At 41.2% G+C, this 57,893-nt stretch overlaps 2 protein-coding genes across 6 annotated transcripts; one reads left to right on the forward strand and one right to left on the reverse strand.

The window, feature by feature from the left end:
- Nucleotides 1-318: 318 nt before the first annotated feature.
- Nucleotides 319-12,622, reverse strand: alx3 (ALX homeobox 3). 4 transcript variants are annotated; one of them, XM_084366611.1, is made up of 8 exons: nt 12,460-12,621; nt 11,268-11,611; nt 10,582-10,661; nt 9,296-9,450; nt 6,835-7,162; nt 2,259-2,533; nt 1,240-1,362; nt 319-1,062 (listed from the first exon to the last, which is right to left on the reverse strand). In XM_084366611.1, the coding sequence occupies exons 3-8, from the start codon at nt 10,586-10,588 to the stop codon at nt 715-717; spliced, it is 1,236 nt and encodes a 411-aa protein (XP_084222737.1). In that variant the 5' UTR covers nt 10,589-10,661; nt 11,268-11,611; nt 12,460-12,621; the 3' UTR covers nt 319-714. The 4 variants fall into 4 exon arrangements, with proteins under 4 accessions (XP_084222737.1, XP_084222739.1, XP_084222736.1 ...); XM_084366613.1 differs by having other exon boundaries at nt 10,591-10,723; XM_084366610.1 differs by having other exon boundaries at nt 10,582-10,723.
- Nucleotides 12,623-12,717: 95 nt separating this feature from the next.
- Nucleotides 12,718-57,582, forward strand: slc6a17 (solute carrier family 6 member 17). Of its 2 annotated transcripts, XM_084366609.1 has the most exons (13): nt 12,718-13,287; nt 16,510-16,563; nt 35,178-35,599; nt 40,562-40,719; nt 43,692-43,818; nt 45,484-45,665; nt 46,394-46,504; nt 47,996-48,237; nt 48,360-48,552; nt 50,358-50,550; nt 50,647-50,806; nt 52,110-52,272; nt 52,409-57,582. In XM_084366609.1, the coding sequence occupies exons 3-13, from the start codon at nt 35,299-35,301 to the stop codon at nt 52,769-52,771; spliced, it is 2,193 nt and encodes a 730-aa protein (XP_084222735.1). In that variant the 5' UTR covers nt 12,718-13,287; nt 16,510-16,563; nt 35,178-35,298; the 3' UTR covers nt 52,772-57,582. The 2 variants fall into 2 exon arrangements, with proteins under 2 accessions (XP_084222735.1, XP_084222734.1); XM_084366608.1 differs by lacking the exons at nt 12,718-13,287; nt 16,510-16,563 and adding an exon at nt 30,616-31,035.
- Nucleotides 57,583-57,893: the final 311 nt, after the last annotated feature.

A 57,893-nucleotide genomic window follows, 5' to 3' on the forward strand; every position in this document is an offset into this window, starting at 1 on the left:
GAAGGCCTCTTGGAGTGAGGCCAAGCAAGCTGCACATGTACGGTCTCTCTGTGCGCTTCCCAAACACAGAGAAGCTCACTTCCCGCACAGCGGAAATCTTTGTGTTTATGGCAACCACAGCCTGCATAGCATTTTTGCCTCATGACCACATTCCCAGTTAAATTGTGACACAGACTTTTGGTCAACTTTCTTGGTTACCATTATTTTAAAAGAGTCATGTCAAGGCTAAAATAATTCCACCTGAGACTATTTTTGTTAAATTTTTTGATAGTCTTTCCCCAAAAATAGTTTCTTACTGAATAAGACAGATGCTTTAGATGGAGGCCTTTATTACTGGTCACACTATAGAGAACAACAGACAAAAAAAACAAAACAAAAAAAACAATGATTAATATGATAATTACAATTTTTACATGCTTAAATAATTGTTCCTCTTTGGTTTCAGCATTGTGATATCAAACTAAGATTGAAAGTTCCCATTAATGCGTTGGATTTTCATGCAAGAGGCTCAAGTAGCACTCAATGTTCATGAAACTCCTATTCCAAGATCTTCTGAAGTGTGACAAGACTCCAAGTTGGCTTATATAAATGTTAAGAGGAAATATCTGAGTCATATGCTGAGGTGGGTGTGTACACCGGGCTCTGTCTATGGGTCGGGAATGTAATATGCTTTGGCTCAGTCAGTGCATAATGGGGGAGCTGGCACTGTTGTGGTCATGTAGGCCAGGAGAGGATGCTGCCTGGCTCTTTGGCTTTCATCCGCAGCGCCACCAGGCCCGTCGGCTTGTATTCGGCATCAGGCCCCTCAATGGAAGGGGACCCGAGGCCTCCTGGGAAGCTGTGGAGGGAGTAGAGGCCGTTGATGCCAGGATGGTGAGGCGGGTGGTGGTGGTGGGGATGGCCAGGGGATGGGGGCATGCCCATGAAGCCCTGCAGATTGCTGTGGGGGTGAGGGTATGGACTCATGCAGGACGACGGGATGGAGTCAGCTCCTAGGACACAGCCAGCACCTGAACCACCTCCTCCTCCAGAAGCTGCCCCCGGCCACAGGTTGCCCTGCATCTGGACAGGGAGAGAATTTGGAGAGGACACATGTTAAATTTGACAAAATGAACATGGAAAACCTTCATAATTTGTTATGGTGACAAAATCAAGATACAATGCCAGCAAAGGCTGGATTGAGCTTGAAAAACAAAACAACACATCATTACATGTCATTTAAGATCTGCAGTGGCTCACCTGGTATGTGTCATGGCGAGGGAGAAGAGAGATGTCATAAGTAGCAAAGTGGTTGCGGACCTCCTGGATCTTCCCATAGCGTTCCCGTTTCCTCCACTTGGCTCTACGATTCTGGAACCAAACCTGTCAAATACAAAAATATAGGATGACACGCAAGGTTCAGAAGACAATAAAAAAAACTATCTTCTGTGTATCGTTATAAGTTTGAGTGGACTTAAGATTACAGATATTACATTATCTTGACTTGTTGAATTTTTATTCTATCTATAACGTAATTTGATTGGTCAAAAGACAGTTAGAGATATGTGTAATTCAGGTTTGACTAGTCAAAACTAAATCACAGGTATCAGCAGTGATGCCACTATAAATTACACTCAACTTGTCAAACATCCTAAATGGTGATTGCAGATATCAAATTCAGCTTTGACTACTCCAAATAATACTTTTCTTATATCTCAGACATCATTATGACTAATCCGAATTGATGGATATGACATTGCTAATTTGAGGCTTCCAACTGCATATTGGCCAAGCAAAGAATTTGAACAGTGTCAGCAGAGGCAGTGGCGGTTGCTTTTGTGTATCGTGTTGTTACAGAAATTAAATCATCTGCATTTCTTGCTGATTAATGAAGTCATGCACAAGCAGCAGCATTAAAAACCCTGTCAAAACTGACAGTGAAATAGCTTGATATATGGATACAGAGCCATAGCATGTTTGAATAGCACGCTGCTCCCACTTGCTTTCAACTTCTGACATAACTGCGAGGTCATTTCACCTCGTCAAAACTCTAATTCAAGATATCTGTAATTACATTATGACTTAGCAGAATGAAAGTGAGCCCGTACGCATACAGTGGTTTGAATTTCACTTGTCAAAATATAATTACAAATATCTTGAATGAGAGTTTTGACTTGGCAAAATAATGTTGCAGATATCATAATGAATATCTAGACTGGCTAATAAATGTTATAACAGCTAAAAAAAATTAAAAAATAGGGAGTGGCCCTTGCACCCACCTGAACCCGGGCCTCTGTGAGCTCGGTCCTCAGGGCAAGCTGCTCCCGGGCGTACACATCAGGGTAATGCGTCTTCTGAAACACTTTCTCTAGCTCCTCCAGCTGAAAGGTACTGAAGGTGGTGCGATTGCGCCGCTTCTTGTTCTTGCCTGATAGGTCAATGGAGTCAGCGATAGAGTCCCCGTGTAAACCGCTGCCTGGCTCTTTCAGCTTGCCACAACAATCTGTGCCGATACCAGGATAGCCCATGGTCTTTGGAGGTCCTTTCTCCCTGACTGAAACATGGAGGGTACACAGAAAAAGGTAGACAATTGTATACATTTCAAAATAAATATGAATTCATATGCAACATCTGGCATTTCTATTTTCAGTTCATTGGCATCAGTTCACTGTTTGATGGGTTTGAGAGATGAAGATTGTTTCTTTTAACACTGTTTAAGTCTGATCCTTTGTTACATACATTGTGTTGAGTGATGAGAATTCCAGCTGTTTGCAGTCAGAATTCCGGCTACTTGCTTTAACAATTCAGCAAAATTTTGCAATGTTTTGACCTATGTACAGATATATCACTTAAATTATTTAATTTAACTATGCTATACCTTATAATTTCCAGAATACCATAATGTTACATTAGGTTTGGTGTAAAAACCTTAAATAATGTAAAAACATCAAACACTATTACTGTATGTGTATTGAACATTTTGTTGAAATATGTTTTGTATGTTGGCAACTCGTGCAACATACAGGCTCAATGTACTTGTTTTACTGTCTGTCTTTATTTTACCAAAGTGAGACATTTTTGCAACTTATTCTGTCTTGTATTAGAAAGAAAAGTCCTCAGATGCAACCGATACATCACCAATTGTTTTATTAAGTATCTTTTTGGCCTTTATTGATAGAACAGCTGAAGATATGACAGGAAATAGGATGAGAGAGAGGGGGAGTGTCACGCAGCACAGGGCCCCAGGCCGGGACTCAAACCCAGGGCCGCTACAGCAAGGATCAAAGCCTCTTTACATCAAGCGCCTGCGCTACCAACTGAGCTAAACGGCGCTCAACATCACTTATCGTGTCAATTGTTCTACTACATTTGTATGGAGTCCATCGTTGTCACTGTCGGACACTCTTGAGAAAAAAAAGTCTGAAATTTCTTTTGTAGGGTTTCAGGAGGATTGAGTTTGACCCCAAGAAAAACCACCAACATATCAGAAGCCATTTCATTATTCACACCTATAGTCAATTTAAATATCTTTTAAAATTGTGAGGAAATCGCATATATTAGGGTGAGAAACACAACTTTTGTACAGAAAAGATCAGTTCTATGGAAGCAACAAAATGACAAACCTCTCTCAATGTCACTGCCAGAGTAATAGTTTAAAGTTGCTTTATTACGCAGCACACTTTGACCTGGATATGGTTCTGGCACACAGTTGTCGGATTTTAAGAGCAACATTTTATCATTCTACACATAAAATTAAATTAAAGAGGGTGTCACATCAAACATTTTGTCTGTGAGATATAAAAATTAAAAACTTGAATCTATTTTTTTATGCTTCCCAATCTAATTCCCAAACTCAAATCTGTGAGACGCCTGAGAAAACTACACAAGACTAGTTCAGCCAAACGACCTTTTAATGTGATTATCTCAGACAACCCTTATTTAGGCAGTGGACTCTCAGTGAGTTGGCTTGAATTAAACCCACAAGGCAATAAGTTAAAAAAAAAAAAAAAGCAACATTAAGCAAGAAACAAGAATGCAGCACTGACAACATTATATCTGATAAAGAACAAGATTGTTTAAATTAATAATATACATTCTGCCTTTTCCATTTGACCACATTCCCAGAAATCTGAAAGCACTATTTCTCTTCCTGTTAACAGACCATGCAAAGGGCTTTTTCCCTCCTGCAGTGTTTGGATGCTGTACATGTTCATTATGTTTAACCCTGAGCTCCAAAACAAAACTCACTCTGCATCCATCTGCAGGAAACTCACTCACTGGGGGTGACCGAGACACTACTTTGCTGTTCTCCTAATTCAATATGGGGCCCAACAGAGAGCACTTTTCAATGCAACATTAATTTCCTCGTGTCCATTAGATCCCACCTCACGCCGCAGTCCATGCTGAAAATATTCTGCGTTAAGATTGCAAACTGGGGCCGCAGGACATTGTATAGCTTTTACCCTGTCAAACACCCACATCCGCTCTGCCTCCACTGCAGTGTAACTGGAGATGTATATGAAATACGGGAAACGGCAAATAGAGGAGAAATTCAAATTGTGTAGGTAGGAGTATCACGCTGTGAGCGCGGGGATCAACTTTAAAAAAAAGCTGAAATAGTCGCATTCGAAATTTAAGATGTTTCCTCTCCAGGCCTCTCTTGCGCTGTACGTTCAGGTTTTCAATTTCTGCAAAACGGTACCTCAGTTTTTAACACAAATGTTTCATTCTACTTCTTTAATGGATATACAATAGTTACTGGTTTTAAATCCGTGATACTTATTATAGCAGATAATAAATAGATAATAAAATAATAATTATAAATAAAAATAGTGAAAAGATGAAATGATCTTAGCCTTTAATAGCAAAGTTTGAAATTCATTCTGTTTAGTTAGAGTTTATTCTGCTGAATTCACAAAAGTATTTCAACAGTAGTAGAAAATATAAAAAATGTGAGTGATGTATTGTACCTGTGGATACAGTTTGTGTGTGATATGTTGTGGCAGATATGTCACAGATATAAAGACAAAAAACAAATATCCTACTGAGAATGTAATACATGTAAATCAGAATTTAGTGATATAACAAATATAGTATTAAACATTTTCGTAAATATTTAAAAGCCTCAAATTTCCGCGATGAGTAAAAGCAAAACAGGCAACTTTTTTCACATTCTGAATGCTTTTAATTGGTAAAAACAGTGAAAAACTTTGTGGCATTTTTGCTGGAAAAATATATGTTTTTATTATAAAAATTAAGCAATTCATTGTGAAACTATTTTATAGAGGTCATCTCACCGATTTACTAAAATTCTCTAATTCTGTATTACAATTGCACAAATGTAAAATAAACATCATTGCAAACTAAATTAAAACTTCAAAGCGTGTTAAGGTGATCGAAGGGTTATAAATGAGTGGGCTAGTCCTACCATCACTAAACTTTCCTCCCACTGTAGACAAAACAGGAAGACGAGTCTGCCTTTGAAGGTGTACGAACTCAAAAACACACAAACATTAAGTAGTACGAGTGGCTACAAACACACACACAGTTTCCATTCTGCACATGCAAAAATGCAAAGCCCTACTTATTTTCAGTAATAAAGCTAATAATTCACAAAATAAATTAAACTATCACTGAACAATTGTCAGCGCAAAAGCATGCGTGTGTGTGTGCCGTGTGTGTGCACGCATGCAAACAGAGGAATGGTCAAAACCTACATGCCTTCCTTCGCTTATTTACACTGAATTTATAAGAAAAGTAATAAAGTCCACTTTAAGCCAGGAGAGCTGATATCATTATCGTAACTAATTGTGAAAAAATTCTATCGGCTGTCTTTGGCAGAAACATGAATCAAGCGGTTGTATATTATTCTGGACGCAGATATCACAAAGACCTTATCAGCGCTCATATCCTCTGTTGCTTTGCAGAATCATCAACACCAATAAATAAAGTGGAAGACCACATAATTTCTCCAGGCTTCGGTTCAACATATACAGGCGTCACTTTTCTTCCCAAGATGGACATTTACAAGCTGATACCTCTGACAGCCTTTGAGCTGCTTGCAAAATGCAAACTCAATTCTGATTTCTAATGTTTTAAATTACCAAAAAACTTGCATAGAAAAAGAATAAGAAATATTTGAAAGTGATAGAGAGACTCTAAGGGCTAAAATACAGAAATATAAAGCTAAATCTTGGCCTATAGAGCGGTTTGCTGACTAGTAGCCCAATGACACACCCAACTTGCTGCCAGACTGACCTTTAACCTCTCTCACTTTACATCAAGGACTGTCAAGTGAAAGAAAACTTGCTGACATTTTTATCACAACCATCACCTGCAAAAAGACAAGTAAAACTGGCTTTGGCACATTAACAAAACCGGCAAACGGGAAAAAAAAACTGGGTCATTGACAAAGATTTTAAAAAACAATCAACTGATGGATCTGTGTCATTTAATTTCTTACATTCTTTGCAAAGGATAAGATTATTATTCCAATTCTTCCGTTTATTCATATTTACACTTGCTTATCCTGTGCAGGAAGGCCATTCTTTTAATTCAAAATTGGAACAAATATGCTCATGGAAGGATTGGCTTCAAAACTAGAAAAATGTTGGCATCAGTTACTTTCAGTTTTTATGCCTTTCAAGTATGAATGTCTTATTAAAATAAAAAAAAACGTTTATTAAAAAAAATGTTCATCATACAAATATACTTTGGACAAATGTTATACCAAGAAAAAGTGTCACCCCTTTATTATATTATTATATTTAAGTAAGTACCCTACTCGCTGTTCCTATCTTAACTCGTTTTTTCATTTCTTTTCCGTGTGAAGCACACAACTTCTCTCCAACTTACCTTCCGAGTTGTTCTCATAAAACTTGCCGCTTATCGCTGTGCCCTTCTGCTCCTGGTTTATACTGTCCAAGAACTTGCTGTGTTTGGACGGTGAGGCGGGCGGGTTCGCCGAGGCAGCGCCGTGCGTAAAGTCCGCCGCCGCCGCCGCCGCCGCTACATCACCAAATCTCCCCATGGCGGTGGCGTACAGATCCCCGCGCAGGCTGAGTCGGTGAGGAAGAGGAGGAGGAGGAAGGTGCGAGGGTTTCTGCAGCTCATCGCAGTGGAGAAAGGAGCCGGAGCCGCTGTGCTCCAGTCGTGGGGAGTTCTCCGGCGTCCTCCTGCTGCTCTGCGAAGAGAAAGGCAAACAACTGTCCGTGTCCATCTTACGGCTCCAGCAGCAGCAGCAGCAGCAGAGACAACAGCAGCGACTGGGCGCTGATAGTGTGGGCGCCTGAGTGAGAGGTTTTTTTTCTTCTTCTGTGTTCATGTCAAGTGGGTGGGATTTAACAGATCAGAAACAAAGACCCGTGAAACCGGGATTGGACTCTCCGAGTGAGTGAGTGTATGTGTGTGTGTGTGTGTGTGTGTGTGAGAGAGTGATAGAGAGAGTGAGAGTGAGAGAGAGAGAGAGGCTGTGTGTGTGTGTGTGTGTGTGTTTATGTGTGTGTGCTGGGGTGTCTGTTACAGCATCCAGCAGTCTGATATAATCCGCCAAAAATTCAATCACGTGTGGTTTCTGTCCCTCCAATTAACCATTTAATTCCTATTTCATATATTGTTATGGCTCTAATCACCAAATGAAGCAGGACAGGAGAAGCAGACACACACACACACACACACACACACACTCTCTCTCTCTCTTTACACACACACACACACACACACACACTCTCTCTCTCTCTCTGTACACTCTCACTCTCTATCACACACACACACACACACACACACACACTCTCTCTCTCTCTCTCTCTTTACACTCTCTCTCTCTCTCTCACACACACACACACACCATTTACGCACAGAAAACTGACCGAATAAAAACGCACTATTCTTACTTCCACTACGACAACGTATGTTGTTTTTTGTTTGACTTATATACTTTATAAAACTTTTACTTCGAGTAGCTATTCCTTGTTATTTTTATTTACTTTACTATTTCATACAAGGCGCGCAACGACTGGGCCTAGATCTTTTCTTTGCATATAGCCTTAGAGACCTTTTCTTTTTCCTTTATTAAAAAAAAATCCGCACGCACAATGAAGCGCTCAGCACACTGAATATATAATGCTATTACATTTGTTTTTCACGTTAGATGTCGATGCATTATTCTACTGCCAATAAATGTGTCCTTCCGCTGAAGGCACTGATAGTCTACGTCACATAAAAAATAGGCCTACAAAATTCACTGTAGTGTACTGTGTGACCATTAAAAAGGGCTCATCTTGAAAAAAAAAATGTAAAATGACTACAATTACAAAGCATGTGAAAATCAGTGTAAAAGACCGCTGCCGAGCTCAAACCAACGTGGAAAATAAATTGGATTCAAAAACAATGCTAGGCAAACATTACATTTTAATTCATAAAAACTAAACGTAAAAGCTTTATTTAGATAATGTACTTAGCTGTATACTCACTGCGGCTGACGACTTTTTTTTGTTGTTTTGTTTTTTGAACAGCCCCCAAAAAGAGAGAAAAAAAACAAAAACACTATAACTTTCGTTTAAAAGGCGTCGGCGATCAAACAGAAAACATAAATGTCGGTATATCTTATTTAACTATATTTGAATATACAGACAGCTTTACAATATGACGATTTTGGAGGCTGTAATTTAAATATTTATTTCAAACTAAGAACGTATCAGAATTCACCTCTTATTTAAAACAGAAGGATTAGTTTATCGATCGGCAATTTTGACAATAATGTAACATCCCGAACAACAATGGCAGGCCGTAATATATTATCATTAACATACTGATCACACAGATTAAACACAAAACACTAATTTACTGTACAACGCCGATGCGGGCTCCCGACACGCACACTAACTCAGCTCGACGTTTCCTTGTCGCTGATTTCCTGTGGCTGTACTGAATAACACTGACTGTCCCTTATAAAATGATGGAAACAGCTAAACAATAGTTATGATGGTCATAACATGTCCCTGCTTGCAGTGAAATACAGTTTTTAATTACTGCAATATAATTCTTAAGTCTTTGTGGGATTTTTCACTTGATCTCACTTGACAACTGTTTTGATAGGAGTCAATATAAAAATAATAATAACTAAAGTAAAAGCAGAAAAAGAGGCTTTGTCCATGGCACGGAGCACAAAATGTGTTATTAATTTTTTTACCATCCAGCTCATAACTGACTGAATATCCCCAGAAAGAGTCAGACTCAGCAGTGAGATAAAAGGCTTTGGGATACTGACATGTTATCTCCGATCTAGACAAACCCCGTCTAAACACAGTGCACTTACCAGGTTCAGACGCGGTACCGCTGATCTTGGGGACATCTCACCATCTCTCTGGATACCTGAGGCCGCACGCTGCTCAGCTGATGGACAAGTGTGTAAACATGAGGTCCATTTGGGCTGAGAGGCCTCATAAGCCCCATTTGAATCCATTCTGAGCGCTGAAATATCAAAAGCGTCCACGTTACAGATCCAAGTGTAGGGAGGAAGAAATATGGAGCTGTGAATAGTGGCTCCAACGGAGATCAGATTCTTACTTGGATCGCTTTTTGTACAAAGTCCAACTTTCAATCAGAATTTCAATTACAAATAGAGGATAACAAAGAGTTTAGGACAGGAAAGCATTTATAATTCTGCTGACAATCTTATTCAGATAAATCTCTTAAACTACTTTTCTATCTTTACTAATAAAGCGTACATATGAACAAAATGAAAATTCCAGTCTTCATCTGGACACAAATTGCAAAGACATGACAGCTTGCATGGAAAAGGAAGAGCTCCTTTAAGTTTAAAATGATTAGTGACCTTAGATATAAGACCTAATGACATTTATGAGTAACATGACTTAGATTAACATGTTTGGGTCAGTAGAGCATAGGGGCTAAAAAACACAGCGCTGTCATGTTAATCACAACCACAGTGCCACCTTTTACCCTCCTACACACTCTTAAATGTGCATTCATCCCCGTAAACCTCAGTCTAGGTGTAGTTGCCAACATTTGTCAAACTGTCTGGCTGACCACCATTAAAAACCTCATAATTCTGTTAGAGGGGAGTATGAGTTTTAAGATGTACACACAGAAAGGGGGTGGGGTGGGGGGGGGGACACGGATATGTTTTTCTCAAATCTCGTGACAAGCATGTCCTCTGTAGCCCGAGGCAGCAGAGCACTCTTGAATTCACAAACCCAGCTGAGTAAATGCATTCCAGAGATGTGGGCAAGAGGAAGAAAGTCTGCGCTATGATCTCAGAGCCGCCGCAGGTAACACTGTTTATATGAATACTGCATCAAGAGAGCAGAAGATGTAGAGGATTATGGGGATGGTATTTGCTGAGGAATCAAAGTCTCCTCTGTGGACGTCTGTGGCTTCCTCGAAGAGATGGAGTCCATTCATTTATGCACTGAAAAGTCCATCTTTTCGGGGTAGATTAGACACTGACTTCTCTGCCACATCAAACAAAACAGAGCAGGGTTCTTCATTAAATAAGCACATCATTTTATCCTCACCCGTTTGCAGGGAAATAAGTGGTGGTTAACAGCAGGGAAGTTGCAGAAAATAGCAACAACTCACCGTCCATACCATGACCAGCTCCACTCGCTGCTCCCCGTGGTCCTTAGCCCTTGTCCCCCAAGCCTGTCCTGGGCATGACCCTGCACAGGAAATCAGTTCAGCCTGTTGGGAGTCCCAGGTCTCCCCCCGCCGCCTCCCGGCTCTGGGCACAGACAGCGTGGATAAAGGTGACCCTGCACTTTCACCGTGCACCCTGCGGCCCTCAGGCTAGAGAGCCACTTCCACCCCTCCCTCCACTACATCCTCTCGGCCTGCATGGCTGTCAGTCTGCAGGGCTTTAGCACAACCTGTTACACCTTACATCCTCTAGCTAGCATGTGTAAACACAGATACTGCTGTGTGAAAGAGATGAATCAGGCACCGATCTTCTTTATCATATAAAACTGGACTTTTAAAAGGTTATAGTGATGTCATGATCGTGAAAACATGGGTGTGGACAGTAAACAAAGATCTGACCTTTTTCAGTGACAATCTGTGAGATCGTCCATGTAGATGGAGAAGTTATTAAGATCGACCTGCCAAATGAACATAGACAGCCAGCTAGAATGAAGCCCAAGTCTGTATTTCATACAAGCTGGCTGTCTTTGTCTGGCTATCGCTGCCTGGGGCCTTTCCTCTCACGTACAGGGTGGCGATTCAACCTGAGGTTTGCATTAGAATAGGAGAAGGATAGCTAATTTAATTACCCGCCATGAATGCACAGAGATGATCCCATACGCAGAGCCAGGCTCCTCTCAGAGGCCTCCCTCACATCCTCCAGTCTATGTCCAGAAGCTGCAGAGCCAGCTGAGGACATGATTGACAGCTGCCGACCCTGGGGTCAGCTGGCTGAAGAGGTGCATTCTGGGAAGCTTAAGCCAGTCCGCTGCAGGGATGGGGGTTGAAGTTTCGAGGGGGAATGGGAAGTGGGGTTGCTGTCCTCTGTGTGACCTCATATGAGGCATCATGGAGCAAACTGGAGCCTAGTGAGCGTCAGCAGCAAGTCCGGATCCATAGCCACAACACACATGAGATGAGCTGGGGTACGTATCTGTCAGGAAAAAGACCAATGTTTCTCATAATGGATGGTAGATGGTATTGTTTTGCCTTGAATTTGACTGTATGAAAATATTATTTTCCACACTTCTTCTATTTTCCATTCATTTCACTGCTGGAAAGATCACGACATATTCAGCTACTCAATTAACCCCCTGATGATCTTCAAACCAAAGGACCATGATGCTTGACAGAGCAGAGAAACCAACTATGACAGGTCCTGCACCCTTTGTTAATTTAAATTTGGACCTAGCTCTCCTATGGTTGGTTTATAATAAAAGAGTTTCGGCTGCAACACATGCTGTGTGTTGCTTTCTTTCTGTAGTTTGAGAAATTGGGAGCACTTAGTTCAAATCCAAGCCAGAGCTACCACAAAGGCAGAAAAGGCCTGCAACAGATAACCAAACCTACAGTACATGAAATTTGACTGCTCGCTATGATTGTTACTTTTTGCAAATTTGATCTTTTCTGCATAACTACACAAGTATGAAACTGTCCTGTAATGTCAACGTTAACTAGCAATAAAAAAAAAAGCATCTGTCACTCTTAGCAACCGAGCAGCTAGCTAACTCTGCAACATTGGCAAGCTGAAGAACCCATACAGGTGCTAGCTTACCCTCTGACTTTTTAGCAGTTTAATACGAGCACTTAACCTTTTTTATATTAGTTACAGAGAGCTGAATGGGTAGGCTGGCTCGGCACAGTAGCTCAGAGAGTGAGAGAAATGCAGTGTGTGTGCGGGAACACCGGGTTATGAAAGCTTCGTCTGTCGTGATAAATGCCTCTCTGCCCTGACTGGCTCTTAATGAAGGACAGACCGGTGCAGCCTCGCTCCTTACTCACAATCTCCAGGAATCCGTAAACATGCACCTTAGCTAAAACCATCTGGATGCATCAGCTAGCTGGGCCCTGATATACAGATAAACGCCAGCCAGAGCTAAAAATAAATAATCTTAAATGTATTTTAGAGCGGACGGAGCCGTTGACGCAGGGGCCCTGATGCGCGGTGACGCATGCGTAAATGAGTCGACTGAAAAATAGCCTGCAATTTCCGTTAAAACAAATTTGTGCCGTGGCTTTAGTTAACTGTTAGCATGTGTGGCTAGATATCTTCTTTTTTTTTATATTTATATATAGTTATAAACTCGGGTCCATCAAAATCCCACTTTATCGTTCATCCCATTTCTTCTAGTTTCAGGTAAACTAAGATTGAAGTCAAATATAAACTAGCTATAATCATCCATTTTATCTGCGTAGGCTAAAATAAGCTAACATTAGATTAGAAATGGTCAATAAAGGCTATTTCCTTTAGGTGGAAGCAGCCTACATTTCGTTGGGAACATTATATCCTCGTCTGTTCGTTCGTCTCGACCATTATTGAGCAGTGTCAAGGCTGAGGTAATAAATTAGCCTATTTCTGACGGATTTCCGCCGACATATTGAGGGGAAAGTAGGCTAATGTAACGATTAAACGCCGGGATCACTTTAAGCTATAATCTTGTTGGTGCTGTTTTTGGTTTTTTGCCCCTGACCCGGGGTCTTGGATTGAATTAGAGGTGGTCGAGCAGCGATAAACAGCACGGACTGGAGATCACAGGATTTTCATTATCCAGAGGCAGAGGACAGGGACCTCTGCAAGTCCTCCTGTCCCGCAGACACTGCGGGTTTCCGGTGAGTAGATGACCTGAAAGTGTCCATGCAAGACATGTGGCACCTGTGTTCACCTGTCAGTCAATAGTGCTGTTAAAAACAAGGCTATTTAAAATCCATTTAAATTAATAGCCTATTAAAAAATGCAATAGATAAATAGGCTAAATTAATCATGATCTAATGGTGGGGAATTTAAATTAGTTTTTGTAGCTTTTATTTATTTATTTAAAATACATAATATTTGCTAATAAAATAGAATTATCATTCAAATCATTATTTTTTTCTCACTCACCTAAGATCCGACCGTTCAGTGTGACATTATAGTAAAAATGCTGGTCAAACTACAGGCTAAACTAATAATAGTTTACTAATGTTATAATTATAATATAGCAACTGTAATGTTGCTAATAGTCTACTTTAAACCAATGTTTAAAGTGTGCATTAAACTCTCTCTTTTTTTTTTATCAGTTTGGTGTAATAACAAGCATTACTGGCTAGTTTCTCTCTTCTCATCGTTGCTATCTCTTCAAAATAAAAGCAGAAAATCAGGGGAAACTTTTTTTGAGGTGTGTTAAATCTTAGATTGTTAAATCCTCACTGTAAATTCATTTTGACATTATTTTCCGGATATAAGATACGTTTCTTTTCTCCGGTGATTGAATGAAACGAGCATTTCAAATTTTTTTGACTGCAGGATCGGGAACTCGCATATTATTTCACAGTTTTCTGCCAAATAGTCTATTCCCGTTGCGTGATAATAAATCACAGCAAGGGAACGAACACAGGATGAATATTACATTTTCCATAGCTAAAAAGCATCATCTGTACTATGATTTTCACAGCGAAAAAAAATCAGATTTGTGTTGGCTAAGAGGAGATGATCTGAGACGTCCTGCTTAGAAAAAACAAAAACAAAATGAAATACAAAATAAGGTTAGCTATATTTATTCTTTCCCCCTGTGTTTATAAGAACAATGAAGCCGTTATAGCCTAAAACATCGCTTTTAGGCTATAACGGCGGTTATGCAAAAATATAACAGCCTGTTGTTTGAAATTGAAGGGGAATAAACTATTTTTATTCACTTTATTATTTGACGGAATGTCAAAGACCAGACGGACAACCTTTTTTAAAACATTTTTTTTAAAAATAGAAAGAATAGTTTGTCTAAATATAAATTTAAAGTTGACTATATAGCAATAAAACTACAAACATGATGGGATTTGGTTGGGGAAACTACTGAAAGCACAAGCGACTTATGTTAAGATCTTGTTTATCAGCTGTCTTATTCTCATTAAAGGTCTTTACACTCGTGTGTGTGACAGTCCGTCTGATGTCTCTGGCATCGTGACAGACAGACATACTGACAGACAGACACTCACAGGTCTGTAATCCTGAGGCTCCAGACAGGACCTGCGGCTTTGGCAGCGGCCTCCGTCTCCAGCGCATCAAATGAGAAAACTCCTGACGCACAGGAGGTCTCCGGTAGCCGACCGGCTTTCTCACATTTTTTGGGGGAGAGAAACCTGTCAGCTACATTCTGGATAAATACTTGTGAAAGTCCGCGGAAGAACCACATGATTTTTTTTTTCTTTGTCGGAGCGCCTCACAATAAATCAGCCGGTTTTTGCGAGTTCAGCTGAGGGAAGAGATGACAGTCGCAAAAATTATAACCAGTTGAACGTGCTCACATTTCTCTGCTGCTATCAGCTGTGACAGGAGGATCTGTTGGACTGTAACGTGAAGTCAAGGTGTGAAATCTTCTCCAGAATATGCTTATCATAGATAGATAGATAGATAGATAGATAGATAGATAGATAGATAGATCATGATTGATTATGTCAGAGAAGAAATTGTTCAACAAAACAAAAAAATTGTTTCATCGGGCAGCATTACATTTTGCAGACCATGAGAATCAGGGACAAAAAGCTCAAGACGCTGAACAAAACCAATCCTCTGGCATTGATTTCTCATACAGTATATTCATTCAAGGATGCACGCTAATCGCATGCTGTCTCTCTATTTTTTTTCGAAAATCCTCCTTAACGGTGCTATTTGAGAGAAAAGTTGATTATTGAGTCTCTAAAATTAGTAGCTTACTACTATTAAAATGTCATGATGAGTTATACTTTGCACATTCGTTATGTCTGTCTTGCACAAACACAAAATAACACCTTTTGCATATTTAAACATGCTCCTTCTGACATTTTCCCCGTCACTCAGTGTAGGATAAAGCAGATCAACACAATCGTCAAGTCTTACACTGAAAATATAGGCGTCTGAGAGGATCTGTTCTTATATCTGCTGAATGCCAAACCCCCTGGTGCAGTGCAGTTCTTTGTTCCTGTCCAATCAGATACAGCTGTACAAGCCAAACTCCACAGGGATAGCTGGGGTCATCCTCTCAGCGGATGCTCGGGCCCATCCTGCTACTGGTGCCCCGAGGGCCTGGGCATAGAGCACGACCCCCCAGACAGCCACCCAGACACTGGCCATAATGCCCTCCTTGACTGAAGCTAGCATGGTGGCTAGTGTTTTGTGTCTGCTCTGACTCTCTCTCTCATCCTCGGTTTTTGAAATGTATTTTTTGTCATGGAGGACACATTTAAGCACAAACAGGACAGCTCACACGGCACATTCAAAATGTATTGCTTTAATAGAAGTACACTATTATAAAATCCACAGGGAACATCTTTTTCAGTCAATAAAATGAATGCTCAGCTATAAACTGTATAATCCACGTGAATGGCTTCGTGCAGCTGAAACTGGCTCGGTTATTTTGTTATCAGAAGATCTCGGGCAAGAGATGAGGTCTGTAAATTAAAGGAACTCAGACACATCTGAACAAAGCTGTCACAACTCTGCTGGGGAAGAACAGGCCCAGCATAACGAATTAGACCGAGTGGAGTTCCACCAAGAAAGGACATGTGAGAATTCTGCCTGTTTAGAAAGAGAAAAAGCAAATGACCTTGGGGGCTGAAGTGGCTGGATAGAAAATAAACTGTTTGGAATTACTCTGCACATTGTGGAATAGAAAGCAGCTGCAAAAATCTGAACTTACCCAGTTGATTTCTCTGTGATTTGGAAAAGCTTTCAGCAGGCACATCACACTAACCTCTAGGCTCAGAGAGCAGAAAGAACGAGTTGTAATGTTTTCAACATGTCTGCGCTTTTTAAAGGAGATAAATTGCATTGCTGGAGGTTCAAGTTAAACTGACACTTAACTTTTTTGCGTTGACTTGCAGGGTTTAAGCCCTGCAGCAGACTAAAGAGCTGATGCACAACTGAGATCATCTGAGGTATGTGACAATTAATCGGCAAAGTTTAAGGGATTTAGGTAATGATAATGAAAGCTGCAGTGGGCGAGCGGGGCTCGAGCGCTCCAGTAAACGACACACTGGAGACCCCGTCTGCACCAAGTTTCAGAAAATCTAATTTATGGCCACTTCGCAGCAGCTGGATTTGCACTTCCGACCAGGGGATACCATTACCAAACACCATGGAGAAGGCTGATGGATAGGACACTCTCGCTTTTGCTCTCTCGCCTCTCTGCGACACACAAATATACTGTATATTTATAGAGGCATGCTCACAAACGTGCACATGCTCACGCAGCAGAAAAATGCATACTAAACTGAAGCTATAACTCATTTTGTGCAACACAGGAATAATGATATGAAATTATATGAAGATTAGTATTTTCCACTATTTTTGATCTAGCTCTAGCTCTTGATGCTGTTGTTTTTAGTTTTCCTATTGCATGTGTGACTACACTCTTAGGTCAGTGGACTGCACATGGGTGGCATTGAAAGGGAAATAGTACTCATTTTTAAGTATTTATAAATGTCATGGCTCAATGGGTATTTTGGAAAACTAAATAACCAAGTAGCTTGCAAAGCCAGACAGCTAAAACATTATTCTGTAATACCACTTAGATTCACAGTCTGGAGCTACTCCGCAGGCCATAAATTGGATACTGACTTTGAGGTTGGTAATGAACCAGAAAATACATCTATTTGATAAAAAATCCACCAACTTTTCTCATTCATTCTTCATGGAGCGAGGTGTGACATCACACATTTTCTGCTCTTTTTGTTTCCGTCCTTGAGAAACAATAGTAAATGTCCCCCCACTGATTCAGACTGAATTCATCCAAAGACGTAAGAAAATCATTTTTGACATCTGAAATTCAGTGGTGTATCCCAGCAAGGATTTTTAGCCCTGCCATGGAAAGTCTAGTCAGCTGCGATCAAGATTTGTTCCCTAAGAACCACAATTCACTGACTTGGCCAGAGAGTGTAATCTTACAACAACAACCTAGATGGGGAAAAAAGCCAAAGCTTGACACACTTAGACGAGATCACTCTCTGCAGATGGTGTTCACTATCTGTCTCAATCATATGGTCAATCTAAGTGGCAGAATACATTTTGGCAGTGTACCTTTCTAACCCTAAGTTTGATACGTTGCAAATTTTTGTTTCTGTATATTGTAGTGCTGTGATTATGATCTGGTTAGGTTAAGGCACAAAATCCACCTGGTTAGGGTTTGGAGAGGATCATGTAGTTCTGCTTGCTTCTGTCACCTGACACACGGCTAGAAATTGTCCAGACGTCTTGTTAAAAATACTTACTTACTTACCCCTGCCAAGGAGGTTATGTTTTTGCCTGTGTCTGTTTGTTTGCTTGGTTTGCTGGCTGGTTTGCTGGCTGGTTTGCTGGTTGGTTGGCTGGTTGGTTTGTTGGTTTCTCAGCAGAATTACTCAAAAACTACTGAACGGATTTCCATGAAACCTGGATGGAGGATGGGTCCTGGTTCAAAATAGATGCCATTAAAGTTAGGGAAGGCGATTCTGGAGAAAGATAGTTGATTGTTGAGTCGTATTCCCAGGTCGTCAAATACTGATGCTTTGGGTCAGGATTTGGCCTGAAATTCCAACCCAAAGTGTCCGTATTTGATGACCGTGGAATGATACTCCTAATAAAGGGACAGATCCAATAATTCTTTAACATTGTGTGACAGCGAGAATTTTCTACCTATTTCGTTAATTTGTCAGGGAGGCGGACATAGATGGCTGGTATCGATCAGTACAATTTGATCCAGATCCAAATAAAAATCTGTATCTAGTTTAATTAAATATGTTTTTATATTGGATTACTGTTGGGCCTTGGCGGAGGTATGCGCTGACATTCTTGTCTTTTGCTGCAATCATCCCAATGTCTCGTCAGAAATATCGGGTTATGTCGCCACTGACTTGGCTAAAATTCTCCCAATTGTCTTGTTAAAAATATCCTGCTGTTTCGTGCTTACACATGTTGAAACACTGTCTTGAGCAGTGGTCTCTGGCTTGGCAGCCTTCTCACCACCTCCTCCTCCTCCTGACGTGGAAGTCAGCTCCCAAAGATATAATCAATGACACATATTGTAGAAATGTTCATATGAAATGAACAAATTTAACATATCCATGGATTGCAGAAATGTACAATGTGTCAACTGAGCTACATAAGCTTAAGCACTCTCTCTTTCTAAACTTCTTATCCACATCACAAAAACGTTTTGTAATCAGATAGCCCTGACTAAGACAAGACACTTGACATTCCCAGCCTCAGATTTCAAATGTTTTTGCAACAACTTTATTTGAATCCCCCTCCAGCGCAAAACCAACAAAGGGATGGTTGTTGTTTATCTAAATCCCCGTAAACAGATAAATCATCAATTTCACGGATGCTCATTTCTTCAGAGGCGTTCTTGGTCAGATGATTTGTTGGTGTTGTGTGGAAAGAAAACTGGCTGCACCGCATGTTTGTCAAATGTTGGGATAGTGGAAGTGACCACTGTCCTCTTGGTTTGGAGACCTGACAGTGAACTCTGAAAGGCCAGCCACCTCCCAGACAGCTTCCCCTCCAGCCTCAAGTCTCCATTATCCAGCCATAGCCTAGGGACCAATCACCCCAGCTGCCCTCTCTGTCTCTCTTTTTTCCCTTTCTCCTTCTCTTTCACTATCTGTCTCCTCTACTCTCACTCCCTTCCTCTTTCTCTCGTTTTCTCTCTCTCCAGGCTCTCTTTACCCAGTGCTTTCAAGAGCTCCCTGTGTCACCAGACTGATTAAAACAAACACTGACCCTATTTTGGTATCTAATCCAATTGTGCTCTTTTTCTTCTCACTGGCCCTGGAGCACGCAGAGTATTAGGTGTCCTGGGAGCCCCCCCGTGACTGATCTTAGATTTCAAACACTCGGGAACATCACATATGGTGGGCAGAGAGTAAATAAAGCCTTATTAAACTCCCTTTTAGCACTCGCGTATACAGGATTGAGCATACATCATCATTTTGAGTCATACATTCTTGTTGTTGGTATGATGAACAAAATCATGCATGTGTATGACTCTTTTTGCTAGTTGTATTTTGTAAGGGGATGAAAATGGATGTTTGAGAGAGCTGTTGGTGAGGGTGCTGACTGGGGGGTTATTGAGAGAAGACTGCTGTTTATTGTTTTATTAACAAGGGCATGTTGGCCTCACCAGGTCAGGGCTTCACTTTTGACCCCATGGAAAAAGACTAGAGAGCAGCGGCCATTGAAGTCTGTGTGTGTCCATGTGTTTTGACAAAGTAAGTGTTTTTTTTTTTCTTCTTATAAAAGTCACTATTAATTTGTATTTCCTCACTTTCAAGACTTGCAGCAAAAGTTTTCACTTGCTTTGTGCACTTTCTTGCTGTTTTATTAGGAGGCTAGACTATATCGTCTGCACACACAAGTTCTATGACTTCTATTGCTTGAATTAATTTTATGCTATCTATAGTTACAGCCAGAATCCAGTGTTTGTTTTGTCTGGCCCGCTAACTTCAGTGCTGGAATACCAGTTATAGATATCAGTGATATCAGTTGTCAGTGCATTCTGTCTACCTCCTGGCTTTTGAAACACACAATGTGTCTTTACAGTCCAACAGAGCATTCCTTTAAGATTCAGGAAGCTGATACATGTTTAATGTGTATGGAGATGATGACAAGCGTTGATGCGGCTTGTGTTTCTGAGCTGTCTTCAGTAAACAGACTGACATTTGTGCTTCAAACCAGTGTCACTTCCTGAAGCACAGTGACATTAATGATACCATCTAGTGGTGATTAACAGTTATATCAACCAGCATTTAATCTCTTGCACTTGTATCTGCTGTTTTTGATTTATGAACAATAAGTGATGGAATGTGACTATAATTCCACAATTACTGTACTGTAGTGCGATTTTGAGGTAGTTGTACACAAGTATTTCTGCTATGTCACACTTCCACTCCACTGCATTTTGGAGGCAAATATTGAAACTTGAACTCCACAACATATATCTGATCATTTTAGTTACTAGCTACTTTGCCGATCACATGCTGCATCAGAGCTAAAGTAGCACATTCTTAAATTAATTTATTTCATCAGCATCAAAAATCTCTGATGATATTTACTTTTACTTGTTGATACATAAGTACATTTATGTTTAATATTTAGATAGTAAAAGGGTTTCTATGTAATAATTTGTGGCAATTTATATGTATAAATCACTATTTTATTGGCCAAATGCGTGCGGATTGTAACATAACATGAAAAATGAAACCTTCCCCGTCTCTCTCGGTTGCCGATACAAGCCTGTGTATGATTTGTTTAAATTGTTTTATGCTGCTGGACTGTGGATTTCTTTGTGAAGGACTCGGCTTGGAACATCTGCGACAGTCCACAAATGATGTGCCCATATGCACGTTCTCAAGTGCCTTGTCTCCTTGCCTTCCTCCACTCTGCTAACAGCTAGCAACAGTATGCTAACCTAAGTTTAGAAATGGAGTCTGTTAACACAAACTAACGACTGGCTTCCAGCACAACATAGATGTTCCATAGAGCCCCTTTAATATCAGTTACTTTCAGATCAGAGCCCGATCGATATATGGGATTGCAGATATTACCTGGTTCTATTGGCCTTTCACAGATATATTGGTATCTGCTTATATGTTGTCCTGTATGGGCTGATATGACAATTTTTTCGGGATTATAATGTAGAAAAAGTCGAAACATATGCCAGTATCTGTCAATAATTTACTGTTTCAGTGGACTGATGTCATTATAGACGATAAAGTTTATTGCTAAACTGTAAAATATCCTGCCTCCGTTACATACCTTGTCACAAATGGTTGATTTGAGAGATCACTGCAGAAAGTGTGTTTATATTGGCCCATATAATGGAATCAGTATCTGCATCTGCCTCAAAACCAAGTATCAGGTCAGGCACTATTGAAAAATTAAAGGTAACTATTATTCTTCTGGATGACTTCTACTTTTACTAAAGTAATATCTTTACTTTTACTCAAAGATGATACATCAAACAATGACTACAAATGTTTGCCTTTGCTCTATATCTTTATATGGTTATGGTTTATATGATCATGTATGAAGGGTGAAAATAGAGTTCACTACATTATTAGTAGGTATACTGATTTGGCAATGGAAACTTTAAGTACATATAATCATGTGCTGTGGGGTACTAAAGGATCTAAATGCTTCCTCCCGCATTGCCTTTCACTCCTATATCCTGTAAATGTGAAGATCAAGGTCTTATAATTGATAAATGTCCTAAAGCCTGAATGTGCTTTTAGATATTGTGTGAGATGCAACTTAAAATCATTTTCCTCTTAAAGTTGGCACGGAGAGCTGGGAGTGTAATAACTTCATGCAGCCAGACAAACGGCCTGTCAAACAGGCACCTTCAGTGTATGGAAACCAGCTTTGATTACGGCCAGAAACTCTTTTGTGGGCCTTGTGAATTATGGCCAATTACCTTCACCCTCTTATAATAATCATTTGTTTTCCCTACTGTCACAAGCAAGACCTTGGAGTTGCTATTACCTAAAACTTCAGTAGGCGACTACAGGTTGAAATATATGGCGATAATCATTCCCACTAATGGTCGTGGAGCTCAGAGCAAAGGCACGTTTTTAAAGAGCCCAGAACTGTACATCAAACCCAGTGACTAGCCAGATTTTATGACCAGGTCATTTCAGCCTTTACTCTGTTGTTTATGGTTTTAATGGCAGACTGTTGCCAGCTTTCATGGCTGCGGTGGCTGATTTTAACTCAGGCAACATGCTGCTGACCCCAGAGTTAAGCATCTTTACAGCAGGAATGACACTCTCGCTTCATCATTTGAAACATCCTGTCAAACCAACAGCTTGTGAAAAGGACGCTAATATATAGGTGAAGGCTCCTGCTGTTATCATATTTGCTCTTAGCCTGCAGGAACATTTCACTATTGCTGTATGGAGTCCACAAAAGAGACATCAAGCTCTCGCCACCCCTGCTTTCGAATCGATAAAGAAACCCTGTGTGAAGACAACAAGAAATTAAATGAGAATGAGGTAGAAGGAGGGTGAGGCGAGGAGCGAATGAGACAGCGAGCGGTGATAATCGATGGCGGCCACGGCGCAATGGCAGAGATGAGGTCGTTTGTCTTCAGGAGAGGGAGAGAGAGGAAGAGGAGGTGTACAGACAGAGCTGTCTGCTGACGGAGCTGGCAGCCGGCCAGACTCTGTATGAGGGCGTCTGAGCAACAGCAGAATTTATCACAGTGACTGCCGGCCTTGTTACTGATGAAGACATGAATCTGGACATGGAGCGGGAATCAGGCTGGAGAGTAGAGCAGTTATATCAGTTGAAAACCTCAGACCTGGCATCCAGTGATCATTTATTGAGTCTTACTGTACTCTATGTGCTTTATCCATTTGTGTGCACATATATGCTCGTTATACTCTGTCATCCAGCTTTTACATTTGTAAATCATTTTAATGGCACAAACCACTGTATTCGCTTAAGCATAATTGGTGTTGTTTATTTATTGAGCTTTCTTGAATACACTCCCACCTCACTTCTCTTCCTAAGACTCTGAACAACAGCCTTTTTCTGGAGTAAACAGAGGCCTGTTTTAAGATACAGTGCGCTGTTGTCCCAGAATAATTCACAACAGACCTTTGGGCGAGGTAGCCTGCAAAGCTTGCCAGTTTGGAGCATCGTATTGAGCATCTATTTTGCGGCAACTGTGGATGTTTTTAGTGATGCTGCTGCCTTTGATTTATATTAAGACCACACTGACAGGCCTTTGTTATGTTTTTGTTTTTCTTTGTCGTCCTCGATCATGAGCGCTCCATACTTGAAAAAGAGCCTCTTATTCATCCATGTGTCTTGCTGATGGTATATGAAGGCTGTGTCTGGTTCTGGTGTCTTGGTTGCCACTCCCTGCTGCAGCCCAGATGGCTGCGGAGCCCTCCCTCAGCAGCAGAGGTCTCAGCAGCCTGCCTCGACAGCCGGAGAGGAGACGGAGGGAGGAGGGAGGATTACCATCTTAATCGTTCTGAGACATGAGACCGATTGTGCAAACTGTGGAAAATAGCTAATCAATATATGTCATGTACTGATCTCATAGAACAACATTACAAAATGGACACTTTTATAATCTAACATCAGTGCGGGAAGGTTTTCTCTGACCACGTCCCCCCCATGCTTATTTCACACTAAAAGCATACAGAGGAGACCAACTGTGATGAAACAATCTCTCAGCTTTTGTTGGTATTTAAATTCACATTATAAAGTGCTGCTGCAATTCTCACCAGTAGAGGGTGGAATAATATCACAGTGGATCTTCCTAAATCATAACTTTCATCAGTGTCTTTCAGGTTAAGAGTACACTGAGGAGCAGCTATATTAGAATTTATTATACATTTAAAATTCAATGCAAGCAAGATACAATACATAAATTCTGTATTTATAAAGAAAAAAAGAAATATTCCTGCTTGTATCCTGTGTAGTCCATGTCTCGGTGCAAATATATTGATATACTCTTACATTATTTTCAGTGTGCACATTACAACTATCCATCATGTCTCTTTATGTGAAAGGTGTACATAGTGTATATGGTCTATTATTATTTAATTTGAACTTTAAGGTTTTACTTTTTCCTTTTGCTTCTGAATCTTGAGCTGCTGAAACAATTGAATTTCCCCGATGCAGGATCAATAAAGTTCTATCTAATCGTGTCATATAATAATGTTCAGTCTCAGTTGATACTGTCAGAAAGGTGTTCATTCAACACATTATGTGTATTATTAAAGTTGCGGTGGTGTTGAACTGAAGTGCAGTCTTAGAAATACATCTCAATATAATGCAGTTCAGTGCAACACCACCCCTAACTACAACCTCAGTAATAAACATACAGCTGAATTAACACCTCTTGGAGGGCTATTCATTATAAGCTGTGTGAAGTAAGATTATGTGACAGAGCTGTTGCACTGGAGGTGTACCTAATAAAGTGGCCTAAACAGCAATATATGCTGTGTGACAACGCTGCATTAACAGAAGCAAAATCAGTTGCGTGAAGTGAAGTGTGGAAAAAATGCACAAGACTTGAATTACAAGATATTTTTTTATCCCCTCGTCCAAAAGCTGGATAAAAAAAGCATTAATCTCTGCGCAGAATTTGACTTCCTGTCCTTCTCCCTTTCCCTTATTCCGGGCAGCTTAGTTTTAGCACTGATGTCCCTACAGAGTGCTGGCTGAGGTATTAGAGGCAGGGGAACATGAGTCAGCCTGTGGTCTGTTTCTGAGCAGTGGCCTTTAAATCACCCAGGTCCATTAGATGTTCATCCATGAATAAATAAGCCTCACTGCTTAGGGTTTCTATAGCTCGGTGAAATAACGTTACCCAAGACCGGATTCCTAATATAGATACGGCGTGTTGTGGTATTTATATTTCAGCAAAGCACAGCGGGGGTTGATTATAGAGATTTGTTTAACATTATGTGAAGTGGAACTGTTTGGGGTGTAACATGGATTTTAGAGAAATATGACAAAGAAAAACCTCATTACAACCGCTGTTCTTAATTGCACTGCAGCATCTGCTTGAGTCGAGGCTGGTTAAACAAGAAGCAGAGACAGTATAAACACAGGGAGTTCAGTTAAATACAGCGCACGCAGACATAAATACACACCCACAACATGTACACAGGAACACGTCCCGATCGTCCCCAGGGAGCACGGTTTTCTGACAAGAATGCAGATGACAGGGTCACCACATGCAAACATTTTGTTCACCTCTTATGTCGTTACATAAAAGACGGTGTGTGCTCTGTCTCTTTAAGCGCTGTAGTACCCTCCTGGCAACGGTCGCAGTGGATTAGTCACCGTGAGGTGGCAGAGAAGTGTCCACAATCTGAGGTAGACTTTTCACAGGCCACTGACCAGGTCAGTGGGGCTTCCGTATATCATGTCCCTGTGTTCAGTAACAATCATCTGGTCACGATGTCAGATATCAGTGCAGTGCTGAGGTATTAAAGGCTCTTTATTTAGCCTTACTGTGCAGGAAATAACTGATCATGGCTATAAATGATTAACTTAACATTTACCCATAATTTTCTATTGTGTTTTATACAGGAACAACAGCTACATCTCATTTGTTCTGTTGTTTCCATCAGGGCAAACCAGCTCATGTCCATTTATACCAACAAGGCCCAGTGAGTTTTCATCACGCATGATCAGGATGAATGCACAATGAATTAGTGGGAAGTCTTTACTGTTTGCGTATTTTACTGTACAGCCTCGAACAGCGGGGTCTCTGGACAGCCATCTGGTATACTGGAGGGCAGGACAAGAAGGACTGTAGTGTTCACACTGTATCACTAAAATCTACTGGGATGGCTTTAACCCTCTCTGAGCCTCACTTTACAGCTCATTGCACCGTATGGAAAAGACTAGTTGAAACATAATTTGTTTGCAAAGCAAAAACAAGAATTGTGACATTTGTTTCATTTCACAATTTGTCAATTTTGCTCCCAGGAAATGACACGTCTGCCTTTGCAAATAAATGACACAATCGGGCCGTTTATTATACTATAATACAAATTTTTCCGACTGCACTGCACAATACTTGCATCACTTGTCCTTAAGTGAATAGAATGATAAGTGATGTGTTAATCCTGCTGACACGATAAGTTGTCTGATCTATTCCCAGCAGCCCCCTCTCCTCTCACGCCCACACACACATGCTATATAGGCGACAACCACAGGGCACAAGGCAGTAATAGCAGAATTTGGCATTAGTGGTTTGCAGCACAGTGTTCATTCTCCATTTGAACATATTGTGAATAATAATGAACATTTTGGATGAAAGAACAAAGGACAAATTAAATAGCGGCTGTGAACATCAGTGATATGAAGTGATGGATAAATGACAGGTTTCTGCTGAGATGTTTGGCTGCATGAAGTGGCAGGATTTTATAGTAGTTCTATTTCTGCCTCCACTGTTAACAGGCCAACTGACACCTCGCTGAGCTCATAAAAGCAACCTCAGTAGTAAATTCTCTCTCACTGTGGAGCTTTTTTTGTATCGAACCGTTTTAGTGTCTATTCCTCTGGGAGAAGGCCAGACTCCTTTGTACTCATCCAACAATATCACAGGCTCAAACTCAGGTGCCAGCCCGATCACCAAATTAAATGTTGGCAGTGTACTTTTCTGCAAACCGTGATTGTGTTTTTTTATGTTGCAACTGTATGTTTCTTTAGGTTCAGTTTTCAATTTTATCTTTTGACAACGCTGTGGTTATGCTCTGGTTAGGATTAGACACAAATACTTCTTAACCTGTTATGGGTTAATGATATGACATGTATTGTAGCAATGTCACTATGTTACATAGCCTATGACACATACAAATGTTAACATATGAGGGGTTTGCAGAGATGTTAACTGCAAACATTTTATCCTGGCGACTGGGCTGCAGGTGCTGTTGAACGAAGCCTAACTGCTGTCTGTTGTCTCTTGATGATGTCTTATGCTGGATATCACACCCATCATGCGTCATCAGCTCGATGCTGTGTTTATTACACTGTCTCATGGTCAAATCTCTGACATCGATTTTACCGCTGCACATTCATCACAGGTGTCAATACTCTTGTTTCTCCTATCGTGGTGGTGACTTCTTTGTATGTTTCTTTATCTTGGGAAGAGGAGTGAAGCTTCACCAGAGTGCAAATGAGCCTCTTGTCACTTGAACAGCAGGGGTGGGCGATTAAAGGGAAACAGGAGAAGGGCAGGGGAGGAATACTTAATGAGATATCTGTCCTGGAAGATTAAGTTTTAGTGAACAAATGTGAGAAAAACACCAGTTTTTGCAGGACTGTTGCATCAGCAGCATTTCTGTAATGAGCACAGGTGAGGCAGCCTTCTCTTTCTCTTTCTTCATGGACAGAAAAGCAGCAGGTAGTCAATCAGGGAACTAGCCAAAGTATCCCTTCGTCCTCATTTGTTCATCTCTTCCTTATGATGGCGCTCTCACACCCAGGGGAGGAGTAGGCAAAAGGTGTCAGTGCATTGACAGAGTTGGGGCTGCACCATTAATAGCAGGCAAACAGGGGAGCAGAGAGAGGAAAGTGAATTGCGAGCGAGACTCAGCTGCACTGAAACACCCCCCGAGACATGGATCAGAGTTAGGCCGCCGGTGTTCGTCAGCATGTTTAATTTGTGACCTGGCAACCTGGTTCTCCTGAGGTTTGGAGATAAGGGCTGGTGCTCCACTGATGGTGAATAGGGTTCTCACAATATTATCATATATATAAACATCACCACCATTCACAAATTTGCCCTCAAGCTGAAGTGAATCCTATTGAGCAGTGTTGTGGAAACATGTTATCTCCCACCTGTTCCAATGCCAGGTTTCACATCCAGAATCAATGTTTGATGATGTACTTTTGGATTATATTATTGCATATGACTACACTTACTCTTGTGGAGATACACAGCAGTCTGTCTCCACTCTGTTTACCAGGTCTTTAGCAGTCTGGCTCCACCGGTCCTAAAAGGCTCAGTAAATCACAGCCCAGTCTAGTGGCTCATTACCCCTCCATTCTGGGCTCCAATTTAACAACGTGAAGTATTGAGACTGAATCCAAGGGCCCTCGTTGCAGCTTCTCCCTCTGCTACCCTCTCTGCTGTGTGAGACGATTAAAAATAAAATCACCCGGCTCAAGGTCAAGATATTTCAGGTCACAGCTGCAACGATGGAGAGCTGTGTTGATGTTGCACTGTGAGTGAAATTCCTCTCATGGAACCATTTATCAAATATGAGATGTGATTTTTCTTCTGTGCCATCATTCATGAAGCTTTAAGGTGAGTAATACTGCAGCAGGATCCCGGCTTTGACCAGGAGGCAGGGCACATTGTGTCTCCTGCTGCATAATTTAAAGGTGTGATAAACTACGTGTTTATGAGTTGAGTCACACATCAGAAGCAATGAAAGACAGGCGGGAAAACCAACCGTGTGAGAAGTTGTGTTTCAGGGTTTTGTAGGATAATTCAGTGGCTCATTCACAGCCGTACTGCGGAACGCCAGTAGGTGCTGGAGACGGAGGGGAGGGGGAGAAAAAAAAACTAGAAAAGAAAAGAAAAATGCTCACAGGGTGAGTAACCATCATATGATCAGTGGTTGCCATGGCAACTGATCCCAGCAGCCAGCCCTTGGAAAGTGAGTCACATGCGTGAATTAAAGGAGACAAGAAGCATACTGTGCATACATGTCGGCTGATGCAGTGCTACTCGTGTGTGTGTGTGTGTGTGTGTGTGTGTGTGTGTGTGTGAGGAGGGAGTGTGTGTGTGTGTGTGTGTGTGAGGAGGGAGTGTGTGTGTGTTTTGGGGGTTTCTTGTGATGGAAGCAGAGAGTTGCTCGGGGTTAGCAAGTACAGCAGGATTAGTTTGCCATCTATGTATATCTTTTGTCAAACGTTAGTCATTGAGTGGAACGTAATGTGCAGGGGGACACTTTCACTGTGAAAATCCAACACTGACACACAGTAAAACTCACAAGCTTTGGGCTAGAATTCGATGCTATGATGATAGTCAAGATGATATCAGTAGAAAAGCAAACTGTCACGCCTGCAGATATCCTACAAAGTGTGACACAATAGTAGCACATTCAGTTTCCAAATACAAACGGTGTGCTTGTTTGACTCACACAGGCTATTTTTATAATTTCACGACAACAAAAACAAAACCACTCACCGCTTGTTCTAGCCTCGTTTCCACCCTCAAGGTTTGAGAGGATGTTGCCACGAGCTGACACTTCAAACTGAAAGGTAACCTGAGAAATTCAAAATGGAGTTGTCTGAATAATGATCCACCTCCTCATTATCATGTGGGCAAACAATTACATGCAAAATGTCAAAAACAAGGTCACGCAAACTTCACTGTCGTCTATTTTGTGGCGATAAAAAAACACCCAGTGAGCTGTGAGAAGAAATATGGAGCGCGGGGCCGCGGCAGGCAGAGCCAAGGGCAGAATAAATTGCTGGTGTCAGAGAGAAAAATGACTTCGCCACAAATTATCTACACTTGAGGAACGTCCATTAGGAAGCACTGTCTTTTCACACCTGTTTAAGTCTACATCACTGTGGGCCTAACACAACAAGTCTGACATGTCTATTAAAGGTATTAACATCCAGTACCTGCCCTGTAATAGAGATTAAAGGAAAAGTTCACCCAAAAATGATCTTTTCTGATGATGATGAAAACAGATCTGTCGTCAGATTTCCCCATGGTGCTTTACATTACCCTGACACATTAAAGGATAAGTTTACCAAAAATACAAATTCACTCATTTTATACCCACACTCATGCAGATGGAAAGGCGGGAGAAGTTTCATAGTTAACAAAACATTTCTGAAGCTTCACAGCAAAACAGCATTATAGCATTCTCCTAAACATCTGAAGTAGATGGGGACTTGTTTGCGTTAAAAAAAACACAAAAAAACCCCAGCTCCATACAGCTCATCCAGATTGATTTGAAAAGACCATATTAACACCAATGACACAGGGATTATGTCAGATATGGGGCCATTTTATGTTTTTTTTACAATTGTTTTTTTTTTTTTTTTTAAGCTTTAAACGAGTCCCCATCTACTTTAGTGGTTTAGGAGAATGCTGCAACGCTGTTTTGTTGTGAGGCTTTCTGTTGACTTGAGAGTTAGTAGATAATGAGTGAATTTATATTTTTGTGTAAACTTTTCCTTTAATGTGTCAGGGGAATATAAAGCAGTGTGGTAATACTACTACTACTAATAATAATAATAATAATAATGACAATAATAATAATAATAATAATAATAAGTGTTTTTAGCTGCATTTTGGTCAATCCAAACATCATTTGCACAAGCAGCATATTCAGACAGTGATTTTGATGCTCCTGGTCGCAGTCTACCTATGTGACGTCCTGTGAACACTGCAGAGGTTGGGTTGTTTTTTTTTTATGTATCTCGTGCTGACGTGCGCACGATCGAGTGACTCAAACCTGCGTCAGACATCGTCGTGACTTTCCATAGTAACTTCTCCATCCTACAGGGAGCTGCTGATTTATCCCATAACACGAGCCGGAGCCACGTGGAAACCAGAGGTGCGAGCGGCTGATTTCTGCAGAGAGCATCGTTAAAGCGACAGGCGGCTGCAGTGAGCCTTCATCCTCATCTTCACCTGCACGAGCTAATGTCATTGTAGTAACCAAACTTGTGGCCAGGCGTTCAGCTCGTGCGTCAGACTTTACGCACCATGCGCCCCTGTGTGACTGGAAGCTGTGTGATCCCGCATCTCGTTGCGCGCAGAGATGTTGCACACGGACACAGAGCCTGAATGAAGACACCGACCATCACTTCAGGATTCACACTGTCAGGCGGACTCGGACGTTTTAACCACCTCTGCACGCCACATTAAGGTAAGAACGACGCTCTTGTGCGCATTTTCTTAATTTGATCTGTTTAGATTTGCGTCTCTGTGATGAATTTACTGTCCACCGCTCGATTCACCAGCGATACTTTCCCTCCTGATTTGACTTGATAGTCAGCACATCACATCACATGACAAATGGTGATTTCGCCGCAACATTGACGGCGAGCGTCGCTCATTAATCCGCCGTTTTGTTTTTTTTTGACGACGCCGCGCCATGTGTGGCCACACTTGGCTCGAGCGTGACACACTGCGGGGCCGCTGATCACCCGCTCACTCGTGTCGGTGTTGTTTGCATCCCCGCATTGCCGTTATTAGGTGATTCATTTGACCTTGACAAGGCATCAGAGGTTATATCCACGCAGAGAGGGTTACACACGGGCCTGCGTGTGATGTTGATGAAAGAGCCGTGAACATGGCCGTGCAGGTGCTGTTTGGTACCTGCCAGAGTCACTGTGATGAGCAGGATCAAATCCCACTGGGCTGCAAAGCAATTTATCATTACTGAGTGACGTCTATCCAAACCTTATCTTCTAGAATGACACCATTTTCTGTCTGTGATGGCTGCCCGATTGACACTATAATAGATCCCACAACAACAGACCAGCACCCCCAGTTATAAGCCACAATCTATCGCCCCCTCCTCAGTCCTGTCACAGCAGCCCCATGTTATTTGCAGCCGACCCTCAGGGGGATTTCATGTCTGTCCTTTTGAGATGCTGAGAGGAGAGATAGGCGACCACTGAAACTGCGGGGATGGGATTTCAATTTTGCAGGAAGAGCCATTGCCTAGCAACCAGATTAGATAAAAGTGAGAGTGAGAAACAGGGAACCTGTGCTGTTACATCATCACGCCAAACTGTGTACGGAGACTTAGGAACATGTAGGACTCACACATGTTGGGGTCTGTCAGCATAGTAAATACACACTTGACTCTCTGCTGCACCTTCTCCATCATGCCTGTTTCTCTCTTCAGTCCACTTTTTCACAGTATCATGGAAGACAAGACCTCTTCTTGCCTCCTCTCGCTATGTTTCCCTCACATGGAGACCAAATTCTGAGTCATAATCTGTCAGTGTGTCTTGCACTGTGTGTGAAGTCCTGCTGTCTGTGTACAGTGCCATCTGTGTCAGCGCATACTGTGAAACTCTGAAAGTTGCTGGCGATTTTTTCATCGAAAACTTTCCCTGCACAGAGAGCGGACATTTTTCTTTAAAGGGCCACCGTCACCCAAACCAAGCAGTAGAAATTGGGACAGTTTGTTACTGACTATGCAAGCATTTCCAGTCACAAGAAAAGTAGAGCAAAACATCGCGCGAGCAGTGTTTCAGAGCTTCAAAATCTCTGCAGCTCGGCCAGAAAATCGTTTTTGTTTGCAAACATGCACGTCATGACTTCACACCTCATTCGGCGAGGCTTTGTTGATGACTCACTACCGTGGAGTTGTAGACTGCTGTGGGAAAGGTCGCTGCTGTTCCAGGATCTGTGTGGAGCTCTCAGCATCGGAGCCGCTGCGTGTCGTGACTGCAGGGGCTTACAGCCACTGTTGAGGAATGCGATGTGCGTGCTGCTGGTGCGGCCTCCGGGCGGGCTTAGAGTCCAGCAGGCTGGCAACCGTTCTTGAGAAGTCATTGTGAATAAAAGACGGTCTTTGATTTCAGTCGGCTGCATCTGTTTTTAAATCAGAGGTCTTGTCTGCAGATCAAACACCTCCGGTTTCTATTCTCTGCTCTTGAGTGAAAAGCCGGATCTCATCCATCCCACACAGCAAACTCCCAAAATCTATCTAAGTCTGGTTTCTGTTGTTTTCTGATCCTGTAGCTGCTTTATTTTTAATTTAACCCAGGTTGTCTGCATTGTTCAGGTTTAGGCTGACCTTTAGTTAATTAGTTTACGTACAGTAAATGCTAACTTTCTTTCAATGTTTTCATGCAATTTTCCAACACCAGCCTGTAAAGGTCAAGGATCTTGTTACTTTGAGTGTTTCATGCTTGCAGCCACAAATTTCCATTTTAATTGAAACAGATTAGATCTCAGTGTTTACAGGGTTTCCCAGTGTTTTATAGAGGTGGAAATAAAGACCACTAACATCATCATAGAGCAGAGAGCTATTTCACTCAGCAGATAGATTTAAAGGTACAATATGCAAGAATTTTCAAAAATTCACTGAAATTATCAGCAGAACGTGAAAAAATAACAGTTTTGAAATTATGACATCTTTGTATTGTGTTACAGGGTTATTAAAGTTAGAATAACCAGCTAGCCTCGGCCCAACTCTCCCCCGGTGCTCCAAGCTCCCATTCTGGGCTGCTTGCTGCACAGCTAACTGAGCTAACCAGTTAATGGTAACTGCAGTTAGCAGCAGTTAGTGGTTATTCTGATGTGGAAGTGATGTGCTTCCCCCCATTTGTATTAAGTATGAATTCAACAAGACGTCAGTTCTTAGATATTGTACCTTTAAAGGGGAACTCCACCAATTTAACACATCAGAGCTTGTTTACTTGGGGAATATTACTACATACGTTAATCATTGTTGGAAGATGAAAAAAGTCATAGGGAGCCAAGTTAGCACAAAGTGAACTTTGCTTGAGGCCATTGTCTTTTTAAAAATATTATAGTATCCATCACGAGTCTGATATAGGAGAGCAATATTAAATTGGTGCCTGTTTAATCAGTGTGTTTATTGCTCAGCTTGTTATCTACAAACTAAAGAAACATAAGATGAGATTTGTCAGGATCTGGTCGACTTACCACCGCCACTAAAACAATAACTGTAAAACCCTCATTTATGCAGAAGAATCAGCCCTTTTATAACATCTGACACAATAACTCTGATACTGTATTGTTATCCATGCCAGTTCCCCTTCAGGGAGGCACCATGCACAGGATTGTAGGATTATCAGCGGGCCTCTGAAAAGCTAACACATGCCCGAGAACTTTAAGAAACTAACTTTCCGGGCAACAAAAGGAGCCATGTGGACTACCGGATTCTTTCATGACAGCCACTGAAATCTTAAAACAAGATGTTGAAGCAGCGTGATGAGAAACAAATACAGACACTAATAACTGATGAAATCTGTGCTTAGAGGCTTTAGTTTTATTGTTCTGCGTTCTCCTGAGAGCAGCAGTAACACACACAGACACACCGCTATTCACGCTGTTCACATGACTCAGTTTTAGTATAATGGGCTCTGCTGTTAAATGGATTGTAATTGAATTTTTGGGTCTCATTCAACGTAATGAAGTGGATTAGTGAAATACCTCACTTATGGCTCTAAAGTGCTGCAGTTTTACTACCATTTTAAAGTACTCTATGCACTAGAGAGAGAACAGGAGAGGCAGGCCCCGTGATTCTGAAAATAAATGTTTAAAGTAACTTGTCACATGTCTGGCTCCTAAACTGTCGTACTGTGAGGGGCTGCAGTGATTAATTTCATTATCACTCAATCTCATTATTTTCTCAAAGAATTAATTATTGTCCAACCAGCAGTTCAAACCCAAAAAACATCATAGAAGTGTTAGAAAATCAGCAAATATTCACATTTGAGAAGCTGGAACCAGAGAATATTTTGTAGTTTTACTTAATAATCATGTCTTCAGAGGGAAGCTGCATGTAATCTGATAAATTGCCTCTAGTGATGTCACTTGGTGGCAAAGTTGCATTCTGGGTAATGTAGGCGCCCAATTTTTAAAAGAAGAAGAAGACTGTGTGGTGATATCACTGGTTCTTTATCGATTTTGATCATTGTTTTTTAACTTTTCTTAATGACTCCAACAGTGGACTGCTTTTCAAAACCCTACATTACCCACAATGCAAATTTAGCAACTGAATGCAGTTTATCAGATTACATGCAGCTTCATCTGCAGACACAAAACACTTCACACTACTTTGAGTTTTTTTACATATGCAATAGTTCTCGCCAAGCCCTGTAAACACACTGTAAAGTGTAAAATTGGTGGAGTTGCCCTTTAATTTAAAGTTGTTAATGGCACAAGCTCACCAAATTCATATGATGAGAAAGAAAAACTTCACATGAGAAGTGGTTATAATAACATTTATGGTTTAGGCAGAAAAAAGTACTTTGGTCATCCTAAACTCCTACATTTCCTGTCTGTCTCTTCTCTTCACAGATTTAAGAAACAAGCACAACTTTCCTTTCCCTACTTCCTCCTGGTTCCTCCAGTCAGTCTCCTCAGGCTCTCCTCTTTGACTTCACCGCACTCGACCTGAAGGAGCCCCTGCGTTGCAGCCATGCCAAAGAACACCAAGGTGACCCAGCGGGAGCACAGCAATGAGCCGGTCACCGAGTCGGTGGCTGACCTGCTGTCCCTGGAGCACCCCATGGACTATAAGAGCAGCCAAATGAGTATGGGTCTGAGTCCTGGCTCGACTGCTCCGGTAAAGGCCCTGCTGCCCTCCCCTGACCCAGACGCTGAGGACGGCCGACCGGCCTGGAACAACAAGCTGGAGTACATCTTGGCCCAGGTGGGCTTTTCTGTGGGCCTGGGTAACGTCTGGAGGTTCCCTTACCTGTGTCAGAAGAACGGTGGAGGTAGGTGGATGGATGTTAATAGTTCACTGTCCGTTGAATCCAAATGTTTGTGTTGCTAAGCATAGTAACACTTCCCAGGTTTGGAAGTCGGTTCCTAATTGGGCCACCCATCGAGAACATGTGTCCCCTCAGGGTGCTGAGTAATTGTGAACAGCGAGAAATGTTGTGCTGAGTCAACGCTGTTAATGCACATTTTTTTTTATTAGTTGTGTAAAATCCTCACTGAAATAAGCTGCCAGATGCGAGTAGTTAACTTAATAGCATGTTCAAATTTCGGTTTTATGCTTTTGTTTGAGCATTGGATTTGCGCGTCTGTCTTGTCCATGATAGCGTTCTGTGTCTGGGAGCTATTTTCTAAAACCTGAATTGACTGAGAATGCCCTGTGATTGGCTCTAGCTCATAAAACCTTCATTTGCATCACATTACAGAAAGAAATACTTCAGCAATTTCAACTAATTTAGCTCATATTTCCTCCACCAGATAAAGTCGATAAGTACTGTTGTGTATTTTCTGTCTGTTGTTGTTCTTGACTCACACACACAGCGCTAACCCAATTACTCTGCCCGGCGTGTCGCCCAGGGACAGACCAGCGTGGTGACAGTTTCAACCACCTAAAATGTTGCACTTGTCAGAAGTGCCTCATCATCTTAGCACTGCACATTAGTCTGAGTCATTAACCATCTGCTTTTTAGACAGTCTGAGGAATTAGAAAAGTGAAAAGAAAATACTTATATACTGCAGAATGATCATAAAATAATCCAGGATGTGATAAAGAAATTCAGTACTGGAGTTAATCATTGTTGGCTCTTGCTACAGCATTATTTGATTGATAAAAAGCTGTGTACACATACATGTAGCATCCGTTCTCTGCGTCCATCTTCCTTCATTTTAAATGAATAGTTGACATTTTGGGAAATACTCCTATTCGCTTTCTTGGTGAGAGTTAAATGAGAAGATCGACACCACTCAGAGGGATGTTTACAGGTTGTTTACAGGGGATCCACAGGTGGTTATTTCAGTGGGTCCCAGGGAAACTTAAACTTCTCCTTACTAGGGTCCTGTAGCTTTACTTCTGTCATGGTGGGTTCTTTCAATAACTCAAACGACTACTGCGAGCACATTTTATGGTTTTTATTGAGCAGCACTCGACAGCATTTTATCAGCAGGCTATCTTAACCAACTCTCCAGGCCTTGTTGCAGTGACAGTAGCATGATGTAGATGATTGACATGATTTTGTGATACAGAATACATATCTTGATATTTTGAAATCTCTCCAAAAGCGCTTTGTAAATGCTAGGACTGGACGACAAAATCGAATAACAATATTTTTGACCAACCAGCTGCCAGTTAGCCTAGCACGAAGACTGAAATTAGGGGAAAACAGCTACTGTAGCCTGGTACCATTGAACAATAAAGATGTAACATATTAATTAGTGAGCTTTAGAGGAGTTGGTGGGTGGATTTTGTAAACTAAAGACAGCTAGCTTTTCTCCTGTTTCTGGTCTTTGGCGCTAAGCAAAGAAAAAGCTAAGCTAACTGGCGGCTAGTGGTAGCTTCATAGCCTATTTACAGAACTGACATGTGAGTGGTATCGATCTTCTCATGAAATTCTTGGCAAGAAATTGAAAAGGCTTATTTCTCAAAATTTGAAACAATCCCCTAAAGAGAATGAACTGATATTATATGTCAGCTTTTGGTGGGATTGTAGGGTGATTTTATAATTTCACAAAGTTCTGTCGCCATATAAGTGATTCAAGCAGATTGCAATTAAAAATAAAATGTGTGTGTAGACGTACAAGGAAGAACAATTAATTACAATAAACATCAAGTTGATAATTTCACATGTAATTTTGCATACATTTCAGTATATACCAATTTCCAGTACATATGGCTGGTGCTGCACCTTTATCCCTCCTCCCATACTTCAGTACTGCTCAGTTTGCCTGCTGAAGGAGCTGCAGCCTCCTCCTCCTTGATAAATTGCGTCCTGTCACCCAATTAGCCAACTAATCGTGCAAGTCAGAGGGGCAGTCTCTTCAACATTTCTCAGACTTTGTGAGGTTGTGTCGTCAGCAGACTGGACAAGATAGCTTCTCCTCAACAGGATGAGGGCACATTGAGGGATGTAGTTATTTGGTGAGTTTTAGTCTGTATTTGCTTTCCTTGCAGGCTTCTCAGCCTTATCTCTTTGCTATTGTGATTTACTGGTATTGTGTAGAGATGAGAGGGTGGTGATGACTAAGATGGAGGAAGTGGAAGAGTAAACACTGATTTCCTGGGCTTTCAGACATTGTCGGTTCTACCTTGTGTGGGAGGTGTGTGTGTAAAGAGGTTATTTGAAATGCATGATATAACAACGCTGGATAATTTTAATCTGTGTGTGTATGTGTGTGCACATTGTGTGTATCCTCTGCTGAATTTATCTCAGTAGGCGGTGCTGCATTGTCTTGTCTGGGCTTGTCTCACAGAAGAGGACAAACTGTCTCCAGTCCATCTAGAAAACCGATAACAGTCAAAAAAATGTTGTATACTTCACAAGAAAATATGGAAACAAAGCACAAATAAGTTGACAGGCTTACTTACCTCACCTATCTAGCCGAGCCTGCCTCAGTGAAGCAGTAGAAGCCAAAGACAAATTACTCTAAATGATTTTGTCTAACAAATAAATAAGTCAAGTAATTAATTCCTATTATCTTGTTTGTGTCCTGGTGGAGCTTGGATACTGATGAAAACATTTGTCTTCACTGTAGTTCACAGTGGTTCAGACCAGACAAAAGGACCACGTTAACCTTATTTCAGGAAAAATGAACTGGCTGCTTCTAGCATTTCTAGTCTTCTTTCTGAAGCTGTGACGCCAAAGTGATGACAGAACACACAGGAGGACATGGGTTTATCCTCTGTGGGGGCTGGATGTGCACAGGACAGTCAAGAAGTCACCCAAAACATTCTGCAGATCATCAATATCTGCAGCAAAATTAATTGAAATCTACACTAAAAATGTTCAGACTGGTTAAACAGGAATGGATCGGTAATACCAAATATCACTACTAGATATCGTACGAGAATGCTCCCAAGAAGAACATAATGAGAGCCGATGTGCTGAGTGTAGCAGCACTACAGTCCATCAGGGCAACTGCAATTTCTCACAACAACATTTCAGCTTGTCTTAGTCTAAAGTTTAACATCAAAATAATAACAAATGAAATAAGACTAAAGCTGAGCGAATCAGGGGAACAGATGGTAGCACCGACATTTCATAAAAACCTTGTTAAGAAATGAACGCTTTTCTTTTCACTGAAACACTAGTGGGCTTTTAATTTGAAAATCGGCTATCCCTGCTTACTAGTCACATGCTCCTAGTTATCTCCACCTAACTTAACGTAACGTAACATGGCAAATGCCAATTCAGTTGATTGGCACAATATCAAACCGGTTGAAGTTTGTATTACAGCTAAGTGACATTAGTTAACTGTTTGATGTTCTTAAGTATAGATTTTTTTTTTTTTTAACAATGCTTGAAACATAGTGTCCTTTAAAGGTGCACTAGGTAATTTTTGGGGAAGAAATTTTAATCAGCAGAGAAAAATCAATGACTGATTTTTTTTAGAATGCCTTAAAGAAATAGATAAACAAACTCTTCATTTTAATTAATGAATTAACCGAATAAACAAAATGACCTTAAAGGGCAACACAATTTCATACAGTTTTACCTTGTTTATATTTGGCGGACCCTGCCACCTTTCTAGATTCAAACAGTGTTCTGGGGACCTTATATTCCTCTGAGAACAGCTTGTTCATTCAGTTAGGGAAAAAATAAATATTTCTGAGTATATTATATATATATATATATATATATATATATATATATATATATATATATATATATAAGATATTAGAACTCAGAAGAAATCCAATTTCTATAATCAAAAATAAAGCACGCAATCTTAGGATATAGTCACGTACATATCTCTTCTCAGGACTGAACCAAACAATATGACAAGGCAGACACTCATCAGTCTGTAGACCTCATTGTGCCAATCATGATTATCTGTATTCTTAATTCTGCGGTTTCCCTGAAATGTGTAATGTATTCAGGATTTATACGCCTTGATTGTGCAATAACCTACTTTCATCAAGAATATGTTTTTAGAATAAGCAATCAAGAAAACCAAAAAGAAATGCCAAGTTGTTTAAACGGACAGGAACCATCTCAACCAGTGTGGCTGAAGTGCAATATCTGTGAGGAAAACCAATAAAATAGGCAGTTACTCACTAGCACGTTTTGTTTTCTTCTGTTCTGTGTGCTCAGAATAGACATCAAAGATCAGTGAAAGTAGGCAGCCACACAGAAGTCACTTCTAACAGTCCAGATAATAATACCACCGTGTAACATGACTCTGTGTCCCTGTCTTTGTTTCCTTTGTCTGCTGCTAGCTCTAATAGCCACTCACGACGTGATCAGGGTTTTTTTGATCAAGTCAGACGTCACAGTCGTTTGTTTTTAGTCTTGAAACAGGCTGCTCTCTTTCAGCTGTCCATCAGTATGAGCCCGTCCTCTCTGGCTGTCGATGGCATTGTCACCATGGTGCCTCTTCATGTCTTGACGTAAGCAGGAGTGGACGTGACTCGTTGTCTCTGAGTGCTTGCAGATCTCTCTCTGTTGTCCCTTCTGCAAAAAAAGACAGTCGTATCTGCCGAAGTGGTGAATGGAAGCTGATAATGACAAGGGAAAGAGGAAGAAAGAGGGAGTTCGAGAGGGAAGAGAGGAAGAGAAGTGAAATTAGAGTGATAGAGGATAAAAAATAGATGCTTTAACAATGAATTTAATAATGTCCCTTCTGCTGTTTTACAATAAGCCTTCGTCCTTTACTATACATGGATTTTAAATACAGCGCAAAGAAACTCAGACAGATAAAAACTCAGATAATTTTGTATTGCCCTGTTCCTCTGTCGTTTTTAGGTGCATACCTGGTGCCCTACGCTATTCTCCTCCTCCTAATTGGCATCCCCTTGTTCTTCCTGGAGCTGGCGGTGGGTCAGAGGATCAGACGTGGCAGCATCGGGGTGTGGAACTACGTCTACCCACAGCTGGGAGGTATCGGGGTCTCCAGTCTGATGGTATGTGCACACATGACCTCATTAACAATTAGCACATCATACTGGTCTCATTTTATAGTAGGGTGTAATCGAGCTGTGACACGGGAGGGGCATCTGATTCTGGAGCTGATCTATTCGGTATTTAATTTTAGTTTCTTATTTCGACAATAAAATAAATTACTCTAAAAAAATAGAAAGCAAGGGCTATCCCTGATGATGTAACAATCACAAAGGTTTATGACAGGACCAGTTTCAATTAGTTAAACTGCTCTAAATACTGAAATACCGATCCAGCGATGTCATGAAGAAGAAAATATTGAGAGACTTGAATCAGAACTGTAGCCAGTTCAAAGGGCTTTGGTTCTGCAGTTTTTAACAATATGAGGATTGACAGTTGCTCAATTCAACCAAAGTTGACCCAAAAATTAAAACTGAATGGATTTAAGGTGCATATTATAAAAACAGTTTTGTCAACAGCATAATCTTTACTTTTGACCCGCCATTAGAGGTGCTCACGACATGATTTAAAGCTCTTTAGAGCTGTCTCTTGGGATTCATAGATAACTTCCCTCCTGACTTTTTAATGTTCACAAGCTTATACCTTCAAACTCTCTTTCCCCCAAGAACCACATATTATCTCACGCAGCTGTTAATATTTTGGACTACTTGCCAGGAGAGTTTCATGCTCATATAATCTGTAGAGGAGCAACAACTGTGAGTCATGTGAGACATTGTCTATGGGGAAAATGGAAATGAACTTTTACCTCCAGAACCAGTGGCTCCTAAAATAGCGACCCCCAACTTCACAACTCTACCAAACAGGGTTATCACTTATGTCTTGATTGATGGCTGTCACTCTTTGACTACAGCCTTGCTAGCAAATCTGTGAGGCTAAACATCGGCTCAGTGATGCTTCAAGTTAAAATATTAGCATGCTAATGGTCCTCACAATGGAAACGCTAATAGGCTAATGTTTAGCATGCTTGCTATCTTAGATATTGTGTTTGTATGCTAATATTTGATAATTAGCATTAAACACAAGTTGTTAGAGAGTGTGCCCCATGTACAGAGACTGTGACGCCTTTGTTGCATGTCACCGCCCCTCTCTCTTATCCTGTTTCCTGTCACTCTTCAGATTTGTTGTCCAATAAAGCCATGAAAAAGGCCAAAAGATGATTATTTTGGTCATAAACCAAAGTATTAGAAACATTGATATTTTGACCTGATGATGGTGCTAGATGAAAAGCTAAAGGATCCCATAATGTATTACACTTTAACTTCTGGGGAGTATGAATGTCTGTAATAAAGTTCATGGCTATCCATCCAATAGTTGTTGAGATATTTTACTCAATAACAGAAATATTAACCTGGTGGTGGCGCTAGAAGAAAGGAGAAACAGGATCACTAAAGTCATAAGGATTCTTCCTCTGGGGAACATGAATGTCTGGCTTTTCTGTACATTCAGTCAGGACCAGAGTGGTGGACAGACCGACCAACATTACCATCCATACTAAGTCCTAAATGTAAATATTTTTTTATGTACAGGTCAGTAATAAGATGTTCTAATTCATAATTAAAACATTTTCATGGCCACACACGCAAAATGTACCTTTGAAATATCAAACTCTTAAACCTCTGTAGGCTGAAGTGTGATGGCTGTACATGGCTGAAGTTTGATTCACAAGGTCAGCATGAAGTCAAGTCAGTAACAGTTTAATTCAGTGGCTTTCACAGTGGAAAATGTCCAGTGAAGTGGACTGTACTGTAGCAGTGGTTCTTGAAGCTTCTTTATTTGGGCGTTTTGATATTTTTTCAAGCTTGAAAACCTCTCATTGGAATCTATTCAAAGTGAGATGAATTCGAGTTGGCCACAGCCTCTTTCTCCACTCACCTGTCACTTTAATGTATCTATAAAAGGGACTTTTAGTGCTGCGGGTAGGCTGATTTATTAACAACCCGATAATATTTGATGCTTTATCATAAGTGGAAAAACCCATGACATATTTTTCCACTTTACAATGAGCCATTGAGGCTGTAAAACAATAAACAAAGCTACAATTACAGAAGATACACACCAACGGATGGGGCCTCTTGTGACCTCTCAAACACACTAACAACCAAAAAGGTCTTTTGATTAATTTTTAAAGGCTTAACACTGAACTGTTGAGCATTAATGAATAATTAACTTACCATTATCAAACATATTATTGGCAGTTTATGATCCTTTTTTTGCCATACACAGTGATATAGTAACATATTTATTGCATAAAATATTACAGCAGGCTTTGAAGAAATGCAATGTGTATGTTGAAACAACAATTCCAGCTGTTGTTGTATCTAAGATGGTAATTTTTTCACTTTCACTCGTCGACTCAGCGAACATGTCATCTGCAGAGACAACAAATGTGCCATACAGCTCATTCTTGTTGACTCCCTCTGCCAGCTGACATTACTTCCTCCTGATGTTTCAGAGCAGGCAGCATGCAAAGACCAGCGCTGATCACTGTCATAATCTGTCCCCATCATCAGGAGGTGTAGTGACCCATCATGTCCCCATCCCATCAGCATCATCAGCCTAAAACAAATTCAGTCAGAGGCTGAGTCAGTCAGTCAGTGATCCACTGCGTCAGTCAGTCCCTCTGATAGTGATTTCATCAATCTGGTGCAAAAGAGGGGAGGGAGAGGCCTGGCCTGGGGCAGTGAGGCGTGTGGCAGCCCGGATGTACTGTAGCAGCGGGAGATTCAGCAGCTATAAATACCTTCTCATAGAGGACCCAGCCTTGGCTGCTGAGAGCAAACAGCTCAATAATTCATACAAACTCTGACTTAAGCTGTATGCTCAGGGCTGTGCCCAGACTCAAGAAGAGGTGTTCACCTCAACAAACTGCACGCTGTTTGCCCCCTGTGCTGCATGTGTTTGTATATTTGTATGGTGAGACAGTGATTGTTTTAAGAAATGATAAGTATCCCTGTTTGCTCTCATTTCCCCTCAGGTTTGCGGTTTTGTTGGCCTCTACTATAACGTGATTATCGGCTGGAGCATCTTCTACTTCTTCCAGTCTTTCCAGTATCCACTGCCTTGGGCTGAGTGCCCCATCCAGAGAAATGGAACGCAAGCCAGTGAGTGCACAGCACAGCTGAATCTGTAATCGAGATGTACAGGAACAGACAAGCACCCATACAAAAGAGCTTTTTCTATTGTACAGCCCTCACCAGCACATGGAGGAAAAATGAATGCTGCAGAGTCCTGCAAGACAATTCCATATTCAGCAAAGTATCTCAGCAGATGCAGACTCTGCCCAGCGCTACGCAGGGCGGTGCTTAAAGCTGCAGAACGCGTCTTTGGATTGAAGCAGCTTGCCTCGCTGTGGCTCTGCAGTCGAGCAGCAGTGTCTCTGCAGGCCAACAGAAAAGTGCTCATGCTCTCTCTAAAGCAGAGATGGCCCTGCACCTTGTCCTACAGGGCAGCTCTGTTGGCACGGCCCGTCAGATGGTATGACCGGGCCGACAGCGTCAGCTGGTAGCCTGTGGTGGAGGCACATGCAGGTTCTGGCAGAGTAAAGGGCATCAGCTTTCATTAACATTCGAGGGCAGGATGTCGACTCTGCTTATGATTATGAATGCAGCAGGGATGCCGCGAAGCGTCCAATAGGATTTAGTTCAGCTGTGTGCAGTGGTGGGATTATGCAATTATGAAGTACCTTTACTTTACTTGAGTATTTTTTTTGCTCTACTTTGTACTACTGTATTTAATATTCCATTTCATGTATCTAATAGTAAACTGCTTCTTGTTATTTTGCAGATTAAAGGGGCCCTGTACAGTTGTTATCTAGTAGCGCTGTTGAGCGTTAATGATGAGCGCTCCCCATTTAGTTTGTCTAGTGAATGAAGACACACATGCACAGGCAATTTGGTGACATGGTGCACGTTACTGCTAATGGTTTAACGCTATTTCACTGAATTAAATGTGGTGGAAACACTCCAATACACATAGCAATGCACCAGAGGACTGTTCATGGGGGAATGTTGGGTGTCCGTTAATTAATTAAAGAGCAGTCTAGACCTGCTCCAATTAAAAAGTGTCATGAGACAACTTTTGTTGTGAATTGGCTCTGTATAAATGAAATTGACTTGACCTGATCAGCAAATGCAGGAAATAAGACGATTGCGTGCTAGCAGTAAGCTGGCTGTAAAAAAAATTGGCTTTGCAACTGTTATATGAGAAAGGAAGTGCACTCAACACTGAATGTAAACAGAAACTTTGTTTACAAGAAAACTCCACAGAGCACCTTTGAGATTTTACATCCAAAACACACACTCTAAAATCTCCAAGTTAGGAGGTCATTTATGTCAAACGAGATGATTTCAACTCCTCTCCCATACCAGTCCACTTATTTTAAGGAGTTTTCTTTGAAATGAATGGATAGTAGGATAAGATTAGTTGTTAGGATGGAGATTTTGTAGGTTAAAATTATGAATCATTGTTATGTTGTAATTATCTAAACCTGGACTAGCTGCAATTACCTTTACATGAATGCATGGGTAGTATTAAAATATACTATATTTTGGTTGTGGGACTTTTATGTAAAAAAACAAACAAAAAACATCTGAGTAATTCTTCCACCACTGGGTCCTTGTAAATACATTTATTTACATTTATACAACTATATCACAGAAATATCCTGTGAAACTTCTAACCAAATTGGCCATCACTGATTTGGTATGTGTGCTTACTTGACTGTTGGAGAACTCTTTATTCCATTTCCTGCTCTTTCCTTGTTGTAGTCGTGGTGCCAGAGTGTGACAAGAGCTCAGCCACCACTTACTTCTGGTACCGCCAGACTCTCAACATCACCAGCTCCATCGACGACACGGGCGGCCTGAACTGGAAGATGACGCTGTCCCTGCTGGTGGCTTGGATCCTGGTCTGCCTGGCTGTCATCAAGGGCATCCAGTCCTCTGGGAAGGTATGGGGTCTCCATGGCTTCACAGCAGGGGCCGAACCTGCAAACTATAGAGATTAACACGCCATAGACGCTGTGTAAAGATGCACACAATAAATCATTTCAACAAAAGCTTTAAAATTGTTTTTTTAATCAATGATTCATCCATGTCAGTGAGTGTTTTTTCACTCTGCTGATGCTTTCAGTCAAAGGTAAGCCCGTCATCAGCATTAGTCTATTTTTGGATCTCATCTATATTATGGAAGAGGGATACATGCAACACTAATAAGCTTAAACTGAACCAAGCAAAGAGAGGTTTACAATGCAGATGGAAAATGCTCAGTTTGGCAACAACTGCAACAACATCCTGTAATCTGGATCCAGAGAGTGAGTCATATACCACAGAGAAACATCCAGCCCACATGTTCAATAGGAAAATACACAGATCGCCAAGGTTTGACACGGTTTTTAGACTGAGTGATCCAATTAGCATAGTCAGTACTGAATTGATTCCCTGAAAACGCTGTAGGAAGGATCTTTGACTCATCTCTCCAAACCTCAGAGAGTTCCTCTCCACATTTGGTAAGAGTTCACAGTTTTCCTGTGCCAAGCAAACACAAAGCAGTTTTGGGATTTATTCATCGTGTCCGTGTGTGTGCATGGTTGCAGTTTGGTCCTCCATGTGTGAGGCCTCCGAAAAAGCGTGTCCATGGCAACACTGTGTGATGTCCTTGACTCTCTCTCTGTCTTAGGTGATGTACTTCAGCTCTCTCTTCCCGTACGTGGTGCTTTTCTGCTTCCTGGTGCGAGTCTTGCTGATGAAGGGAGCAGTGGACGGCATCGCTCACATGTTCACCCCAAAGGTGAGAGAAGAACTGAGGTTGTTCGGCTCAAAAAAAGAAGCAACTATAAAAGAGGATGCCTTAGCAGAATTTTTACAATAAAAATAATACAACATGTTGTAGTTTGCTGCCCTGCTGGAGGGAGAAATGTAATCTTTTAGCTCATAACTGTCTTGGTCCTGATCCTTCATTCACAGACTGTCAGCCGAACAAATGTAACATAAGTGACACTTTGTCTCTGCGAGCTGTTCAGCCACGAGCAGTTGATGGTTTGCTGATTTACCACGAAGGCCGTTCAGCCCCACTTATATGAAAATATCATTAATATCCACAATGTCTCATGTGTTGGGCTGATGTTTCCCTCTAGTGGTGAAGATTTATAAATACATACATTACAGTGAATCTGTATATGATCATACATTGTGAATCATTTTGCAGTCTGCCGACATCAAATGTGAAAGTAGAAGTAGTAAATAATGGTGAGAGTCACTGAGAAGCTGAGGGTTTACCTCACGGTGCAGTTTATACTGCAACAAAACTAAACATGGATTTCTCTGTTACTGCATTATGAAATATTACAACTAAAAGCCTTAAGTTGGAGACCAGATAAGATATTTTGTTTGCGGAAGTTACAATTTCTCCTAAATATTTCCTCCTATTTTTTTTCTAATTTCAGTTCCCACGGACTCACATGTGGGGTTGTTACTACAAACACATGTTGCATGGCCAAGTATTGTTGAAACCCACAGAACTTTTTTTCAGTTCTGTTTCTTATTCTAAACGATACTAAATATGCTGAATTACAGGAGGATGATGGATAAAGATGCACCGATCACAATTTCCCCACAATTTTTTAAAAGACTGGACTGCCAATTCCAATTTGAAACTATAATTGACAGCACACACAAACATTTGTATGTTTACAATAATAACATTTTCTCCAAAGCTGCGCCAGGCTACAGGACTTTCTCTCACTCACTGGACAGGGCTTTTTTGTACAAATGACGTCCAGCAGGAACTCTTATTGTGAAAGGTACAAACAGAAGGAGTCCTAACAACAAGGATTCCATGTTGTTATTTTGCCTTTATAACCCTCAACTACAATGTTTTACTTATATAACAACACAATTTGTCGTCAACAAGAGTGACGTCCATTTCTCTGCTCTGCTCCGTGTGTGGACCTGCAGTTTTAAAAAACACCGCCACAGGATGGCAGTAGAGGAGCAGAGAACAGAGTTAGAAAGCGGCGACCGAAAATGACAGCAAAATGCATTAAAGACTCTTACGAGGTCTCTGGCCGATCGATCTGTGCATCTCTAGTGACATACAGTACAGGGTTATATGTTTAAACTAACTTACGTGATGTCACAGTTGGATATAGCGTAGGAATGTAGTCATAAAGCTACTTGTGGCAAGAACATCAATGTTCAAGTGTTTTTTAAGAGGATAAGTGACAGAAAATATGAACTAATCGGTCACTAATCTTTGACATTTTTCCCCTTTCCTCTCCAGCTTGAAAAAATGTTGGAGCCGCAGGTGTGGAGAGAAGCAGCCACGCAGGTCTTCTTCGCCCTTGGTCTCGGCTTCGGAGGCGTCATCGCTTTCTCCAGCTACAACAAGCGTGACAACAACTGCCACTTTGATGCAGCGCTGGTCTCCATCATTAACTTTGTTACCTCCATTCTGGCCACTTTAGTTGTGTTTGCCGTCCTGGGGTTCAAGGCCAACGTCATGAACGAGAAGTGTGTTGTCGAGTGAGTGTGTCATACGCTACCTGACTGTCTCTCTCTCTCTCTCTTTCTGACAGCCATTTTTACTATAACCTTCACTCACTGACACATCCCTCTTCTCCACATCCATATTTTTTCGCGTGCAGCAATGCAGAGAAGATCCTGGGCTACTTAAACACCGGTGTGCTCAGCAGAGAGCTGATCCCTCCTCACATCAACTTTTCCCATCTGTCCACCGAGGACTACGCGGAGATGTATGGAGTCATTAAGACGGTGAAAGAGGACAGCTTCGGCCAGCTGGGCCTGGATGCCTGCATGCTAGAGGACGAACTCAACAAGGTCAGAGTGGGGGGAAGTTCATAAACTGAAATGAGAATGGGATTGTTTACTGAATAATCAAGTGTATATCAAGTGTTTATGTTGAAATGATGATGCACGACAAGTTATCCCAAAACTGTTAATTAATAGAAGAAAAGGGAGGTTAAAAACACCATGATGCTGAGCAAAGTAGTGTTTACTGTAGAGCTGCAACGATTAGTCGATTATCAATCAATCAATTTCACAATAGATTTGAATTATTTTCATGCAAAAAAAGTTCCAGCTCCAGTTGCACAAATCTTCAAGATTCAAGAATTTGATGCTACAGAAGGTAATGCACTCGCAACAGAATAACAATTCTGCCCTTTTCATGGAGAATAAAATGAGGCTCTTTTTATGAATTCAAGAGATACCTCAAAAAAGAAGCTCTCACCTGCATGGAGTCATTGCTGCTAATTGTTGAAGAGTAACCACCCATAAACGGGGCTCTGAGAAGTCAAGTGAACACACCAGTAACGAGGCAGGGATCATATCTTTGGTCTTCTTTGCAACGACCCAGTCTTTGTTTTGACTGGGTCGTTGCACGGAAAATCTGAAAACATAGCATAAATCCGACGTTTCACAAATGCACAGAAGCAGCCTGACTGCGAGGAGAAGGGTTGAAGCTGGAGCACAATAAATCTGTGCAAGCAACAATATATCTGAGTGCAGGCTGAGCAGGAGCAGAGCAAATCTAAGCACAGGCAGAGGCTATTTAGAGTGCGAGTGCAGGCTTTTGAGGGAAAGCATTACAGAATCTGAACATGAATTCAATGAGTCATGCTCTCATATTGAAAGACCAGGCTCTCGCATAAAGAAAGGAAAAAAGCCCCACAGATTAGCAGAATCAGCCACTTCATGTAGGTGAGAGCTGCTCACAGAGTTTTTGAGCATTCTCGTTTATTCAGATAAACACAGACAAACATTTTCTCCTCAGGTGAACGCATTTAGCCTCTCTACATTTATTTGTCATATATGATGGTAAATTAAGTGCCTGGTGTTGAACTGTTGGTCCGATAACACAACAAAAAATCACTTGACTCCAGGAAATTATGACCATGTGTCGCTATTTTTAGAAATTCATATAATAAACTTTGAATTGATTGTTTGAGAAACAAAATAGCACACAAATAGAAAATGATAATCGTTAGTGGCGGCTTTAGTTTTCTCTACCATGTCCGTTATTTTCTAATGGACGTCTCTTAGTGTATCACTGCACCTATACAACGAGCACCTCCTACAGGCAAAACACACAATAATTTGAGTAGTAAACTTTACAGGTGATGTGGTCAAGCTGCACACACACATCTCCAAAAATCTATATTTCCAAAAGAACACAGTGATACAATTTGTTATTGTAATTTAACCTATTCTCCACTGTTCACTTTTTCCAGGGTCGATCAGTCATCAGTGGATGTTTTCCAAACTAATATCTGTAGATGTAGTCAAGTGGTTGTAATTTGTGCCCCCATTTTCTAATAATAATCACAGTTTTGGATGTTCATCTCCAGTGTACTTATGTTTTGGTCACATCTTGAAATAACTGTCACTACAAAGATTATTTATGGTTCACCTTAATATTGTCCGGCCACCGTGATTATCATCCTACTGTTGTGTTTTTTGTGTTGGAATTTTAAGCATAATCCACAGTCTACATTCAACCCACTCACCTTAAATCACTGCACTATAATTAATGAACCTGGAAATAGAACTAAGTGGGTGATTTTTCCACACAGGATCACTAATTTCCTTTGACCGCTGTAACCATCCTTCTCTCCGTCCTCCAGGCGGTTCAGGGCACTGGTCTGGCGTTCATCGCCTTCACAGAGGCCATGACACATTTCCCTGCCAGTCCCTTCTGGTCAGTCATGTTCTTCTTCATGCTCATCAACTTGGGTCTGGGAAGCATGATCGGCACCATGACCGGCATCACCACGCCCATACTGGATGCTTTCAAGATCCGCAAAGAGATCCTGTGTGGTGAGCTAACTCTTTTGATCCAATTAAAAAAGAAATCATATCTCTTGTATTTGAGTCTTGCTGTGCTCACTGGATGTTTCTTCCTCTCTTCCTCAGTGGCTTGCTGTGTCATAGCCTTCCTGTTAGGCCTGCTGTTTGTGCAGCGGTCAGGGAACTACTTTGTCACCATGTTTGACGACTACTCAGCCGGTTTGCCTCTCACTGTGGTGGTGATCCTGGAGAACATCTCTGTGGCCTGGATCTACGGCACTAAGAGGTACAGTAACTTAAACCGGAGCCATACTTGGATATAACTCATTTTCAGGCAGCGTGTTTGGTGCCAGTAGACATTTGTAGTGGATCATTTTTTAAACTAGCGGTACTCTCTCCAATGGGAACATTCACAATAAATCTGAATAATTTTAGTCACTCTAGCAGCGTCAGTCCACAACTTTGGTCCAGACTTGAATATCTCTGTATTGGATGGTTTGCCGTGACATTTTGTACAGACATGAAGGGTTCCCAGAGGATGGATTCTACTCGCTTTGAATACGGAGTTTATAGAGTTTTCCTCTAGCGCCACCTTGAGGTTGACATTTGTGGTTTTAAGTGAAATATCTAAACAGACGTGTCTTCCTCTGAGGATCAATTGTAATAACTATTGATCCGATCTCTTTTCATAATCAGGTTGCAATTCTTATTTGTCTAACACTTGCAACAGTAAAGACATTCCCAACAGCCTCGCCTGTACTTGGAGTCAAGTTCCAACTAGAAATTGTTAGCTTCACTCAGCAACACAGATCAGGTAACATGCTAGATTAAGATTGTGAACAGACCTCTTTTTTCTGCAGCATTCTTAGCATTCTCTCATTAGCATTTAGCTTGTACAGCCTTAATCAGCCACTAGCTTGGCTGTAAACAAAAGTAGTGTACAGATCATGTAAAATACTTTATTCTCACAATGCAGTGCTTCACACTTTATAGATGTGAAACTTGCATCCACCTGTCACCACGAATAACAAATGCTTTGTCATATAATGAAAAGCACAGGTGGACTTAAAAACTGTCATGAGATATTCCTCTTCCAGGTCTCTGGTATTGTGCATGTTCATCATTGGTCTGGTTCACTGCGACACTTAAAGATATAATTTGTCACATTTCTCCATTAAAATGTGTTAGAATGACGACAGCTCTGTTATATATTTGGAGAGTTGTGTACTTACACTATTACAAATGTTTCCGATAATGTTCAGACTTGGTCCATGTTTGTTGGTATTTTGGTCACTTGTCAGATCACATCAGATAAATCATCAGAGAGCGAGGAAGGAAGTGGGCAAATGTGACTAAACATTATGCAAATAAAACGGTAAAATATTTCATCTTCTGCAAGCATTTCTGCCCGAGTCACATAGATAGATTTTCAACAGCAGATGATCCCTCGCTACTTTCGTCTTTTGTTTTGTTCAGATTGAGTGGCAGAAATAACAAACTGTTCATTTAAATGTAATCCCTTTTTCTTTCTTTCTTTCTTTCTTTCTTTCTTTCTTTCTTTCTTTCTTTCTCTCTTCCCTTCCCTTCAGGTTCATGCAGGACCTAGAGGACATGCTTGGTTTCAGGCCGTACTCCTTCTATTACTACATGTGGAGGTACGTGTCACCAGCTGTCCTGATAGTGCTCATCATCGCCACTGTCATCGAGATGGCTGTCAGTCCTGCAGGATACAACGCCTGGGTGGAGGCTGAGGTCAGTCTCTCTTGTTTATGTGTGTTTACAGAGAGAGAGAGTGAGTGGCAAAGGAGATGAACCTCCTCTTTCCCTTCTTTTTAGACTTCTTTGTCGTTGGCCTCATCCTGTTCTCTCTGTGCTCTTTCTTTCCCAGGGCGCAGAGCATTTCCAGAGCTACCCTCCCTGGGCTTTAGCCATGGCCTACGCCCTCATCGTGGTGGCCATGCTGCCCTTGCCCATCGTCTTCATCATCCGCCACTTCAACCTGATGTCAGACGGCTCCAACAAGCTGTCCGTCTCCTACCGCAAAGGCATGATGAAGGACATCTCCAACCTTGAGGAGCAGGACGAGCAGCGCTTCATCCTCAGCAAGAACCCCAGCGAGGCACCTTCCCCAATGCCCGCCCACCGCGCTTACCTGGGACCCGGCGGCACCCAGGAGATGACCAACACCAACTACGGCACCAGCACCAAGACTGGCTACCAGAACATTGGCTCGCCCGAGTCTGAGCTATGATCCAGTGAACTTATAGATCCTCCCATCCAATAAACCCCAGCCTTGCTTGGAGAGAGGGAGACAGAGGAAAAGGGAGGAAAGGAGGACGTCAAGAGGGAGAGAAAATCCACTGCCGGTTGTTGCAGCGTTCATCACACTTTAACCCCCAGAGCTAAATCCCTCTATCCCCCCTTTTTCTGCTCCATCGCTCATTCTTCCCTGCTGTAGGATCTGTGCTGCTAACTTCCTGTCAATGCCAGCTGTAATGGCGGGATCATGGGAGTGTGAGACAAGCTTTTTCCATCTGTCAGGGGCAGAGAGAGAGGGACAGAGGCAGGAGTGAGGCTTACTGAGGGCTCAGATACAGGCTTTGTTTTGTGATAAGTTCTGGCCGAGGTTAAGGTGTGTGCAACGCTTAAATGCTTTACGTTGTACTGAACCGTAATCCCATATGTCTACCCGTTTGGAGAAGGTTATTTTTGAGACAGTTGGATGTCCTTAGATGGAGGAGATCATTATAGGTTGTAGAAGATTGTTATTCGTGGGGATAGGATGGAAGGAGACTCACAATGTTGTCGTCTAGAAAACAAAATGATTACATCCATAACAGTATGAAATTATTCTGATAGTGTAAACAGTGTTACAAGCACATTACATCTTTAAGTTTATCGTGCCTATCATCCATCAGCAATAATAACAAAGTAAGGTCCTCGTAAAACTATGGATCTCCTTCTATCCCTGCGTCCCCCACTGATGTAGAATACTGTACATATGTGTTGTGCAATAGTCTGAGATGTCACCGTAAATCGTGTATATACACAGCAGTAGTGCAAGATAAGGGGAGACTTTTCTCCTCTTCATTCCTTCAACACTGAGCACAGACGCCCGCTATCATTAGAGCATCTCTGAGCCTTAACACGGAGCAGCACTTTTCTTTTAAACAACCTTCCTCCTCGACAAACAAGGCTCTGGAGTCGTCGCTGCACACGTCACCTCTGTGCAGTTCCAGTCGCAGCTGGCCCAGACAAAGCTTTTTCCATTTTTAATCAATCATTTCAATCAAGCATTTTAATCAATGCCTTAGAAGGGCAGAGGTGGCAGCGCACGAGCAGAGATAAGCAGAGCGGCTTGCGTTCGGCGAGCTTCACGCTTGCAGACCCAAGAAGGAAATGTGCTCGCGCGTGCAGACGCGCAGGCGAGCGTGCGCGTCAGTGTGTTGTCTGCCGCTGAATGAGAGCTCCCTGTGACCCTGCCTCTTTAAAAATAGCAGCGTTACCCAGGGGAAGCCGTGGCAACGTGCCATAGATACAGATCCTCTTCTGATGTGGAGGAGGAAGAGCGGAGCGGACACCTCGCTTTGTCTGCTCCACCTGCACCAGCTGTTTGTGCAGCAGTACACAGATGAGACATTTTACCGTCTGACAAGATTACAGTACATTGAGTAAGAGGTTCACTGCCATGTGGATTTATCATGCTTCATCCCGCAAAGGGTGATGTTTGGGTTTTATTGTACGTTCCTCAAATTGTGACCACTACGGACATCATTTCATAAGCACTACAATCTACACTTTGATGTCTTTTTGTGAGGTGTGAAAATTGAAGCCTTCTTTTTATTTCTCGTGTATAATCTTGTATGGCAATGTATGTTTAGGGGTAAAATGTGGAAAATATACTGTGATGTAAATGTTTGGAATAAGTGGTAATACACAGATTTCACCACTGGGTGTCTCTGCTGGCCAGCAGAGGAGTCAATAACACCTCTCTCCTGTCTGGTGGCCCCTCCCTGAGACAACACCAATACTTGAGACTAAACAGATGTAGTGTGAAGCACAGTCAGTCACATTGTTTGGTGCCTGAACAGCATCTCTGTCGTCTGTTTGCCTTATGCTTTTGTCGGTTCATTTTCTTGATTATGTAGTGTGTAGAGTTTGGACCTCGTCTCATTCACTTGAGCACTTTAATTAGGTAGAGACCCTGGAGTTGATTGTTAAGCTTCGTCACATTAATCACAAGAATGCTGTCACAGAATATGTATTGGTTAGCAATAGTTATATATATGGAGAGAGAGAGATAGAGAGGGCTGAATGTCCACGTAAAGCGTCTGCTTTCTTTGTGTGTTGTTTCACTAGGTCTTTATGTCTTTACCCACTAAATTTATAATGTGGCGTCCTATGATGTTAAAAGCGGGTTGATATCGTGCCAGTGTTGACTGATGCTTCCATGCCATTAGCTGTCTCTACCAGATCCTCCCTATTTTACATAATGCAAGTGCTGACCCATGCCTACTCTGTTGTGGTCATGCGGCCTCTTGCATCCGCTCAGGTTTCAGGCTACAGTACCTTGTACTTAGTAGTGCCTACAGAAGCTTTGATACATTGTGCGGTATATACTTATGTGTATACTGATGGGACGAGTACTGTTCTACCATAAAACCCCTTTATTTGATCTATTCTTTCCCATCTTCCACAGATTTGTATGTTCGTTAACATTTTGTCTTACATATATTTTGTAATGATAATAACAATAATAATAATAATAATAAGAGGAGGATTTAAAGACACAGTATGTAGTTTCTGCTGCTAATGGTCTCTCAACCAAAAAAAAGACATAAGTAGCTTGGGATCATGGGAGTTGTTGTCTTCATTGTTGACCTATGACCATTGCTGATGAAAATCTGGCTACTTGACTCAGGCAGAAATGTTAACGGAAGATGTTTTTAAGTTTTATTCACGTTTCGTTTAGTCACTTTTGCCGACTTCCTTCCTCACTTCTTAACATATCATCTGATAGTCATTTTTAGACATTTTCATGAAGAAATGTTGCATATCATACCTTTAAATGGACAAAGTCTGTATTAAAGGGAGTGCGGAGGAGCGTTACAGCACTGTGAACCCCTGTAAAACAATATGAAAGGAGCCCAATGGAAGAATTTCAGTTTGAAATATTTAAATTAACTAAAATAATCAACAGATTTTCTAAGATTTAAGTTAAGATATCATGTCAAAAAATGTCTGTGTTGTGTTACAGAGATGTCTACTGAAGTTAGCATGCTAACTAGCTAGCCTCTGCCCGTCCTGTCTCATAATACTATGTTGTACCTCAAAAGAGGCAATACTGAGTCAGCCCTCAGTCCAACATGAGAGGATGAAGAAGTAGCGCCTCAGGGGTAAGAAACCATGTTCACCAGCTAAGAAAGAAGTGACAATAATAAAGCAAAACAATTAAACTTACATATAGCACCTTTAAGGGATCTTTCCACACTCCGCTCCACCTAAATCACAAGAAAAGCTCTCCTTCCTGAATGTGTTAATGTTACAAATGAGGATGTAAACACGCTTTCAACATCTTTAAGACACCAGATTATTACCTGTTTAGTTGCAAAAACATACAAGAAACCAGATGTTTTCGGCCAAGTGGCTTCAGACACAAATGGCACGTAACCTCACCTGCAGCTTCGGCATAGAGTGAAAGCACATTTAGGGAAGCACAGAATAGTGAGCACAAAGGAGTTTCATGTCTTAGTGAGCAATCAATCTCAGCAGTCAATGAGCTAAAAATACTGTGTGACTGTGTGGGTGAAGTGGATGATGAAACTTGTAGATTGTGTTAGTTAAGTCTGATTCCTGCATCCTCTGAGGGGTCACTGGAGGATAAAGGCCGCACACTGAAATGCACTGCCGTCTTTACAAGAAGCTAAACCGGACCATTTGTTTGTTCTGCAACCGCACTGTAGGGCTAGCACTGCACACTCAAGAGATAGCAAACCTGAGCTGATACGGATGTGAGGGATACGCTACATGGAGAGCACAATTAAAACACATGAGTTTACATAGCCTTTTGGAAACAGCAACTTCATGTTTAAAGTCAACACATGTTGCACATTTTGCCAAGGAGCTCCCACCTCTTTATTCCAGGCACAGCAGGTCTTGCCTCTAACATTTGAAAACACTAGAGCACTATTGAAATACTCTGCACAGTAGAACAATGTCTTCTCATATTGGTTCAAATTTGCTGAATGATGAGGAATAAATATTTGATATTCATTATTGAAAACAAAGACTCCAACTCCAGGGTCTCTTTGTCGTGTCCATGTGATGGCTGTGTTGCATTATGTACTACAAAGCGACTTCTAGAGGTTAACTCGGTTCAATTACTGAGGTTAACTCAATAAAAGTAGAGTAATAGTGTATTTATTTAACAGTGCAAATAGTCTTTATGTGACCAAACCCATAGTTATATTTATAGTATTTAAGACCGTGTATTTAATCTGTATATATTGATGTACATTCTGATAAAATCACACTGAGTAACTATAGTAAGAGTGTATACTTCTCTGTAAATAATAATTGTATATTTTGAGATATTTTTTGATTTTGTACTGTCGGTAATGTTACTTTGGTGTCTGTGTGTTTCTGGTGTTAGTGTGTGGTTGTTGTCAATCAAAATAGCTGAGCGACTGTGACTGTGTGTGTGTGTGTGTGAGGTTATGTGTATGGGTGTGTGTGTAAAGTAAACATATGTGCAGGATTTTTGGTGTTTAAATGTATGTTTTTTTCTCCTCTCTCAGTGTTGTGTGCTGCCGATCTAATCCAGTAGATTAAATCCTGTTGTTACAGTGAACTGGGACCACTAATGTAAGCAATCTCTTCTCTGTGTTTCTCACTGGAACTGCGAGCGGCTTCCAGCACAAAACTGGCAACGCAATCAAAAGGAAATGTTTGACTAGCAGAAACTTAGTTTTTTTTTTCTTTTTCTTTTTTGGTTATAGACAGTGATGGACTGTACAAACATGAGAGAACAGGAAATTAAAATAACCACTTTTATTAAACAGATTAGGTTGTGTGTGTCATTTGTTCTTATTTATGTGAAAGTTCAAATGCAAAGAAACTGCATTGCTGCAATTATATCAGTCTGAACATATAATCCCTGAACATGCGGTATTGATTTTTGACTAATCCAAATATCAGTGTGGTTTAATTGGGTATAAAACAAAGGTCATTTGGTACAATCATTACATTTTGGTATAGTTAATATAATTACTGACTGAATCTGTTTCATGCCTACCAGTGTACAGTAAAGAGGAGGAATGTGACAATATAATTATGTGTGAAAGGCAAGAAATTATGCCTGTAACACATTTTAA

This window comes from Pagrus pagrus (assembly GCF_965226575.1).
Source record: "Pagrus pagrus genome assembly, chromosome: 11".
In the NCBI taxonomy this organism is placed as follows: Eukaryota; Metazoa; Chordata; class Actinopteri; order Spariformes; family Sparidae; genus Pagrus; species Pagrus pagrus.

Coding starts and splice junctions, on each gene's coding strand:
- alx3 (XM_084366612.1), bottom strand. Junction 7,163..9,295: donor CGGTACCGCGTCTGAACCTG/GTAAGTGCACTG, acceptor TTCTCTTCGCAG/AGCAGCAGGAGGACGCCGGA. Junction 1,063..1,239: donor CTCGCCATGACACATACCAG/GTGAGCCACTGC, acceptor CTCCCTGTCCAG/ATGCAGGGCAACCTGTGGCC.
- slc6a17 (XM_084366609.1), top strand. CDS start 35,299: ATGCCAAAGAACACCAAGGTGACCCAGCGGGAGCACAGCAATGAGCCG. Junction 43,819..45,483: donor GAGAAATGGAACGCAAGCCA/GTGAGTGCACAG, acceptor TCCTTGTTGTAG/TCGTGGTGCCAGAGTGTGAC. Junction 50,807..52,109: donor TGGATCTACGGCACTAAGAG/GTACAGTAACTT, acceptor CCTTCCCTTCAG/GTTCATGCAGGACCTAGAGG.